Source organism: Neltuma alba, unplaced genomic scaffold (genome assembly GCF_004799145.2).
Source record: "Neltuma alba isolate B1F8T4 unplaced genomic scaffold, ASM479914v2 tig00012343_pilon, whole genome shotgun sequence".
In the NCBI taxonomy this organism is placed as follows: domain Eukaryota; kingdom Viridiplantae; phylum Streptophyta; class Magnoliopsida; order Fabales; family Fabaceae; genus Neltuma; species Neltuma alba.
In genome coordinates this window covers 780,622-852,710 of record NW_021636852.1, presented here as the reverse complement: position 1 = coordinate 852,710, position 72,089 = coordinate 780,622, and the positions used below count along the sequence as shown (strand labels likewise).

Below are 72,089 nucleotides of genomic sequence, written 5' to 3'. Positions count from 1 at the left end.
TCCAAATTTAAAATTTTTAATTAATTATTTTTAAATAGAAAAACTATTTTTTGAATAAATGATAATTAATATATTATCTCTATTTTAGATTCTATACATATTAAAATAATTATTTTAAACAATTAAAATGTAAAAAAAATAAAATCCAAACCTTCTAAATAAGATATCTCTAAATATGACGAGTTTAAGGTGCACCCAACTTGCAGGTACCAGTGCTAGTCATCTTCGTCTTCCTGTGGTCTTTGAAACTTGCAGGTTCCATGAGCTTTAGATTCTTGTTCATCTGAGACCAAATTATCTGTCCTTTAATTTATTTTCAAGCAAATAAAAATTAGGCTGAGCAGTATAACACGTGTGACATTTTTTCCTCAGGCATCATGGGATCTATAAGTTTAATTTTAATAATCAAGTGATTATTCAGGTAGTTGCATTTGAGACTTTATTAGTTTGGGTATATCAGCAACATTTTGGCTTAACATACATTTAGAATCAACGACCATGTTATACAAATGTCATAGACGCAAGCTGATTGGCCAAAAATCTCATTGATAGTGATGAGGTCAAAGATAATTGGTCCATTTAAAATCGGTTTCTAATAAATATAATTACATTGACAACAACAACAATAACAGAGCCTTATCCCACTAGGTGGGGTCGGTTATATAGATCATACGACGCCATTGAACCCCATCCAAAGCCAAGTCTTTGGATAAATTGTTAATTGAAAAATCTCTCTCAATGACTTCATTAAGCGTTGTCTTCGGACTTTCTCTACTCCTTTTTAGAGGACTCCATATTGTTTGCTCAACTCTTCTTACCGGCGGGTTCCAAAGCCTTCTTTACACATGACCAAACCATCTCAATCAATTTTCTACCATTTTCTCATCAATAGCAGCCCTCCAACTTTTTCTCTTATATGTTTATTATGGATCTTGTCTTTTCTTGTATGACCACACTCAACATTCTCATTTCAGCAACTGCTACTTTATGTTCATGTTGTCCCTTTAAAGCCCAACACTCGCTGCCATATAGCATTGGCGGTCTTATAGTAGTGTTATAAAACTTTCCTTTGACCTTATTTGGTACTTTCTGATCACAGATAACTCCTGTCGTTTTTCTCCATTTAAACCACCCAGCTTGAATTCTATGATTAACATCTCCATCAATTTCCCCATCTTTTTGTATAATTGATCCCAAATATTTAAACTTTTCCATTTGTTGAATGACTTGGTCTCCCAATCTGACTTCCAACTCTGTACTAACTTGTCTCTTATCAAAACTGCAATGCATATATTCCGTCTTTCTTCTACTCAGACGGAAACCCTTCGATTCCAAGGTTCTTCTCCATGTCTCAAATTTAGCGATAATCTGTTCTTTTGACTCAGCCAATAGAACTATATCATCAACAAAAAGCATGCACTTCGGGATTTCTTCTTTGATATGCTCAGTTAGAACATCGAGGATTAGGTTAAACAGATAAGGGCTTAGAGATGATCCCTGATATAGACCAATCCTTATAGGAAAGTCTTTTGTCTCACTGCCTGGTGTTCTAACACTAGTTGTGACCACCTCATACATGTCTTGTATGATTTTAATATAAGTGACATGCACCCCTTTCTTCTCCAAGGCTCTCCAGAGCACTTCTCTAAGCACAGGGTCGTAAGCTTTCTCCAAATCAATAAAAATTATGTGCAAGTCTCTTTTATGACTTCGGTACTTTTTCATTAATCCTCTTAGTAAATAGATCGTTTTTATTTTCGATATTCTTGGCATGAACCCAAATTAGTTTTCAGAGATGCAAGTCTTCGATCTCAACCTGTAATTACATTGACGTTTTAAAAAAATTATTTTAAAAAACAATTCGTGTTATTGGTTCTCATTTTCATGTGCATTCACTACTGTTTAGATTTTCGTCTAGCAGAAGTATATGCTACTCTTCTTTAAGAAGGCTCTTCCAAGGCAAAATGGTTGTCAGTGAATCTTTCTGATTTTTTTTTTATAAAAAATCTAATTTTGTCCTTATTTAAATCCACATGGAAAAATGAGCCAACGCAATAATAAATATCCCGTCTGAAACTGTATAAAAAAAACTACAAATTTCTCCTCTGGATACCTTATAAAACGAATTCGCGAGAGTAAATGTGTGCATAACAAAAATATAATAATCATAAACTGTAATTTAATGGACAGATTATTTTTATTGTATAAAGTATTTAACGACTTTCTCTGGTTTTCACTATTACCATTTGCTGGCAAATGAGAACGTCCGAAATTATCGTTCTTTGGAGTACTTCTTTGGTTCGAAATGCAAATCTCTTTCTTCTCAAAATATTCCTCTATTATTGATAATAAACAGGATATTAAATTCTTTTTTCCGTAATTTATCCATTTGTACAATCAAATATAAGATAGTTTTTTTCTTTTGGAGGAAATTCTGTCCCTTGAAAATTTAATAAAAGTAATTTTGAAAAATCTTGTACCTTTTCCAAAGTTAATGAAATTAACTTACTTTTAACTCTCCTCTTTTGATCTTTCGAGAATTAAATAAGATGCCTATATTTCATTATTTTGATAGGGAGTGAGGGAGTATAATAGATTTGATATTTTTACATTGAAACGTGTTAATATGGTATGTAAGGCAACTTGGTCTGACCGTGATTATTTAAAGCATTAAAGTTTTGGAGAGCTGGAATCAGTAAATGGTAGGCAAAAGTACACCAAGTGAGTGTGAAAACAGGCTGACAAATTATTGAAGCAAATGAATTGATAATGATATCAACTAGTTGGCAGGTTGTTGGGAGCAATTATTTCTGTTTTTGCATCAATTAGAAGCTAGAAGGCAGAAGCTGATTGAAAACAAAGCTCGGATTGAAAAAACCTGTCTCAAAATGAATTTACATTTTATCAATTTAAGCTCGCTAAAGGTGGGTTGATACGTTAATCCTATTTAATAACCCCTTTCTTTTGGTGAGTATGTACAAAGAGTATACAAACCCCACTTACGAGCACATCTCATTTATATGTGTAAGCATTCCTTATACAAACCCTTAAAGAATAAAAAATATCAAAATATAAAAATTGATTATTGAATCACCATTTATTAATTAGTTATTTCAGAATTTTCAATGAACTTGAAAAGTCATCATTAATTTTAGAAAAATTGTATTGAGGTGCTTGAAATTTCTAATTAAATATTATCAAAGTTTTTACGAGGAAAATATAATCTAAGTAAAAAGTATAGTCAACATATAATTCCCTAAAAATTTTGAAAATAACACGGTTCCATTTGGTAAGAAGTTATTTTTTAGATCTGTCTCAAGATTTGAAAAATCATAGCTCACATCCAAATTATGTAATGAGGTAGTTCTTATTTTAAATCTTAAAATGTGCTCTTCCTGCATATACCAAATATTGTGATTAAGTTCACATAATTGCCCTACCTCAGTTTGTAAATGATCATTAATAGTGCAATGTTAACTTTCAGATCACTGTAATTATGCCTACTAGTATTTTTATCATTCACACAATCATAGTAACTTGTTATAGTTGTTCTATGTACATCCCAAATTCATCAACCACACATCACAATTACAAAAACTTTGGCCTTGTTTGTTTTCTTATTTTGAAAACAGCTTTTTGTTTTTTAAAAACCAAAAAAAAAAAAAGAAGAAGAAAACTTGTTTGATAATTTGTTTTCAATTAAATATTTCTGAAAACAGAGAAAACAAAAATCTGTTTTTTAAAATCTAAAAACCAAAACAATTTTTAGTTGTTTTTTTTTGTTTTTGTATTTTTTATTTTTGTTTGGGAAAATTAGGAAACCATTTCTTCTCCCCTGGATGACTTTTTTTTTTTTAAATTTGAGGATTTCAATTCTCACCAAAACTTCACCCTCTAGTCTCAATATGTTTGTTTTTAAATGTAAATTTTAAGAACAATTATCCAAAAAAAATTTTGTTTACAAAACAATATATAAAAACAGAAAATAAACATGCCCTTTGTAATAATGGCATATTAGAAAATTTATACACAGCATTTCACTTCTCAACCTCCATGCCTTTGTTTTTTGATGTACTTACGCCTTGGTTAACGACGTATAAAAGAGTGGGATTTTTTTTTTTTGGTGAATGAAGAGAGTGGGATTTATCTACCAAATAAAGTCTCAACTCAAACATCAAACGTGTGGTCATTAATTTCCCAACATAACAATGCCATGGCACATTAGAACTATTTTTGCATCATCCGCAAACATAGTCATTCACATGACTAAGGGATATGAATCCCTTTAATCATGGAAATTTCACAGAAAAATAATAACCAAGCACAATTAATATAAGAGTTGGAAAAATTGTTACCTTTTAGTGAAATATTCCCTTGACTTGGTGCCTCTTGGATATGAATCCCCTTAGGTTTTTGACAAATATATATATATATATATATATATCAAATTCTATTCAATCACATAACATGATACATATCATTTTCCACTCATTATCTATTTATAAATCATGCATAAAATGTGACTACTTTTCCCCTTCTTTCTCTTATTGTGTTTTTTAACCCTAAATATTGGATTTTTTTATCAATTACTTAAATTATATTCAATTTCTCATCCATATTTTTGAATGTATGATCCATTTCTAATTTTAGATGTCATAAAATCCAACCCTAGATTCATGCCCTCCTCATAATTGGATATGCAGCGTTTTCTAGGGATTTTCATGCATTCTCATACAATTTTCCCACACAATTTCATTATAATTAACCTCATTGGAGGTATCATATTAAATCAAATTCCAACTCCTCCACACTACTGTTTCTTTAACCAATATTACATCGGTTTTATTATAAGTCACTTATAACTCATTCTCACATACCAAGTCTTTATTACAGGTTACTTATAACTTATTCTCACATATCAAGGGACATATTAAATTAATAAAATTTTTTAAATTTATTCTTATTAAAGTCTTTTCTCTCTTTACATTTACAAATTATTCTCATCTATCTTTTCAATGAGAATTAAGTAAGGTTAAATTAGAAAATAATCATTAATTACTCTGCAAATGACTTATATTTATAAAACTTTTCTCTATAAATGACTTATAATAAAGAATAGAGTGGTATTCAATGATATTTTTCAAAAAATCTTGTTATGCTTTCTCATGATGCCAACGAATGATATCAAGGCATGTGCATCATCCAAAGAAAAAGTCACAAGCATCACTAATCATCATTCCATCCTCTAAACATCAAACAAAAAGGAAAGGGTAAGAAAAGCTAAGACTAAAGGTAAAAATAAAAAACAAAAACGAGAAGATAAGAAACAAAGAAAGAAGGCAGAGCAGGGTTTCAAATTCTAAGAATATACATCAAAGTTCAAAGGTGGCGTTGGGGTTGTGGGCCAAACCCCGTTTGCACTCTTGATCCCCATGTGCATAGAAGAGGAGCTGGCTTCTCTCCGCTGCTCCCTTTCCTCCGCTACCCTCCTTTATCCAAAACTATGTCGTTTTGAGTGGAAAATAGGTGAGCTAAATGCTTTTTTTTCTCCCAAAAAAAAATGTAGTATTCTGAAATAGTTTTTGATGCACTAAATATCCTATTTTAAAGTGATTTTTGGTGCACTCAGCATTTTAAAATTTTTTTCAGTAGCACCTAATATCTTAAAATAATTTTTGGTTCTACTAGCATATAATATCTTGAAATATTTTTCTCAATAACAACAAGTTTTAGGATATTGGGTGCTATTGAAAAAATATTTTAAGGTACTGAATGTATTAAAAATTATTTTAGAATATTGGGTGTGTGTTTGTGAAAAAATATTTTAGAATATTAAATACACTAAAAATTATTTATTTCAAGATACTAATTTTTTTTTTAAAAAAATATTTAACCCTCTTTATTTTTCACCCAAAACGACATAGTTTTGGATAGAGGAGGGTAGCGGAGGAAACGGAGCAGCGGAGAGAAGCCAGCTGCACATGGACAAATCAGGGGAGGGACAAGGTGGTGGGACAACTTCTTTCTTGACACCAATTTGGGTTTAATAAAGGGGCTATAACGAATTAATGTTTAAATTTTCATTAGAAAAAATGACTGCATTTAATTAGTTCTTGATAGTATATTAAATAGAATTATCTGCCATAAAAAAAATACGTCTGCCTAAGGGCAAAAAAAAACCTTTATTCCTATAGCAGTTTGTATCTCTCCATTACATTGTTGAAGTGTTAAGATCAAATTTTAATAATATAAATTAATTTATATTTTTAAAGATAATCAAATTTAAATCATCATTAATTTCAATCGAGGAATCTATTATATTGGTGGAGATTCTCCACTGAATGCAGGATAGCCATTTTCATTATTATTGGTGCGGGAATTCAAGTAATTAGGTATATTAAAATTTAAATGTAGATATGTTTATTAATTTTGAAAAGGATGGGTATTGAATTTTTATATGCCGTCTTGCCAGAGAAGGTGTGTCTATTAATAGACGACATTTTGAAAATGAAGTGACATATCTATCAGAGACAGCTTTTGAAAGAATTCTGTTTTTTTTTTAATTATTTGTAAATTAATTACCTCAATACAAAAAGAAAAGGGCTATGTTTTTACTATATAAGAAGCTATGCACAGAGAGATTCCTTGTGTTCCAAGAAGCTTGGTTGAACAAGGAAGAGTTTCCACTGCAACAAACACTCTTCTAAAAATTAAATAGTGATTTATCACGCTTCAAGTTGGCCTTTTCCACTCTTTCAATCTTCCTACGATTTTAAAGAGCGACTCCTATGAAAATCTAAAGGGATTATTTCATCAAACTTGAGTAGTTTAATTGCTTTGATTTTATTGTTTATTAGCAAGGAGGATAATTCAACTCATTGTAATGGGTGGAGATAAGCTTAATTATGTCTCTGTCTCTCTATTGTTCATTTGATTTCTAGTCCATTGGATCATGAAATTTATCTATGATTAAAAATTTAGGACTCTGAATCAGATCTGTATGTTTTGATTCTTATTATCACATGACTAATATTAGAATAATAAAATTAAGAATTCTTAAAATTGTTAAATTATTTTTCCATAACAATTACTAAAATATTAAAAATATAATATTCTCTATTTTAAAAATATCATATTGTATAGTTTTTATTATTTTTAATTATAATTATAATGTTAGAAAGGGGTAATATGGGAATTTGATAAGTTTAATTTTCTTCATTAAATGCAATTGGATTTTTTCCAAATGCGAAAAACTCTGCAAAAAGAACTTTCCAGTGTAAGTTACGTTTGGTGAGCTGAAATTTTGAAAAAAAAAAAAAAACCATCAATTTGCACATCTGCATTTCTTAAAAATCCATTTTGACCTTCAAAAGTTACGTTTTGAAGTCAAAATGGACGTTTTGACTTTGAAGTGTAGATTACGTTTGCTGAACTGAGATTAAAAGGCGATAAAACCACCAATCTGCACATCTGATTTTTTTTTTAAAAGTCCATTTTGACCTTCAAAAGTTGTATCCAAATATGCCCTCAAGAGTTTTTTTTTTTTTTTCTGGGTAACAATATGCCCTCAAGAGTTACTTCTTCCTAAAGACAGAAAGGGCAAAGAGCCGAAGGCCCAGACTCAATAAATCGTATCCAATTGTGTACTTGCAATTTCTCCTTCCAAGAGGCCAAAAAAGCAACCAACCAAACTCCTTTGTTTTTTTTTTTTGACCGGAAACCAAGCTCCTTTGTTTCAGACAAAATTGTTTCCAGGGTAGTGAGTCATATTAAAAGAAATTGTTGGATACCTTCTAAACTCATTATAGGTGGCCCGAAACCACGTTGAGGCTTAAGTATTCAAACAAAAACATGTGGTGTACTGAAGCCCAAAAAAAAAAAGTGTTGTGTAAGCTGCTTCAACCTAAAAGATACAGAGAAAGTATAAAGCATTAGTATATTTAACTTTCTTAATTCTTCCTTTACTTATTTAAGAGTTGAGATGTATTCAGCACAGTCTGAAGTAATTTTTTTAGATATATCTAATATCCTAAAGTATTTTGTGATGCATTCAATAATCTAAAATATATTTTTATGTGTATTCAACACCTTAAACTATATTTTAGTGCAGTTAGCAACGTAAAGTATTTTTTTTCATGTGCTTTCAACATTTTAAATTATTTTTTGACCCATCCAACGCTCTAAATTGTTCAACTTAAAATTGCAATAAAAATACTTTAAGATACTAGATGTATCTAAAAAAAATGCTTTGGTGTGTTATATACATTATAAAATATTTTAAGATACTAAATGCATATGAAAAAAATATTTCAATATGCTAAATGCACCTTCACCCATTATTTAATGCTAATTACTAGTTTTTTAGGATTGTATTAGCATTTTTTAAACATAAGAAAGTGTTATATAATGGACAAGTAAAAGTTTTGTTTTAAAGACATGGAATCAGGAATCATGTCTCCCTATAAATTAATGCACAATTAGGTTGTTTATATGTATTATGTCAAAATTTTCAAATCACATATGGTCATGTGGTTTAACACTAATATTGTTAAATTAACTCTGATTTTAAAAAAATAAATTTAATATATTAGTATTTATGAATAAGACAATGCTTATGTAAGTTTCTTATATTCATACAAGTTCTCTAATTATACACAGCTTGTATCATTAGAATAATTACTTTTTCAGTATGTCTTAAAATACTATAATAATAAAAGTAAACATTAAAGATATATTAAATAATAAAACAATTAATAAGTGAATAAAGATAACTGTTTTAATATTGAAAAATTACGTGTTGTAATTATAACTATAATTATAAACTACAAAAGTTATAATTATGATTACCTACTGGATTTTGTGCAAAAAAATTGTTTTTTTTTTATCTGTTAACGTTTCTTTATATGTCTTAATAAAATTTAAATCTTAAAAATAAGTTTGATATTTGAGAAACTTCTGAGTTATTAGAAAAAAAATATCTGGTTATTTTGACCATATCATTATGAAGAAAAAAATATATTTCCACAACTCTCAAATGTTGGGCGGTGATGGTGGCTGTCTCTTCCCCAACCACTCCCTTCAGCTTTTACATGTGCTTTCTTGAATGAACAATGCTCTCATAATGAGACATGGAGGATATCACAGTGCAAAGGACAGGTTGATATTATAAGAAAGAACAAAAATATAAAATACCTAAAATTCCTTTGATTAAAATGGAAAATAAAGAAACTCCCCTTGGAAGGAAAATTTGCTTAATGATTGTGTGATGCATTTTATAATTAATATTTTACAAGTATGTTTTCTCGATTTCCCATATAAATCTCATTCGCAATTATATATAGTAGTTGGATGATCACTAAGCTTTGCTAAGAATGATTTGATGATCATATGATGTACTTAAATGAAAACTAACAATGCAGCCAAGTGACTTTATGATATACTCCTCCGGTTCTAAATATAAGACCCTTATACTAGTATGTATAAAGGTCTTATATTTAGGACTGAAGAAGTATCAATTACGACTCATAACATGAATTATGCAGTAAACAATAGTAATACCTCTTATCCTAAATATAAGACCTAGTTTATAATGCTAGGTCTTATGTTTAGGATTGGATGCAGTATTTCACATGTTATAGGTTTCTACCTCATATGCACTAATCATGTGTTTGCATGACTCTATACTCTAATTAAAAAATAAAAAAAGAACGAAAAAAATGGTAGAATTTTACTAAACCCATATGAAGCTGCTTAATTTTCAATTGTTGGAAAAATTATGAAATTTTATTGCAACCTCAATAATCAAAATGAAATTAAATTTTGTGGGTGAAAAAAATATTGGTTTCCTTACTCTCTTTTTTTTTTTTCCTTTCCAAATTTCAATCATCACTAGCACCCGGAACTCCGGCCATTGGAAGATAATTTACAACTACAATTAATAAATTTACTACAACACATACGCATTTTTCATATTCTCATCTCAATTTACAACTACAATTAACAAATTTACAACAACATAAAAAATTTGCAATCTGGATTTTCATCCTAATTTGCAATTACACTCGACAAATTTACAACTTACGACAGCATATAAAGAAATTTACAGCTCCCATTTTCTATATTATCATCATAATTTATAACTAAAATTAACAAATCTACAACAACACATAAGAAAATTAAGATATAAAGTAGAGATCTAAAATTGTTACTTTTATATATACATTGTATTATGTGTCTAAATAGGTTTGATGGCTTGGTGGCTTTCAACCTTATGAGCGCCAAAGGTCATGGATTCAAACTTCTATTGTAAATTTTCTTATGTATGTGTTGTTGTAGATTTGTTAATTGTGGTTGTAAATTAGGACGAGAATGTGCCAAATAGGAGTTGTGAATCTGCTTGTAAGTTGTAAATTTGTTAATTGTGTAGGGTTGATATAATCTTTGGTTCTTTAAGTTTGTTGTTATTTTGATCTTGGTCCGTCAAGTTTTAAACCATAAATTTTAGTCTATTAAAAGGTAAAATAATTTAAGTTTTTATTAAATTATAGAAACCAATATTTTATATGTTGCAATTTTTTTTGTTGAATTTAGTTTTTGAGAAATTTCAGAATTTTTTAAAAATAAATAAAAATTAAGTAGCAATATAAAAATTAATGCCAAGGTCTACTCAGAGATCTATGGACGCAATCAATATATTGCTCAGGAATGGAGACCTAGCTCTCACGTTTCGACTTTCGAGCAGAGACAACAGAGGCCAGAAACCTTCTGTTGAGTGATGGCAATTTCCAATTGCTTCACACTGGAGGAGAGAACATTGAATGTGCTGACATCTTAGCAAAGGAAGCTCAGGCAGAGGATTTCCAGGCGCGGTTGCTGCCAGAAGTCACCTATAGTTGCAGAGATCGACTTCTCCGAGACAAGTCTTTTGAAGAGCACAATGCTCATATGGGCTAATAAGCTTTTCTCAAGCTATAGCTTGCCTTTGTAACTAAATATAAATAAATAAATCATTTCATATTATAAGTATTTTTCTGTAATATTTATATTCAGTATTCAAAATTACTTTTTAGTACACTTAACACCCTATAATATTTTTCTAATAGTATCTTGAAATATTTTTCTATATAGCACTCAATATCCTAAAATATTTTTCGCAATAGTGGAGAAAAACACTTTACAGGCAAAATTATACTAAAAATTATTTTAAGAGACATTGAGTTGTAATAAAAAATGTTTTGTAGTGCTAATTAATGTACTAAAAATCATTTTAAGATACTTGGGTGCTATTAGAAAATATTTTATAGTGCTAGGTGTTAGATATTAGATGCTGCTACACCAATATTTTATAGCATTGGATACATTAAAAATTAATTTAGGATACAAAATATTATTAAAAAAATACGTAAAGATGCTATATACTTTTTGTTTTTAAAAAAATAAAGAAAAGTGTTCAACTCCGCTATTTTAACCCAAAAAAGTTGTAGTTAATTTTGGCGTAAAGGAGTGGAGCAGACGGTGAGGAAAAATGAGAAAAGCCGGATTATATATTCAATTCATGATATTCTTTTGTTATGTAATATAGCAATTAGTAATTAAGTATAAATAATTAATTAGTATGGTGGCATATCGAATGTACTGAAAAACAAAATCAACTAAACAATTTAACCTATGTACCTAAAAAATCTTATCATCATTCAAAAACAGTAGTTTAATTTCTTACGATAATTATACACCGTCTATCCTTAAATATAATACGTAGTTTTTTTTAGCTTCTTTTGTGCTATTTTATAGTACATAGTTCAAAATTCTACACAATAATAACCAAGCGTTGTTCTATAAAGTGAGGCCAGCTAAATAAATTATACGGTATCAATGTATTTTATTGACAGCTAAATCTTTGTATAGACACCATGCAACTTGATCAAACCTCCTCATGGATGCATCAAATGATATTCTCTAAATGTGTTCGAACTACTTCAAATGATTTTGTCATTTTCTTTTTAAAAGGCGACACTTGAACTCTTCTTTGTGTACGTTCATTATGGGTTTTATCTTTTCTCTCATGACTACTCGTTCACCCCAACATGCTAATCTCAAGTACCCCTATTTTATCTTATGTTGTCCTTTTTTTTTTTTGTGCTTTTAAAACTCAACATTCACTGCCATGTAGTATTATTGGTCTTATAAAAGCGTAATAAAACTTCACTTTTACTTTATTAGGTACTTTCTTATTAAATAACTCCAATAAATTTTTTCCGTTTAATTAAACCACCCATCTTAAATTTTATGATTAACATTTTCATTAATTTTACCATCCCAGATATCCAAAACTTTGCCACTTGTGCAATGATTTCTTATATGAAACATTTAGAACTAGGTTAACAAATTAGAGATCAAAGATGATTATAATGTAGGTCAATCCTTATAAGAATGTTTTTTGTTTCACTAATTTACCCTATTAGCATATCTTGTATGATTTTGTTATATGCAGCATACATGCACACTTTCTTTTTTAAGGCTTTCCAATATGTGTCTCTTGACACGTGATTATAAGTTTATTTTCCCAAGTTAATGAAAACTATATACAAGTCTCTTTCTTTGTTTTGATACTTTTCCTCTTAGTAAATAAATTGCTCTTATTGTGAACCTTCTCAGCATGAATACAAATTAGTTCTCAAAAATACAGGTCTCTAATATCAACCTATGTTCAATAATCACCTTTTACTTTGATCATTAGGCATTTTCTTGGAATATAAAATCTCATTAAATAGTATTGAAAGCCACAACATACCCCCTTTGCCCGAACATTTTCAGATTGCAATAGCGATGTCATCAAATCCAACAGTTTTGCTATTTTTTATTTTTAGGAGCTTTTCTTAACCTCGTCACTCGGATCTTATCGAAAAACAAATTGTGCTCGCCTTCTCTAGTTGTAAAATCCTCCAGCTCACAAGTTGAACCTCCACCCCCAAAACCAAATCCCCCATGAGTCAGCTACTCTGCCCCCACCAATAAAAAGCTTTTCGAGAAGTGGCATGCTTTGAATCAGCTACTCCACATCTTCCCAAGACTTTTTCTTATTAATGTTTGCTTTTACCCCTACTTGAGGTGCATAAATGCTGGCAATGTTGATCAATAATATCCCTTTCAACAATCATTCTTGCAAATATAATTCTATCTCCAACCTTTTAATTTCCACCACATTCTTCTTCTAATCTTTATATACTATGATGCCTACATCATTCCTTATACATACTTTGTTCATTTACCAAGGTCTTTTTTTTCGAGACCTTTCTCCAACCCATTTAATTTCCTAAAGGCACAAGATATTATTCTTTTGATCTTTCATTACTTCCACATCTCCCTAGATGTGGCATAAAGAGTTCCAATTCTTCAAATGTCAAATTTAATCTTGCTCCCATAAGCTAGCTTTTTAAGCTGCCAATAGTTCAAAATTCTATAATAGTTTAAATTGTTTAAAATTGCCCCTGTTTCATGGTTTTCTTCCTACCCTTAATAAATGCCCTCTTAAGAAAAATACCCATGTTTAATCAGGAGCAGATTTGGCGAGAACCAAAAATTATTCAAATATAAAGAAGCTCGTTATTAGTCTATGTGATTATGGCCACCATATATTATATTTAAGGAGCAAGGGAATATAATGATAATTGACTTTTTAACATCACCAAAGTATATACACTTTTTGTCTTTTAATTTTATAGAGGGTTTGCATTTGGCCGCATTATTTTAAAAGATATATTTTTAGTTATTTAACCCTAATACTATTGTTAAGAAATGATGATATTAAATCAATTAAATTTCCCACCAGTGAGAACCAAGCCGATCACGGCTCTACGAATTTTTAAATAACCCTAGAGAGAGAATGAGTGGAGCGAGCGACGGTGACGAGGACATCGGCGGTGCTGGAGAGGGTGATCGAGGAGAAGGAAAAGAGTGCGATCCAAGGATGGAGATGGGAGACAGAGGAGACAGCCCGATGAGATTTGTCTTTGGAGCTAGTAGTGGGTCAAGCAAGGGAGCGGAGAGGGTCAAGGAAAAAACTTCTACGCTACCCAACAGAAGAATGGCGCCTTGGTCCTACAAAGAAAAGCTTTTGTCCCCGGGGTGTGGAGGTTTCTTAGTCTCGCATGAGGAGAATGAAGATATTGTGAATGGGTGGAGATCCTTCTTCACTAAAAGGAACCAAAACACGGAGGAGAGGAGGGACGTGGAAGACACAGAAGGAATAGAGACCGAGGGGACCACCATTACACCACGGTACCTGGAGTTGAAAGTATCTGTCGAGCAATATACGGCTTGGTGCCAACCGTGGTGGAATTCACTAATTATCAAATTGTTGGGGGCACGGGTGCCGAAACATGTGTTAATCGATAGAGTACGAAGGATGTGGAAACCAACAGAGCATATGAAAGTTACTCCGCTTAGCAATGACTACTACATAGTCTCCTTTGGGAATAGAGATGACAGGGATTATGCTTTTCAGGAAGGACCTTGGATGATCGACGACCATTATTTACTCGTGCAAAGGTGGAGACCAAACTTCAACCCATGGAAGGCGGATTTGCAACGTAAAATAGCAGTTTGGGTTCGTATTCCTGACCTCCCAATGGAATTCTATAATGTGGAATCTCTGGGTATGATTGGAAATATGATTGGCAAAACTATTAAAATAGATCGTTCTACTTCAATCTATGATAAAGGGGGTTTTGCTCGCATCTGTGTTGAGATAGACCTTCAACAACCTTTACTGTCAGCTTTCACGGCTTTTGGAGAAGAATGGCAATTAGTATATGAAGGCTTGCACCAGGTGTGTTTTCAATGTGGGAAATATGGTCATGAAAAGCAACATTGTACACAGGCAGTAACACCAAACACGGATGGGAACAGGAGTACTATAGGACAAAGAGAAATGGGTGAAGATCTCCCAGCACCTCCGGTGACCGGAAACCCACCGATGGTGGCGGACGTGCATCTAGGACCCCATATGCTGATTAGGCGAGATTTTCGCCGGAGTAGTATGATCACAGGGAAAAAGGGATCTGATGGAGGAAATCAAGGAGCGGATAATAAGGCAACTGGTTCGGGTATTAATAGCTCGGATAAGAAGGAGAACGGAAACGGAAGAATGGGAAAGAATCATTCAAGGATTAAGAAAGTTTATAAACCTGTTGGTGGAAAAAATAAAGAGCAAATCTCGGATGCACATATTAATGGCCGAAAATTTGGGGACGAATTTGACTCAAATTCTTGGACGTTGATCGGCTCCAAACGGAAAGTGGTGGATAAAATAAAAGTACGAGGTAAAGAAAATTTTCCTAAAAAAGCAAAGGCACCATACAAAGAAGTAATTAACCTTAATGAAAATCCCGTGGAGTTATATAACCCTTTTACTCACCTTCAAACTGGGCCAGTGACGGAAGACGAGCCCCAAAATCAACCATTAGTCCACAACCAACCTAGTGGACCAGAATCACTTGGGCTTGCGACTTCCCAGATTTCGGATACAGTGCACGATTCCCTGCCCACAGGGGGGGACGTAGTAATGGGCGGCGATCAGGAGCCTGAGGTGCATGACGGGAAGATGATAACGAACGTGGATGTTGTCCAGGGGAGGGACAGTGAAGTTTCCCCTTTCACCACAACGGTTTCCTTATGAATTACATGATATGGAATTCTCGTGGTACAGGCGCGAAGTCATTTCCTAGCCTGATAAAAGACCTGAAAAAACACTTTGTTCTGGATTTCCTTGCCCTGGTAGAAACTCGTTCAGACAAACAGAAAACTGAAAAAAGAATCGGTGGGATTGGTTTTCATGACTACACATTTATAGAAGCAGAAGGATACAGCGAGGGTATTTGGTGCCTTTGGAACGCTGGAGTTCGAAAAGTTGAAGTGATAGAAAGGCATCGGCAATTCTTACATCTATATTTAGAGACCTCACGACTAGAGCGCTATTTCTTCACTGTTATTTATGCGAACCCCCATGTGATGAATCGTCGGTCTCTTTGGGGTGAACTTCACCGCATTGACAGCGCCATGCATGATCCCTGGATCATTGGGGGAGATTTCAACGCCACCCTTTTCTCGTCTGAACGCCACACAGTCGCTCCGAATGGCTGCTCGGTAGACCGTGATTTCTGCAACTGGTACGAATCCTCGTCCTTGACAGATATCGGTTTCGTGGGTCCTTACTTTACATGGAAAAGAGGCAGTACAGAGGCACTCCTGGATCGCTACTTAGCAAATGAGGCTTGGTGCCGTCTGTTTCCGAATGCACGTGTGTCTCATTTGCCCTTCTATAAATCTGATCACCGACCAATTCTACTTCAACTGAAACAACATGATGATCACCCATGCAGGCCGTTTCGGTTCCTAGCTCCCTGGGTACTTCATGGGGATTTTCACAAGTTTGTTCAAGATAACTGGCAGGAGGACGTGGAGTGGAATCATAACATGCGTCAGTTCGCACAGGCTTGTAGTTCTTGGAACAAACAGGTGTTTGGACATATTGAAGGCAGGAAGAAGAAGCTCTTGAGACGTATGGATGGACTTAACAGAGCCATCGCACGAGGAACTAATATTTGCTACTATGAGGACCTCCAGGTGCAACTCTAGAAGGAGCTGGAAGAAATTATTAGCCAAGAAGCTCTTATATGGGCACAGAAGGCGAGAGTCAAATGGTCAGTCTATGGCGATAGGAACACTAAGCTATTTCATGCTCGTGCAAACAGGCGCCGTAAAACTAATAGAGTGGATGCTTTACGCTTGGAAGGAGACTGGTGCTATGATCTGGAAGTGATAAAACACGAAGCCACTGCTTACTTTGCTACTTTGTTCACCGAAGACTCCCCCCACCGTGCTGTGTTGCCGTGCGCGGTGTCATACCCAGTTATTGATGAGACTATCTTACGTGCTTGTGGGAGAGATGTGGACGAACAAGAAGTGAAAGAGGCTTTATTCAGTATGGGCCCTCTGAAGTCACCAGGACCCGATGGCTTTAATGCTCTATTCTTCCAAACTCAATGGAGTATTACCAGAAAATCTTTGGTAAGCTACGTTAAGTATTTGTTCTCGAATCCGACAGACATTAAAACAATTAATGGCACGTTTGTAGTCTTGATTCCCAAAAAAGACCCTCCAGAAGTGCTGAAAGACCTAAGACCCATTAGTCTCTGCAATGTGGTCTATAAAGTGATTACTAAGATTGTATCTAATAGGTTGAAAGTTATCCTGCCCCGAATTATTTCTCCTAATCAATGTGGTTTTGTCCCTGGTCAGCTTGGTTCGGACAACATTATTGTGGCGCAAGAAGTGATCCATTCTATGCGTACCATGAGAGGAAGGAAGGAATGGCTATTAAGATTGATCTTGAGAAGGCTTATGATAGAGTGAATTGGGAATTCTTGATCAGTTGCTTGAAAGAAATGAAGCTTCCTCCCAATATTACAAATTTAATACAATGCAGTATTAGCTCAGCCACGATGCAACTACTATGGAATGGGAATAAAGCAGAAACTTTTGTGTCTTCTAGAGGGATCCGACAAGGAGATCCAATGTCCCCATACCTTTTTGTTATATGCATGGAAAAGTTTGCACACCTTATACAGGAGAAGATGAACAGTAAGGAATGGGACCAATCCGACTCACTAAAAATGGCCCCCCTATCTCACATCTCTTCTTCGTGGATGATATTATCTTGTTTGCAGAAGCCTCAATGGATCAGGCGGAATTGATTAAGCAGTGCCTAGATATTTTCTGCAGCTCCTCGGGACTGAAGGTAAATTCCTCAAAAACCCGTGTGTACTTCTCTCCCCATGTTAATCATAACAGATGTTCGGAGATTAGTGCGTGCATGGGGTTCACACAAATAGATTTGGGGAAATACTTGGGAGTTACCTTGCTACACAAAAAGGTGACCAAATACTCTTTCAAGGAAGTAGTTGACAAAGTCAAACATCGACTAAACCAATGGAGGACGAACTCCTTGTCCTTGGCAGGGAGGATGACGCTGATTAACTCTGTATCGTCGGCCATACCTAGCTATGCAATGCAGACAACGTTGCTAATAGCCCCGTCGTGCGAAACACTTGATAAATGTAACTGAGCTTTTCTTTGGGGGAATAATGAGGAACAGAAAAAAATCTCTCTCGTCGCATGGGACGCGGTCTACCAACCTAAGTCTAAAGGGGGTCTTGGCTTGAGGCAAGCGAAGCTGCAAAATCATGCTCACCTTATGAAACTCGGATGGAAACTTGTCCATTGCCGAGATGCATTTTGGGTGCGAGTGATCAGAGATAAATATAAATGTGGTGACGATCTTATGCCTAAGATCAATACTGAAAGATCGGGTTCTAATGTTTGGTCGGGGATTAAGAAGACCTGGAAAAAGGTCGAGGAGGGAATAGAAATAACGGCAAATGGAAGCATGGCGAGGTGGAAGCATGATCGTAGCGGGGTTTTTAGTGTAAAGACAGCATATAATCTTCTCTCGGCCACTGATGTGTCGTCAGAACCTATCTGGGAAAAAATATGGAAACTCAAAGTTCCTCAACGCTGTCGAACTACCATGTGGCTCGCAACACGACAGAGCCTCCTTACCAATGTCATCCGACGAAAGAGGGGGCTAACTGATGATAATATTTGTGCCGTGTGCCAGAAGGACGTGGAAGACTCTCTTCATGTTTTTCGTGACTGTCAGCAGACTAGGTTTCTATGGAGTGCCCTTGTGCCTCGTCCGCAGTGGAAAAATTTTTTTGACCCTCACCGACCGTTTAAGGAGTAGGTGCGATGGAACCTTACTACCAACATGATACGGGGGAAAGAATGGAAGGACTTGTTTGCCATCATCGCTTGGTGGCTTTGGCGACGACGAAATCTTTTTCTTTTTTAGAAGAAATCTATCAGTAACGAAGCTGTGATTGCAAGTTCTATGGGCATTCTAAGTAACTTACACACGGCACAGTGCAAGTTGTCTGGTGCTTCACTCCCAGGTATCTGTCGACACAGGGAGGCTCATGCTTGGCAACCCCCGACCCATGGATGGGTTAAGCTGAACGTTGACGGAGCCTTCTCACATAGCAATTCGGCATGCGCAAGTGGTGGTGTTATCCGCAATGATGATGGGCATTTCATGCAGGGGTTTATGCATCGACTTGAAGATGGCGATGCCCTCCATGCAGAACTATGGGCGTGCCTCCTCGGACTCAAGCTTGCCTGGGATGGAGGATACCGCCAACTAATACTGGAATCTGACTCCAGTAATGCCTTAGATCTGATCTCAGCTCTCCCGGATGGGCACCATGCTGACTACGGGGTCATTAAGGAGATTCGAGAGATGTTGGCATGGGACTGGACTGTGAAACTTCAACACGTGCGTCGTTCACATAACAGAGCGGCGGATTTTTTAGCAAAGGAGGGTCTCTCGGCAATGAGCGGTTTTCATTTAGTCGTTTCTGTTCCTGATGAACTTCTGTCTATTTTGAATTCTGATCGCATTGCTATTCGCGATCGTGTCTAAGGTTTTCCCAGTTGTTATCAAAAAAAAATAAAGAAATGATGATATTAATATTTTAAGTATTAATAAAATATTTACAAATATTAACATATTACGTTTACTTTTTAAAATCATTGTGATAGTCGACTAACGATTTTAAAATTAAGGACTAAAGATATTCTATTTAAAGTTAAGAAATAAAATTAAATCTCGTATGTAAATAACGAACAAGATATTTATTTTTGCCTTTCAACATTCATAAAAACTCATTTGACCAGATCTCAGCCCTTTTCTGCAAAAGATTGACAAATTGGTATCTAGACTGCTGTAAAACTAGGACCAAATCAATCATTAGGAGAACAGTTGAGATTGAATAGACACTTGCCGTTGGCCAAAAATGTAAAAGAATAGACACTTGCAAAAATACTTTGAATTATGATCTCAGCTGACTTATATCAACTTCATTCTTGGAAATAAGCATAAGCCAAACCAACCATGAAAACTACTTGCTTCGCTGTCATATACAAGTCATTAACTATCTCACCGAAAATTATAGAGAAGTAGCTGTATGAAAAAGAAAGCAATTTCTCAATTTACTCTTATTTAAAAACACACACTCTCTATTGTTGGCAAAAAAAAAAAAACACACACACACACACACACTCTCTCTCACATACATTTTACCCTATTCATAAAAAAATGTGAAAGGATATAAATTTAGAAGAAAGAAATTAATTATCCATTTTTTATATAAAGTACTACCTCCAATATTTAATATAAAACTACTTAATTAATTTGGGTGACTTAAGGAAATCAAATAAATTAGTTAATTATAGCAAATATGACATATATTTTTGTAAAATATTTATGTATAATATTATATTATATACTACCTCCGGTCCTTGATATAAGATCTCGTTTAATTTTTATTTTGGTCCTAAATATAAAATCCCAATCTACTTTGTCTCTAATATTTATGCATTTTTTTTCTAAAATAATCCTTCTAATAATGTTAGTTCTATCCAACACACTTGATTAGCAAGGATATTTTAAGAAAGACAACACTTATTTATTACAAATAACTAATTTAACTTATTTTCTTAATCTCCTCAAATTGATGAACTAGCTCTTATAATTATGACTGGAGGTAGTATTAATTTTTAATTTGAGGAAAAATAGTAAACATAAAAAACAAAAGGATACGGTTTTATATTTAAAACTAAACACAACTCTCAACTTGCTTCTAAAGAAAAATGAAAAACAATCATCAATTTCTTCTCAAAGGTGTCTTATATCTACATAAGAACGGAGCACTAAATATTTAAAATATGCGGAGTTAATAAATTTGTGGGGAATCTCATCTGCCAACTACAACCACCCAGAATTGGCAAAAAAAAAAAAAAAACTACAACCACCCAGAACAAGTTTTGGTACTCATCTTAGTGATAAGTACTATGATGCTTATCAAATCTTAACCATTTAAATTTAATATGGATGGCCGACATTTAAACTTGTTAATTTTTGTTTTTTAAATATTTTTTTAATAGGTAGATAATTCAAAATAAATGTAAACATTTAACCGTAAGTTTTTTGAAAAAAATAATTTTTTTATTAAAAAATCATTAGTTTAAAATTTTAAATCTAGACTATTAAAAATGTATCTAAATAGTGTAGAATTCATTGTAACAATGAGCATCATGTGCTCATCAATACAATGTGTAATATACTATATTTTTTAAAAAAATTAAAAGAAAAATAATTGAAATAATATTTTATTATTATTTTAAAAAAAATACACCCCACTTTTTCATCGAAAAGGGAAAGGTTGGAGGGTGGGGGTGGTAAAGAAATGTAATTAAGATGGAAGAATTTTGGGAAATGAGTATTAAATGAAGAAAGAAAAAGGGGGCAAGAACGTATGGAAATGCTAAAAATAAGGAGGAGTGGTTAAAGGAATTAAATGTGAGGATATTAAATACCCTCATCACAGTTAAGCGAAAGAAAAAGAGAGAGCGGGAGACAGAGAGAGAGAGCAACGCGTAGCAAGAGAGAGCGTGAGAGAAACAGAGATGTTAGCATTTTGAAGGATAATACAAGATTTAAAAATCATTTAGGTACACAAAAATACTTTCTTTTGTCAAATTTTTTTATAGACATTTCCTATATATTTATGACTTTGTATTATTAGTATCATTATAATGTTTAGAGAAAATTTCATGGTTTGGGTATGGAGTAAGTAATGAGTTTTGACAATATATAACCATAGAAATTTAAAGATACACTATTAAATAATTTTAATCGGTTTATATTTGGTTTGTGATTATTTTGAGAATTTTAAATTAGGATTTTAGTTAAATATTTATTTTTAAGACATATACAATGTTTTTACTAATTAAATTTAAGTTAAATAATTTATTTGAATTATTTAATATATTATTGAGGTTTTAATCTGTTCAAATATTGAATAGGCCAAAGATATATTGTTAAAATAATTTTTAAAAACTTCAAGAATTGTAAATTAAAAATTTTATGAAATTAGATAAAGTTATGGTTTACTTATAATTCAAAAGAGTTGCTTAGAAAAAATTTTAAGTGAGACTATAATAAATAATCGAGATTTTAATACGAAATATTTAGATTTTGGGCAATATATATTTATTTATTTCATTAATTTTAAATATTTTCTTATATGGAAAATTTCCAGATAATATTGTATCCATTATAAATAGCTAAATTTGGGAGAGTTAATATATTTCTATAGTTTTGGAGTTAATATATTTAGAGGGTAGTCTTAGAATTTTAGAATAGTTTATTTTATATATTAATAAATATTTATGTCCAATTTTGTAGACTCTTGTTGAGAATTTTGGATTATTGTGATTATTTGTAAGCTAAAGAGTAGAGGTAACTCTAAATATTCTTTCATGTACAAGTGAATTATGTATGATTATATTATACCATATTGAAATATATGTATGTATTATGACTTTCACATGATTATATTGTGGATTTTCTAATTTTTATTATACCATATTGAAATATATATATGTGTGTGTGTGTATTATGACTTTTCAAATAAATGTTTTAATGTTACTTTAATTTGTTAAGATTTATTGCTATTAATTATTATCAATATTTAAATATATTGATAGTTATTGATACAGAAATTTTATTGCTATCTTATTGTTAATAATATATTTGAGGACGTACTTCTGATGTAATATTAATCGCATATGACATATGCATTGTTGAGCTAAGGATAGAAGGAGATTTGCATGGATATAAAATTATCACGTGGTATGCCATTATTCGGTCCACAGTAGGTGGCACTTGTCAGAACTCCTCCTTCCATGTTTTTTTTTTTTGCTGAAAATTTATTGGAACTATAAAACATGTGACACTTCCTTATTTTATTTGCAAAAGAAGGGAGCTATAGTCCAAACTTGAGCTTTATATCTTTAGCTAGGTATATCTCCAGTTTTGGTAAACTTGGAATAATTCAGTAAAATGGATTAGTTTCTATTGAATTATGTGTTAGCCTATAGCTCCAGCCGGCAGTATAAGGATAGACAGTGATATAAGAGAAGATGCATATTACATTATTTTTGGATATATTGAAAAATGATGTTGGTATATGGTTGAATTAAAAATGAAATTAAGTTGAATGTATACATTCGTGATTTCCATACACAAATATATATAATCAGATTTTTGTTTGTCATGTATGACTTGTTTGTATAGGTTAGAATTTAAATAGTTACTGAGACGTTAGATCTCATCTCTTATATTAACATTTTCAAATGAAAGATCTAGTAGGAATTAAGGGAACGCACTGATGGAGTGAGCCGTGATGGTTTCTGTACTTCTCAAGCATATGCTATGTTATATTTTTATTTGTCATAACTATAAGACTTCAATAGTTTATTTTGTGTTAAGCTATGTCAAAAAAATATTTTGAAATTATGACCTGTTTTGAATACTGAAAATACATATAGATTTTTAAATGAAATATTTTATCACACATGTGATATAATTACATGAGGTGTTACGCAACGAGCACGGAAACTAATTCCCACTACAACATTCGTAGGTGAAGAGTTGACATGTTCGGTCGTTCACCTTTAAATTTATCGCTTTCCTCATGTGCAGATCACAACACTCGCCTCCCACTGGGCAATATTTCATCATATTCCAAATGGAAGCGATATCTACGCAAAACCAAGATTCCCATATCACTGAAACTATCACTCTCTTCTCAAGCCATTTCCTTTCAAATCTTTCTGAATTGCTATGGCTTTTGATTCTCTCACTTCTGGCTTTCACTGAAGCATTCCTAATCCTGCAAAACTTTGAACTTAGAACCCATTTCCTCCTTCTCTGTATTTTTCTTCTGTGTTTTGCACTGAAACACTTTCTTTCAAAGCCTCCTCCAGTTTACCTCGTGGATTACTCGTGTCTGAAACCACCAGCTTCTTGCAGGGTTCCCTTCTCAATGTTCCAAGAAAATGCCTCCGCTGTTGGTTTTGACAAAGAGAGCGTCACTTTCATGGCCAAGATCCTCACTTCTTCTGGACTAAGTGAAGAGACATGTCTACCTCCTGCATTACACTACATTCCTCCCAAATCCCATCATAGTGAATCCATAAGAGAAGTTGAAATGGTTCTTTTTCCTGTCGTTGATGATCTCTTAGCTAAAACTAAGGTTTCTCCTCTTGACATCGACATACTTATATCGAACTGTAGTGGCTTTTGTCCTGTCCCTTCTTTAAGCTCCATTATCATCAACAAATATTCCATGCGAAGTGACATTAAAAGTTACAGTATCTCTGGTATGGGGTGTAGTGCAAGTGCCATCGGCATCGATTTGGCTAAGAATCTTTTGAGTGTTCACAGGAACTCCACCGCCGTTGTCATCAGCGCTGAGATTTTATCAACAGGTTGGTACCCTGGTAAAGAGCGTTCCAAGTTGATCCTTAACTGTTTGTTTCGGATGGGAAGTGCAGCGATATTGCTCTCAAACAAGAAAGAAATGAGGAATTATTCCAAATACAAAGTGACTAGGACCCTCAGAACCCAGAGAGCCTTCGACGACAGAACTTATTTCGCTGCCTTTAGGGAAGAGGATTCACAGGGAATGCTCGGAGTGACGCTGAAAGGAGATGTGTTTCAAGTCGCTGGTGAAACTCTTCGTTCAAATATCTCCATTTTAAGTCCTAAAATCCTTCCTTTTACAGAGAAATTCTGGTACGTTGTCTCGTTATTAAAGAATAAGATGATGAACAAGACACAAGGTATTCATCATGTGCCGAATTTCAAGACAGCGGTTGATCATTTTTGCCTGCCGTGTACTGGGTGGCCGGTGATAAGGGAGATCGGAAAGGGGTTGAAGCTTGCAGAGAGCGACATGGAAGCTGCATTGATGACTCTGTATAGGTTTGGGAACCAGGCATCATCTTCTCTGTGGTATGAAGTTGGTTACTTGGAAGCCAAGGAAAGAGTTAAGAAGGGTGATAAGATTTGGCTAATTGGAATGGGCAGCGGGCCCAAGTGCTGCAGTGTCGTTTTGGAGTGTATTAGACCCATAAACGGAGAGGCAAACGGGGGCCCCTGGGCTGACTGCATCCATCAATACCCACTTTCGGCTCTTGATTCGTAACCATACCTATTCAATGTACTTTGTTCCTTGATTTTTACGTTGAGAGAAAGATATATTCACTTTGTTCCAAGATAATTTTCTATTTTTAAATGTTAGTCTTTTCATCAAAATAAATATTCTTTGATGAAAGCAGTAAGTATATTTTTGTATCATTTTATTTATTATTGATGAAAATATGTAATATGTTTAATTTGAGCTCAAGTTCATAATATTACTAGTGTCAAGTATATAGTAGTTAGCTTGTTGGAGTTTTTTGATGGTCCAAAATGTAAGTTATTATTTCAGTTGTTAAAGTCGGGGTTCAATAAAATATGAGAGATAAATTTGAGATTCATAAAGAAGAAAGTCAACCATTGGTTAAGAGCAAATATAAAACTAGGAATGCGTGGATGTGATACTATTGTCTTTACTCGTTACTTTTCTAGTCTTATTTGTAAGAGAGAAAAGATTTTTTTGGGTCCTATTTATAAGTTAGATTATTAAATTTTTAGGATAAATATACTATTTTGTCCTTTATTTGTTATAGTATAGATAATTATTTTTTGAAAGGTATATATTAAATAAGGATAAAATTTAAAAGTTGTTATATTTTATAAGAAAGTTCATACAGTTTAATATTTTTTTCTAAGTCTAGTATATAAAACATGTTGAAAATATTTGATAAATAGGACCAGAGGAGTAGGTTTTAACATACTGCTCTCGTCCTGCTATAAAACATCTCACCACTTTAACATAATAAGTCATTGAATTTGTTTGAAAATGAAAAAAAATTTCAAAGTTAACCTTAATTACATCATAAAAAGTAAAATAAGAAAAATTAACTATAATTTTAAATATGCGCAATCTTAAAAAAAATAAATAAATACCCTACTTAATGACCTATAATTAATAAGGATTACTCAATTCCTCATAGAACGTGCATTAGGACTGCAACAGTAGCATATGCGAATTTATGGAGCCTCCTTTTAATCCTAAATACTCATCTTGTCTTACTTATAAATCACTTCTAATATATTTTATATACTAAGAAAAACCTTAAATTTCATTAACTCTTGTTTAAAATTTAACAAACTTTTTAATTTTATTCATATTTAATATATATTATACCTCATGTAAACAAAACCAACATAATAATAAATGAAAGATAAAATTGTACATTTGCACACAAAAAATTCTTAGTACCCTATAAATAGGATAAAAAATATCTTCTTTTCTACTATAAATATGACCAAAAGAGTATGACAGCTAACAACACATATTGACCTCATTTATTAAAAAATTTCACCTATGCCCTTCATTAATACTCCCTCGGGTTCTAAATGTAAAGCTAGTAGGAAGAGCTTGCTTAGGTCGAAAATAAAATACCTCAATTCACTTCATTTTCAAAATTTATATTTTTTTTTGGAAATTATCTCTATTAATTACATATGTAAAGAGAATTTTAAATGCAAATAATTAGAAGGAATATTTTAAGCAAACCAATATAAAATTTTATAAATAACTAACTTAACTAATTTTTTTAATATTTGTAAATTAATCATTTACATAACTCTAAGATTTATAACCATATAGAGCAGTAAATTGGTTGTCTGAGTGTCATTCAATATTTGATAGAAGTTTATTGGGTAAAGTTGTATCTAGTGTCCTGATCATCTTATATTTTCTAGGTGCTTCCAAATATGCCATCATTTTTATAGTGCATTCAACACCCTATTTTTATTTTCCTAATGCATTTCAGCACCTCAATATTATTTTTTTTAGTTACATTTAGCACTCGATGTAAATAAAAATAATAATAACATCGAGGTACTGGATACACTAGAAAAATATAATTAGGGTGTTAGATACACCATAAAAAGAATAAGAGTATCGAATACACATGAGAAATAATTATAAGATCAAGCTACTGGCTGCACTTTTATCCAAGTTTAGTGCATTTGATCCTAAATTGGCTTCATGAGGATCCCAAAAAGACAACAAATTCAAAGAGATCGTCAAGAGAAGAGTTACGTTTTTTTAGCAAGTATCCTCATTGGCCAAAACAAGGTCCAAAGCTTTATGACATTGAAAAATAAGGATGCTTCATGTCCAAACATCTGTTGTTTGTTTGTAAAATAGACATGTGTACAGAGGGGACAGAGGGGAGATTTAGCTGTGGAAGGCAAACGAACCATGTCAATATTAGAGAGTCTACATCATGATAAAGGCGGAGGCAGATATAGGATTTAATGGAGGGAGAGTTAATATAAACAAAAATTCATACTATCTTCGGTCCTAAATATAAAATCTACTTTGTAATATAATTTATACTATAATTAGGTTTTATATTTAGAACAGAAAGTAGTATTTTTTTTTTTGTTGCAATCATAAACAAGAGCATTCCTTAGTAGAAAGAATAGCCTTATGGAAAGAAAAACTACGCAAGAAAGTGTTTTGATGAAAGAGCAATGCATCAACTTTAACGATATTTCATTCTGTCCCTCGACAATTTTTTATTCCGCACTCGAATCCAATCTTTACATTTCTTCACTATTCGGCGACCAAATTAAAAAAATGAGGGCCATACAAACAAGAAAGAGGCATTCATCTTCATCATAATCTTGATCAAATCCGGGACGAGTATTAGCTGGCGTAATAATTGAATATCCCCACCCTCTCCATTATGCTTGATCAAATCTAACACGACGCGAATGTCACATGATAGAGAAGATAGCATATAGGCCACCATAAATAATGGTGGTTGATAGGAAAATAAGTATTTTTCTTTGCAAACTTGTAATAATATTTATTATGGGTAAATATAGAAATCAAAGCAATTTATAGAAATTTCAATGATATAACTAACTTTCATTGATGCTGGTGGTCTAATATAAAAGTGATTTATAATAAAAATAAGAGGGAGTCACTTGCTTATTTACTATCATTAGTCTTCCTTTTCTTATGCTCCTTCAGTGCAGGTCTAAATAAATCATAAGTTAGAAAATATACATATATATATATGAAATAACAACTCATGATGATGCATGGTTGATTTTTCTTTTTTTGAGAAGAGGCTATCAAATTTATGATAGTTCACCCCCACTCTGCATGTGAAATGAATTGATTCAATTGACAGATATCTATCAGTTGGTTACATGTTGGTAGCATTTATTTCCTTTATTCATAAAAGATTAGGTTGAGAGTTGAAAAAAAAAGTACTTTGGTCCTTAATAAAATACCTCATTTGATTTTTATTTTGTCCTAAATATAAGACCCTAATCCACTTTATCTCTCATATTTATCTATTTTTCCTAATAATGGTAGTTCTAACAATGATATTTTAGAAAAAAACAACACTTATTTATTACAAATAACTCATTTTCTCAATCTACTCAAATTAATCAATTAGTTCTTATATTTAGGACAGGAAATGATACTAAATTACCATATCCGTATATGCATTAGAATCTGTCAACAACTATCATTTAACCACTCCTCTATGGCTCTATCTTTGACAGCCACTCAACTATCATTTATATGCAACACAATTATTTTGTGATGATTCAGTTAAGGGTGCGTTTGGTTCCATTGCACATGCAATGCATTGTAATACAATATACTCCTCTGATCCTATTTATAGGACAAAGAGAGAATTTTTTCTTTTGTCCTATATATTTATAAGTCATTTCATTAAATTTTCAATATGAATGTACTATTTTGTCCTTTATTTATTATAGTGTAGGTAGTTATCTCTTTTGAAAGGCATATATATTAAATATGGATAAAATTGAAAAATCATTATATTTTAATGGAAAGTTAATGCATTTTAATGTTTCCCTTGGTTTGTATGAAATATGCAAAAAGTGTCTTATAAATAGGACTAGAGGAGCATAATGTATGCAATCTTGATTACCATATTTTTAGTTTGGTATCATACTAAAGGGATGGGAGACAAAATTAATTTTTCAATTAATTTAAATATAAATATATGTGGACCAAAATGCCACTAAAGGAGACTTTTCCCCTTCCCTATTTAGCACACCTCCATCTTCACCAATCACCATACTTATCGATCTCAAGGGACCAACCATTCAACTGTTTCTATGAAACCCCAAGATTTCCTTCGCCTACGCGATTACCATCGTATGCCACCATCCATAACTAACTTGTCATTTGACCCATTACAGTTGCTTTTTTCATTCGGGATCAAATCCATTAAGCACTTGATCCAATCAAATAATAATCCTAAACAGATATGCTCAATCAAATTTAAAACCACAAACCTAAATCATTGAGCGAATCCACAAACACAAACCCAGATTAAAAGCTAGACAAACATGACAATGGGAAACCCACAATGAGGTAGCATCAAAGAAAACTTCAGCATATGGGCTTCAATAAATAATAAATAGCATGCCCTACTCAATGAAGCAGGTCCCATTGTTGAAGATGAAGAAGGAGGTGAGGAAGGAAGACGTGTGGCCGGTAATGATGGTGAAGAAGTATTGTTGATAATAATTGCTAAGGGCAAATGTCTTTTCACTTAGGTCATTGAGGATAAAATTGACATTTTATAAAGGATTACATACATGCAATGAATAATCATAGGAGCCCCCCTAGAAATTGATATTTCCAAAAAAAAAATGTGCAATTTTTTTACCAGTACAATATTAATTAATTAATTACCATCAATAAGCCTAACCAAACAGGTTATCCATTGTAATGTAATAAGGCTTATCATTGCATACTTACAGTGGAGTTGAACCAAACCATCCCTTAGTTATTGCATTGAAGCATCATACTACGTTGCTAAGTTTTTAAATTTTAATATGATTTTTTCAATTCCAATATGAGATTGGGAGAATCTCCAAGGAAAAACGTTTGCAATTACTAAATTTCAAATAAGAAATTTCTACAAAAATATGTTTTTGCTTACAAATCCAGTATTGTCAAAACCCATTAAAGTATTGTTACCAAACATGATTTAAAATTTAGTAATTTTAAACTTTTTTTTTTGGATTTTTCCTATTAGACTTTGATTAGCATTTCCTGTAGCTTGCTTATGTTTTGTTTTCTTGTTGCTTGACTTAAATTCTTTTTTTCATACGCACAAGTATTCTTGTATTGAAATTTGAAAATACTAACAGGCACTAAGTATAACGTGAAAATGCAGAAAACTTCTTACTTAAAATTGGTAGGATATCAGGAGGGAGAGCGTTTCACACTTATAATTCCGACCGTCGAATTTATGAGGCAGTGGAGATCTCTTTAATTAGGATCTACTCCATCACTTCCACACACAATTTGGGAAAGGTTAAAATTTTTATTTAAGTATAATTAAATAAATTTTAAATAAATAAAATAATTAAATTTTTTTATACCACAATAATTGAATTATTCAAGGTTAAACATAGTGAAATTGTTAAACCTTAAAACTTTTTCTTAGTCAATAATTAATTCGCCTGTTACAACTTTAGTTTGTCAGGAACAATTTCACTACGTGTTGAAACCTTGTTGGAAACTTCTTTTTGATAAAAAATGCTTTATGGGTCAATGTGCCAAGTACTACTCCTTTGTACTATTTATAAAGCAAAGAGAGAAGATGATTTTTGGTCTTATTTATAGAGTATTAGAGAAATTTTTTGTATAATGTATAATTTTACCTCTTATTTATTATTGTGTCGACGTTATTTACATGGGATATAATACGTATTAAACAGAGATAAAGTTGAGAAGTTACTAAATTTTAAATGAAAGTTAATGAAGTTTAAGGTTTTTTTTTGTTTGTGTGAAATATGCTAGAAGTGTCTTATAAATAGGACCAGAGAAATAAATACAAATATTGTAACCATGCCGGAGGCAAAGAAGGTAAACTCTTCTGTGACTTGGAGAGGGATATGTGACACGTGGAGCACTTTCAAGGCAGGTTTGGGTAAAAAAGAATATTGGCAACGGTGCTTCCGCTTCATTATGGTTTGAGAATTAGTCTGAAATAAATGTTCGCTTTATTATCAACATGATCCGATCTTTTAAGGGAAAGATTTAACTACATGAATGTCATAGCAGTGGATTGTGTAAACAATTGGGGGGATAGGGATAGAGAGGTTAACTGAGTGATTGCCTTAACATGTTGTTATCAAAATATCCATGCACATCCACCCCGTGAGGAGAAAAGAGAGAGGAGAGGATCAATTCTATTGAAAACCGTCCATGGATGGTTGTTTTTCTGTTAAATCTACATATCACTTTCTCTTTGCAAGTACTTAGCAGCAAACAGATATAGTAGTGTGTGTAAACTTCTCTAGAGATGGTTGATATCGGAAAAGATCAAACTTTTCATGTGATTATTCACACATGGAAGAACCCACATATTCAGTAGAGTGCTAATTTGGGTATGCATAAATTGAAGGTTCAATGCATGTAATTAGAGACTGTTCGAATGTTATTCAGTGATGGAAGTTAGTGGTTCCCTAGATATGTGAGCAGATTGGGTAAGGTGGAACTTAAAGCATGAAGTTGGGCAGCGATATATTAAGAAGATTCAATGGCCAACACCCTGGCTACAATTCATAGGACATTTCGACGGCGAGATGCGAACAAGTTTTTTGAGCCAACAAATACTAAGCATAATCAAAATGTTCAAATCAGCCTATTTCAATTGTGTCTATAGTTATGATGAGGATCTTAAATGAACTCCACTTATGCTAAGACAAAGGTCTTAAGAAATACAGTTATTTATTCTAATTATATAGAGGCTATTAACTTGATCTTTGTGGGCTGCCTTTGGACACATTATTGATGATGGTACAAGATTAAGCTCTCCATAGAGTGGTAGGTTTGGTTTTCTAACACTTTTTGAGAGGGTCTTGTTCTTGCAGATTAACTTTTGTATATATTTTAATCAACCACCACCTATTGAACAAGAGTTGTAGCTTGACGAGAGAAATTAGTTCTCTGTATCAAAAAAAAAAAAAAGTTCTCAACCGGTCTTTGTAAGATTCTAGATGAATTGATGAATTTAACATCTGTCAAAAAAAATCAAAGAATTTAAAAGCATATTAAATAATAATAATGTAATAAATATTATATTTGTTCACTTTCATGCAATATTAATGCTATTCCAAGTAATTCACTTCACATCTCCTAACGAATCTAACCTGTTATATATATGTGAACATACGGGAACACATGATTGTGTGTGTGTGTGTGTGTTTGTGCAGTTTCAAAATTAAAAGACAAATATTGAATAAATAATAAATACAATTCTTTCTCACCAATAAATTGTAGTAATTCCAAGGCCCATATTCTTACTAAAATTTGATACCAGGGCTTGTCATATAAGTCTTTTGTTGAATAACTAGTTACAGTTAATAGTCCTATGAGTGGCACAAAATCTGGAATAAGGTGCAGTATTCATAGGGGTGGAATCAGAAGTTAATTATAAGGGGACTAGGATTGAAAAACATGCATAATACTCAACCAATGGTTTCAAACCCAGACTGATTAAACTGTCAACCAGAGTTTGAACAGCTTATTTTAGGGTTGAAAACCGCTTTAGAAGTTGAGTCATCTTGAGCCGGCAAGAACTGGCTTTTGAGTCAGATGTTGCTATCAAACCGAAAACCAGTGCCGATTGTGAAAGCTGGACAGGTTATAAGATGAGAGTCCAGTTACATGAAACTGAAGGAGAAGAAGAAAAAAGAAGGGAGGGAAGAAGAAAGAACCAGGAAAAAAAAATCTAATGCATACTTTTATGATATTTCCCTGCAAAAATAATGAAAAAATGTCAATGAAATCCAAAGACAAAAGTTAAAACCTGAACCAATTGCTCCCCATGACCCTCGAATATGCTGGGACTTGGACGAAGAAGGAAGAAAGTGAAGAAATAAAATAGCGTAGAGAAGGGAAGAAAATGAAATGATCAGTCTACAAGATAGTAATCACTAGCCACACTCTTTCTTCTCCGTTCTGCTGTTGTGACTCATTCACTACGTTCAATGTAAATAAGTTTATCACCAGTCACCACAGCCACACACATTCACCGAGGTGTTGGAATTTTTAAGCTATGTGGAGTGAGAAATAATTGGAATGACCAATGGTAACATCTTTTTAAAATGTTTATTTATGTTTTTTATCTGATTTTTTGTTTTTTTAGTTATTCTTATTCAGTTATTTTGCCTAATTCAGTTTTATATATTTAGGCATTTATATTTTATCTAAAATAATTAATATAAAATTAAACATGCATTTTTAGACATATAAATTTGCTGATTTATTGTGAAATTAAACTATTTAACTTTATTTATAAATTACTTGATAGCATATTATTTTGATTTTCATGCATATATTATCATATAAGTATATACTCAAGCCAAAAAAAAAATTCTCACATAAGTATATAATACTATTTTTTATTTAATTATTATGTTGGTTCGACAAATCCGACCAAATAAACCATGACCTGCTGACCTTTCCAGTTCAATATCTGGTTCGGCTTTTAAAACATTATACTTAACCCCACTTTCCTAATTAAAATATGGCACCCAAGTTTTGAGTCATTGTCCATTTTTAAACTTGTTCAAAATTCTAGCTATGATGTTTTAAAAAAAAAAAACACATACTCCTCCGGTCCTAAATATAAGACCCCTTTTGTAGTGTAAATTATACTAGAAAAGGGATCTTATATTTAGGACCGGAGGAGTATTTCCACTTACACCTCCATTTAATGATTTCCCCCAATCCCTAATAAATAATTTTATCAGATCAAGAAACATTTAAATTGGGGTAGATTTGAAAAAATAAAAAGAAAAAAAAACATTGGGACACAATCAATTCCTTAAGCCCCAAGATTTTGGCAGCCGGATGCCATATTTAGAAATGGAATGAGTATAAAATTAAAATTTGTAGAAATTTTGGGGCATACATAAATAACAATTATGATATCATTAGGCCACGATTCCTTGTCGGTTTCTCTCCCTTCCCTCCTGCTATTATTCATGTTGTATTGGTATTCTGAAGTAGTCTATGATCATTGAAGCATTAATTTGGGATATGCATTCCGATTCCATTATCATTTTTTTTTACAAAAAATGTAAGCGAAACATGTATCTAAACTTAAAGAATGTTTATAAAGGTACTTACAGATTGCCGATCAATAGAGTTTTCACATTATAGGTAGAATTCAAACTCACAATCTTGTGAATTATAAGCTAACTCACTACCAATTAAACCAATGACTCTATTATCATGAAATTGAAAGTAATGTTTATAAGCAAATAGTTGTATAAAATTCAAATATCAGTCACTTGGCTGTACTTATTGGTCCCATTTGGTACGAAGCATTGAAAATGAGGAATAGAGATCAGGGTTGCAATTGAAAAAAATCATCAAAAAAGTCTTTAGTACGAATAATTGTTTATTATATGGGATTAGGTAAACCTATGAAAGTAGGATTGGAGAATACCACTTCCTCCTATGGTATTTCCCAATCCCACATATATAGGTTTGTCTAATCTAATGTAATAAGTAATTTCTCATGCTAAGCATTATTTTTTTAATCTCAATCTCAATCTCAATCTCTCATTTTCAATGCTTCGTACCAAACGGTACCATAGTTTCATCCACATGGCCCTGTTTTGTCCATTTGGGGATATCCAATAAAATAAATGTGATAAAAATATAGTCATGGGCTTTTTGGTTGCACGCTACAATTGAGAGGGTGGAAATGAAAATAAAAATGGAATATGGTTAAACATGTTTGGTTTAACCAAGAGAACTTGGTTTAAGAATATAGGCAAAGCTTCTCTCCTGCTGCCTTTTTTTTTTTTCAAATTAAAGGGCCATTCACTACATAGGACCCGTTTAGCTCTGCTAGGGTTCACATCTTAGGACTCTATTAGGCTTCTTGTTTGGGTGATCTGAGAGTCTCCGCTGCACACTGCGATAGAGAGAAAGAGAGCTCCTTTGTTTGTGCAGTACGAGCAAGGGATTGAGACGTTTCATAGTAAGAAGGAGGAATGGAGGATGGATTGGAAGAACCAAACTGTAGAAAAAGGAAGTTGAGAATAACAGGACAAGAATTTACTGGTGTGGAATTAGTACCAGTGAGAAATGAAGAATGGATGAGGCAAGAGAAAATGCAAGAATCTCCTCGATTGTATTGCGAATCTTTGATCAACAATGTAAGCAAGAAGACATGTTCGTGGGAATGGTCGAACAGCGATGATGAAAGGGAAACTGAAGGCTATGGTAGAGGAACGGACTTTGATAAGGTGCTGAATCCGAATGATAGAATTGAGGTTGATCTAAACAATCCATTGTGCCCTAAGTTTCAGATTAATGAAAAGGAAAGAAAGAGAATGATGCAACCCTTTAAGAAGATGTTGATTGTGAAGTTGATGGGAAGGCAACTGAATTATGCTTTTGTGGTTATGAAGTTGAAGCAAATCTGGTAGAGGAAAGGGGACATACAAGTTTTTGATTTGGAGCATGACTTCTTTTTGGTGAGCTTTCAGAATATGAATGATCACATAGAGACTTTGACAGGTGATCCATGGGTTATTCAGGATGCTTAGCTAAGTGTTGCGAGATGGAAACCAGATTTCAATCCTAGGACAAAGAGGATTGAACCTATGGTTGCTTGGGTGAGATTCCCAGAATTGCCAGCATTGGTTTTTGACAAGAAGTTTCTGCTGAACCTTGGGAATGCCATAGGTAAAACCATTCGTTTTGACATTCATACGGCTCAAAGAACCAGAGGTAAGTTTGCTAGAATGTGTGTTGAGTTAGATTTAACTAAGCCTTTGGTACTTGAGTTTGATGTGGAAGGGTTATTACTAAGTGTGGAGTATGAAAGTATGGGCTACTATGCAAAAAATGTGGCTGTTTTGGGCATTTGGCAGAGCAATGTGAGGGAATTAAAGAAAAAGAACAAAATGTTGAAGTGGCCAAAGAAAAAATGATGGATGTGGAAGAGGAGGTGCTGCCTGTAGAAAAGAAAGAGTTATGGAAAACAATTATGAGAGCTCACAGACAAAGGAAACCAATTATAATCAATCAAGTACAACAATCTAGCTCAAGGTTTGCTTTTTTTATAAATGGAGGAAGGTGAAAGGGAAATAACTAGTACGAGTGAAGTGCAACATAGTGTCATGATAGATACTACAATTTTTTAGAAACAGGGGTTAGTGGAGGAAAAGATTCAATCAAGACAGAGAAGAAAACAAAGTAAGGAAGTAATAAAGGATGCAGAACCTATAAAAATTGCAGGAAAGGGCCTTGAGTGGAGGAAAAGTAGTTGAGAAGCAAGGAAGAAAAGAAAGAAGTGTTATGGTGGGAGCTTCTATATAGAGGAATAGAGAGGCTTCAACCAGTGGAATTGGAATGAAGAATCCTGAGTTCCATGAGAAGATTGCTATGTTCAATGAAAAAAGTAGAGGAGGGAAGGAGGTTGAAATAAGGGGGAAAGCGAATGCGATCCAGGAAATTCTTCTAGTAGAATTCTTAAAAAAGATGGAATGGTTTGAATAAGGGGTCAAGCTATATGTAGAAGAAGAAGCTCTACAGTGTGCTATGATGAGTATTAAGCGTTCTAAGATGTCACAAGCCTAATGTATTGATTGATTCTAGTTTCCTTGTGTTTCTGTTTTTGCTAATGATAAAAGTCCTTGTTTGGAATTGCAGAGGTGCAACCAGCAAAGTCTTTGCTGCGGCACTAAGGAATTGAAGGGGGAAATATAAGTTGGATGTGGCTACAATTCTTGAACCAAGGGTTATTGGTAGAGTTGCTGAAAAAACCATAAAATGTTGGGGTTTCAGAAACTCAATCAGAGTGTGGAAGCAAAGGGATTCTCTGGGGGTTTGTGGATTATGTGGGAACTTGGTGGTGCTCAAGTTGAAGAAATTACCAAAAAAGATCAGTTTATTCATTTTAGGTTAAGGGATGCAAGTGAAATGTCTCTTAACTATTGTTTACAGTAGTCCGAATGAACAAAAACGTATGCAGTTATGGAACAAGTTGAGAACTATGGCTGAAAGGATTGATGAACCGTGGATGATTGCTAGGGATTTTAATGAAATTAAATCCCCTCTGAAGCAAAATGGAGGAGGTAGAGTGAATGAAGCACAATGTAGAAGGTTTAATGAGATGATTTAGGATTGTGAACTGATTGATGTTGATGCCTTTAGTCCTTTCTTTACTTGGAAAGGCCCTAAATGGGAAGGCTTGGATAGGGTGCATAAAAGGTTAGACAGGTGCTTGATAAATTCACTTTGGCAGTAGTGCTTTGAAAATGCAGTTGTGAAAGTAGCCCCAATGATTTGTTTCGATCACCATCCCATTTTGATTGATTTAATTCCTATTTTTTACTCTAATAAGAATAGGATTTTTTGATTTGAAGTTGCTTGGCAATTGAGTGATCAATTTCAAGAAAAACTAGTGAGTTGGTGGGAAAATGACATGAAAGCTCACCAAAACTTAGCTAAGTTGAGTAGTTTACTAAGGTGCCAGAATAGAGATGAGTTTGGAAGAATTGAATTAGAAAGAGGATAATTTTTAATAGGCTTTACGGTATCCAGGAAAACGTTGGTCGTAACTATAACCCTTTCCTATTACAGCTTGAAGGAGAGCTAGAAAAAGAGCTGATTGAAACACTAAAGCAAGAAGAAGTATTATGGCTTCAAAAGTCGAGAGAGAGATGGATTGATTGGGGGGGATAGAAACACAAAGTACTATCAAACCAAGACTTTGATTAGAAGAAGAAGAAACATAAATATTATGCTAAAAAATGATCAGGGAGTTTGGGTCAAAAATGAAGAGGAAATTGCAAAGTTGTTCCATTGTTCCTTTCAAAGTTTGTTTAAAGAGGAAGTGAGGGATAGGAAGTGGATATCTACAAATTATTACTAGGGAAATATTAAACAGAGTGCTATAAGCTGTATTAGTAATAAGAGTGAGGATAAGGAAGTCCAGAGAGTTTTCTTTCAGATGGAAAGTTTTAAGGCACTAGGGGAGGATGGGTTTCTAGCTTATTTCTATCAACAAAACTTGAGTATTGTTGGCAATTTAGTGAGTAGATTTCTGAAAGATTTATAGAATTTTCCTGAGAAAATCAAGGAAATTAATAAAAATTTGTTGGTGCTAATCCTGAAAATCGAAAAACCAGAATTTGTAAGTCAATTTAGACCCTTATATGTAATGTCTTGTATAAAGGCCTGACAAAACTTATTGTAAATAGATTAAAGCCTGTGATGGATAAGCTAGTTTCTCCCTTTCAAGCTAGTTTTGTCTCTAGAAGGAATATTCATGAAAATATTGTTATTGCTAAAGAACTTGTTCACTCGATGAATAGAATGAATGGTAGGAAAGGTTATATGGCTGTGAATATTGATTTAGAAAAGGCCTATGATAGAATGTCATGGGACTTTATAGAGAAAGTTTTTATTGAAATTGAACTTAAGAGGAATGTGGTGAATGTGATTATGTGGTGCATTTCATCTTCTTCCATGGCTATCATGTGGAATAGAGAGGAAAAAGAGTCTTTTTATCCTACCAGGGCTTGAGATAAGGAGATCCTCTTTCACCCTATCTCTTTGTTTTAGGCATGGAAAAATTGACTCATATGATTCTGGATGATGTTGAAAATGGCTGTTAGAGCCCTTTAAGGGTGGGAAGAAGAGGAATTGCTCTATCCCTATCTTCTTTTTGCTGATGATTTACTTCTATTCTGTGAGGCAAATGTTGAACTTGTAATTTGCTAAAAGTAATGGAAGAGTTTGGGATGATGTCTAGCCAAAAACTAAATGTTTAGAAAACTAGTTTGTTTTTCTCCAAGAATACTGATAGGAGAACTCAAAGTGAAATTTGTAGCTTGATTGGTTCCAAGGCTGTGGAGGACCTTGGGAGGTATTTATGAGCTTATATTACAAAAGGTAGAACCACAAAGCAAAAGTTTCAGTTTTTAATTGACAAAATGCAAAAGAAGTTGAGTGGGTGGAAGAAACAAACTCTATCCCTAGCTGGCAGATTGACCCTTGTACAATCTATAACTAATCAAATGGCAAATTACCAAATACAACATTGCCATATTCCAATAGGAGTAAGGCAACACATGGAAAAAATTCAAAGAGATTTCATTTAGAATGGTGATGAAAATAAGAGAAAGATGTATGTTGTGAGTTGGGATCTTCTTTGTACTTCTAAGGAGAAGGGTGGTTTTGGTTTGAAGGATATAGTGTGATGAATGATGCTCTATTGGGAAGAATTGGATGGACTGTGATTGCCAAACCAGTTAGTTTATGCTCTATTCTTTTAAAGGCAAAATATGGAAGAAATGTTGATATAAAGAGGAATGTATTTCCAAGCTAATAGATCCTAAACTATGGAAAAACCTGACTAGAACATGGCCTCTCATCTCAAGTGGAATAGTGTGGGAGGTAGATAATGGGGAGAGTGTGGATTTCTAGAAGGATTTCTGGGTAGGGGAGAACATGAAACTGATGGATTTCTACACGAGGGTTTCAAATGAAAATAATCTGAAGCATAAGGTTCGTGAGATGATTGATGAATGTGGAAATTGGGATTTTCAAAAGTTGAAAAGTTTGGTAAATGAGGATGGTTTAAGAAAAATTATGTCGATGCAACCACTACAATCTAGTTTTGGAGAAGATAAAATAAAATGGGGAATGGTTTTGCAAAATAGGTATGTGGTCTTTGATATGTATAAAAAGATGAAAAATGAAGAGGGGCATTCAGATTCAGTTTGGAGTAAAATATAGGGTTGGAAGGGCCCTAGGAGGGTGCAAGTCTTCTTGTGGATTGCCACTCATAATAGACCACTACCAGCTGAAAGGAAAAGTATGATTCTAGGAGGGAATGCTATGTGCAACAAGTGTAGAAATGGTGAAGAGAGCCTCATGCATGTTCTATGAGACTGTGATGCTGCTAGAAAAATTTGGGAACGGCCGGGTTATGTCAATAACAAGTCAGATCTCTTCTTATTGCAGAATATTGACTAGTTTAGGTGGAATTTAAGCCGGCAAGACACAAAAAAAAAAATTGAGTTTGGAATAACATGCTGGCTTTTATGGAATTGGAGAAATAAGTTCTTATTTGAAGATGATTTTAGAGAACCAGAACAACCAAAAGTAGTGATTAAGCACTATGTCAATGAAGTGTTGTATCTTGATAGGAGGAATGGGGGTGGAAGAGTATTGGAAGAAAGAGGTGAATATAAGGTGGATAGTGCCAAATGTTGGGTGGGTTAAGCTCAATACATATGGTGCCGCTAGAGGACAAAATGGATTGATAGCATGTGGAGGTCTCATGAGAGATCGCCAAGGAAAATGAGTAAAAGGTTTCTCGAGGAAGTTGGGCTCTTGCTCGGCTATGATTGCAGAAATCTAGAGTGTCATCTCTAGATTAAAATTAGCTGCTGATGAAGGTATATATTTGCCTAATTGTAGAGTACAATTCAAAGGCTCTTGTAGATATTTTACAGAGTTTATACGTTACATGATAATGACTATATTGAATCTAGTATTCCAAAAGTTGTAAAGATTGAAAGGAACAGATTTATTCAGATTCGGTTTAGACATGTGTATAGGGAGGGGAATACCTGTACTAACTATCTTGCTAGTTTGAGTTTTGAGTTAGAGGCGGTTTTTACTGTTCTTAACATGCCTCCTAGGAAAGTTAAAATTTTGTTGTATAGAGATTTAGTGGGGTTTGCCTGCCATTGACGTGCTTTATTTTTGGGCTTTTATTCTTAAAGAATGTATGCTACTTTAGCCCAAGTAATCTTACATGTCCCCAACTAAGATAACTCTTCATTTGAAATGTGGCCCATTAATCTGTTAACATAATGGGTCTTTTGAATTTCGAACGATCTGTATATAATGTTCTTTTCTCTTCGGCTCTGCTTATATAAATGTTGTGCCAGTGTGTTAAAATATTTTTAAAATAAAGATATGTGTTTCTAAAAACTTATATATAAATTTATAATTTAATAAATTCATATGAAGAATTATATTATTAATATATTTATATGAGGGATTGTGTTTCCTATAAATTAATATATATATATTTATATAAATGGTTATATAAGAAGTCACAACACCAAGAGACATCAAGACTGATTTCTAAAAGCATATATAAAAGGTGTAGTAACCACCACTTGCTGAAAAGTTGTATTATTTTCTTAAAGCAACCCTATATTAAAAGTGTAACTTTTGATAGAAAAAATATTAAATATCATTAGTTATTAAAATGATGTTGGTTCATGAATTAAATATGATTGTGACTTTTAAAAAGATATTGCTTCAAAAGGCATCTTTTCATGACATCATTTCATTGTCTATATAAACTCTTCACTATTACTTCATTTGCGCATAACACCAATACAAACATATGAAAATCAAACTCATTGTCTTTATCTCTAAGTGCACATAAAGATACAGACAAATAATGTTATCATCAAAAAAATTATCACTTGATAAAAACTATTATTCTTGGGTTGAATTTTGAGAGTGCAATTTAGATTCAAGAGTCTTTATTGTATTTTGAAGAAAATTTATCGTCAACCTAATTTACAGCCTATAAGATAAAATAGTTGAGGTCGAATTAAACATAAATAACAGTGCTACCTATGCTTTGAAGGTATTGTACAATACTTTCTTTTTCATTTTGTTTTTTTGTGTATTTTTGAGAAAATCATTCCCACCAACAGTGTGTGCGTATAAGGTATATATGATGTTATGTTATGAATTTCTTTCTAACTTGTCTTTTTTGGCCAATAACTTCTTTCTAACGGAAAAAAACAACTGATGCTGTTCAGCCATAATTGGCACATGGAATTGCCTTTTATTTTTACACAAATGACCTTAACCGCAAATGCAAACCTTGATAATAATGATACAGAAAACTAATGCTTTTTAAAATAATTAAACTGAGGGGGGAAGATACTTTAATAAATTACAAATTATAATGCATTTTTATTTTAAAGCAGGTCAATGAATGAAAAGAAAGTTGTGGCCCTAAGAAATCACAAGAATTGTAAAAGTGGCAAAAAGAATGAAATCTTACATGCTAATAATATGTAGAAATTTGGAACGAGTGATACCATCTCCTGTCTTTTAGATGAGTAATTGACAATTTTAAATATAAACCATAATAAGTTAAGGCCAACCTGCTTCAAGAAAAGGCTAGTATTTCCTCCGAATGACCCAGGATATTTTTAATTTATGATTAAAAGTTTATTTATCGTAATAGACTTGTTAACCCTCCCAACTTCCGGCAAATATTTGAAAGCATCATAATTTTTTTCCCAAAACTATTAATATTTTAAAAAATTGTCTAGAATAAAAAATTCGCCACAGAAAAAACTTAAAATTTAATATTTTTACATACTAAAAAATTATTAAATAATCAAAATACTTTCTTTTTTTTTTGGGTGAGTAGGCCAATTGAATGGAATTATCCAAAAAGACGGCGGGTCGTTTAAAGCAGAGACCGTGTGTTCGTTTTGGAGTCTGAACTGAAGCGCTTTACCCAAGAAGATTGTGGACTGAAAAACAACCCCATTTCCAGCATTCCCTGGATGGATCTTGGAATATGTCGAATCTTGTAGCGATTCGTGATGCCGGAGTATTCGTCGACGGTAATGATAGCTTAAACTCTCCGGCAAAGCAGAAAGCTGCCAACAGAGGTGCCTATGGGAATTGCTCAACGATTTCCCTTCGCCGAGCTATACACATTCTTGGTGCCGCCAAAACGAAGCTCTTTTTGGGCTTCTGCGCTCTCTCTGTGGTCGTCTTTGTAACTTCTAGGCTTAGTTCTTGGATGGGTTGGAACCCTCATGACCCTTCATCAGTTTCTTCTCCGTCAAGGTAAAATTTGTCCTATGCAGAGTTCTCTTTTCCTGTTTTGTTAGTTTTTTCTTTCGCTGTCTTATGTAATTTGGTTTTCGTCGCTGGATCGGTTGATGACGCTACTGACTATCTTCGATTTGTTTTTCTTTGGATTTACCTCAGTCACAGTAGAGTTGTGCCAATATGTGTGGGCGCTCGCAATTTCACTTTGACGAGTTCTGGTTAATTTGTTGCTTCCACTATGCTATAAAGTGTATTTTGATGCACCATGGATCCTCCACTGTTCTCTTCCTGTTCTTTATGGATTCCCTTATCCTTGAAAGCTTGTACTGGAGATCGACACCCAGGGCTCCATGCCTACGCAATATGCAATGCATGAATGCTACTTAACTCGTAATTTATTCAATTTATACTACATAATGGCATGAGTGTCTCCAAGAAGAAAACACGGATATGCCCATGAGTTCTGTAGATTTTCTGTGCATGTTCTGGTAGTTATCAAAACTCAAAAGAGTACTTTTCCTATGTTGGGGGGAAAAAACCAGTTTTTCTAAATGCATGAATTTACTGATTTATATTCATAGACGTGGAATTGTGGATATTTAGAAACCTAAGCATGGATACTGAACTGACACATTACAAGGACATGGACCCGATGACTCTACAAACACTGAAATTTTCTTGCAACCTTGTGATGGTGGATTTGGGTAAGTCAATCATTTTGGCTGATATTTTGCTGAGAGCTGTTGTTATTTTTACCAGAAGATAGAGTATTAGAGATTAGAGTTTAGACTAGAGTAAGAGATTTGAGGTCTGGTTAGAAGAATCTTGTATAAAAAAATAACCTTCATGTTGGTGTACCAATTGCAAGGCGATGTTGGAAAACAATGGATTTTATCTCTCAGCTTGGTTGTGCCTCACGTTAACAATGTGGCTCTTCCTTCTGTTGAACACATGATTGAAAACTTATATTTTCAGTTGCAGTGCCTGAATAAGGTCTATGAATTGGTATTGATGCATTTTGTGTTATGTGTAATTCAGGGGTGGATATACTGTCCTTATGAACACTTGGAAGCAAAATTCTTTTCTCAAGGAAGCTGTTGCTCACTATGCATCTTGTCTTGGAACTGATGCAATAAATGTAGTGTGGAGTGAAAGCCAACCACCATCTGAACATTTGAAAACCCATCTTAAGAAAATCGTGGTTTCAAAGTCACGGAGACCTGATGTGCCAAACTTTAGATTTGACGTAAATGGAGATGATAATTTTAGCAGGTTCATGCCTATAGATGGTCTCCAAACGGATGCAATTTTCTCTGTTGATGATGATGTAATCGTTCCGTGTTCAACACTAGATTTTGCTTTTGCTGTATGGCAAAGTGCTCCATTCACAATGGTTGGGTTTGTTCCTCGAATGCACTGGCTGGATAAGGAGGTTAGTAACTAACATATAGCTATTTTGTATTACTAAAATTTTTCCAGAAACCGTTTCTTTAACCTTCAATTTTTTTTTTTCTGAAAAAAAAAAAGGTTTCTGACAGAAGGAATAAATAAATGCTTGTTAGATAATAATTGTCAGAAACCAATAGCATATGACAATATGAACAACATGGTGGTTGATGGGGTTATGTGATCATGATGCTTGCATGTGAGATACTAACAGCTGAAGTTTTAGCGTTATATGATAAGCCCTCTAATTAAAACCGGACATTAATGAGGGCATCAATATTTGTTTGGAGTTCTATAAGAAATGGGTAGTTCTGAGAGCAGACAAAATAAGGTGCACTTCATTTCTTTGATAGGGGTTATATGATCATTGTTTGAAGTTGTATTGATCATAAGATGCATAGTCTCAGGGGCTGACCTGAGAGGTTGATGGATGGGAGCGGAAAGATGTGAGAGCGGAATTGCTATCCTATTTTACTTTTTGACGTATCTGGCAGGACAATGATTCATGGACATATGTCAAGATGTTCCTGTCTCTTTTGGGTTGTTCTTTAAATAACGAGTAAAATTATACTGAAGTATGATTTCTTAAATACTGTGGTTATGGTGGTTGTCAACAACGGAGAAAATGCATGCTAAGTAAAAAAGGGATAAACAATGTTTCTTAGAGATAGCGGCAAGATATGTGTTGTTTCCAAGGATTAACTTTAAGTTCATAAAGAAACTTCTGGTGTATTGCTGTATTTTAATTAATTAATTACTTAGGAAAAAGAAAAGAAAATTGAATGAGTTCATCAAGTTCACTGCAATTATTCACATGATAACCTAGTTAAGCTATGCTTTACACTTCTAAAATAAAATTTAGCCTGCATATTGTATCTGATCAATTTCACTTTGTATAATACAGCAAAATAATGTTGCATATTACAGATATGGAGGGTGGTGGTCGGTTTGGAGGATGGGCGCTTATAGCATGGTTCTCTCGAAAGCTGCATTCATTCACAGGAAATACTTGGATTTATATGATCACATGATGCCACTTCCAATTCGAGACTATATTTCTCGGCATAGGTAAGATATATGAATAATTACCTCTTCTAAAAGGCATTGCTTCTTATTATTCTCTATCTCTTTGCGATCTTGGTTTCTAACTTTTTTGTCTCTGTCAGCAGAAACTGTGAAGACATTGGAATGTCCTTTCTTGTTGCTAATGCTACGGGTGCTCCTCCAATTTGGGTTAAAGGTAACTTCCTTTCTTTTTGGCATAATGTTGTGGTGTCCTGAACAACGATTCTTTTCTAGCCAGTTTCTATTTTCACTCTCTGATGTTTAATTATAACTTCACTTTATAAGAAGATTTGTAGAACTACCTAAAAATCATGTCAACATCAGCAGTTTGTTCAAGGACATGAGAGATGGGATACTATACAACGGGCACGGAGTGGCCTGGCACAGCCCAGTAGGCTGAACAAACAGATTATAGACAAGTGCACTGAATTTCAGGAACATAAAGCAGTATGTTGGCAAATTCTTACCAGCCTAAGAAATGCCTAAAATGCAATTTGATGTTTTCATGACAAGCCAGGATTTTTTTTTTTTTCCCCACTTTAGCTCATATAATTTTACTTGGCCACTACTAACTGATATATGATATAAGGAAATACTTTGTTTGGCTAGTGATTGATTTTGATTTTTGTTTGAGTTTATAACTGTAGATTACTCCCTTCAATCCCTAATATACGAAATAGTTGGGAGGTTAGATTTATTTTAGGGAGATCATGTAATATTTGTTATAATTAATTATTTTATTTGACTCACTTAATCTACCCAAATTAATTAAGTGGTTCTTATATCAAGGAGTGGAAGGTGTAATATTTTATTATGATATTTATTAGGAATTGTTATGAGAATATTGCATCTCTGTGCAGATTAACCAATGCAATATTTCAATGAATTTGCAGATGTAACTATTAACTAAATTTTAGTAGCTGTTGATAATTATTTTGTTTTGGATTTTATTTGTACTACCTAGTTTTTAATATAAGAACTAGTTGGAGATTCAATTTGATTATAAATATAAGATCTATTCTACTTTGTCTCTAATATTTGATTGCACATGTTAAAAAGTCTTCATCAATGGTAATTCGATGCACATGATAGATAGAAGTATTTTTGAGAAGACATCATCCATTTATTACAAATAACTAAATTAATTTTTTAATGTTCGGAAATTAGTTATCTAACTCTTATATTAAAAATCGGATATAGTATTTTTCTTCAAGAGAAAGCAAGACACTAGTGCATAAGAAGCATGAATCAAAATTCAATATCAATATTTCAATGATCAATGAATATAATAAAATCTGTAAAAAGCCGCACTATTCATAATAAGTCATGAATAATACCATTTTGCTTAGACCCTCTGCAAAGTATGGGGCCCACAGTTTAGTTACAGGTAATAAGGATGCGTTTAATAATCCGTTGGTTGAGTAAAAACTATGCTCACGTTAACTAAACCAACAAAATACCAGATAGGCAAATACACACTAAGAACTAACCACTAACCTAGTGGTGGCGTTCCTTGCCTTGAAATATAGTTAAATATGGTATGACGACCTTGCCTTACCCTCCTCGAGTTTGAAATCTTTGTAATATGGGATTTTTTTTCTTGTGGTAATAAATGGGCAGTCATATAGTTAGACACTGTACGGCACTATATTTACACAATGCAGTATTCTTTGCCAGTTTGCTGCCACACATGAGGAGTCCCATTTTATTGATATCCTTCGCTAATAATGATTAAAATATTAAAATTTCCATGCATTAGTTCAGTCTGCCCACTTGCCGAGGTGCAGTCATTTACTGGCCATCCCCACTCCCATGAAAAAATAGATGTTACTCTTATGCTCTTGAACGCTCTGACTTCTTAACACTTTGCTGTCTTTTCCCTTTCGGGGTGGAGATTTTCATAGTTGGTGTCCATACCTCAATCGTTACTTCATCTATGACTCAGCTTCTTTCTACATTTCCTGTGTGTGTGCTTTGTTGGGTGTGTTATGCTGATGAGAAGAATGGGTAACATTTGCACAGCTCTAAGTATCTTCTTATGCAAATAATGTCAATTCAAAGCATCAACCAAAATTTGCAGGCAAAATCTATGAGAAGGGGGCATCTAGCATAAGCAATCTGAAAGGGCATAGCGACAGCAGAGACAGATGTCTGAATAACTTAATAGCACTTTACGGGACCTTGCCACTTGTGCCAACTCACTTCAAAGCTGTTAGTGCCAAGAATGAATGGTTATGGTAGTTTCGGTTTCCTCCCCCTAGTTCAGCCCCTGATTCATCCCGGTTTCCCCCATGGAGAAAAGCGGACAGACCAGGCTCACCGATGGAGGTTTCCGGGCATATCATTGCATGCATTAATGTATAATTGTATAATTGTATACGATAGGCATGATCGTTAGTTGTGTTGGTCCTATCTTGATGTCCTTCATAGGGTTTCATGATATGAATTTTTACTCGGATATCTATGATCTATGGGGTACATTATTAGCTATATCTATTCGAGGCCTGTCTTCGACTTGGGTCGAATACTAACTTACACCCCTAATGTAAAACATGGGGTTGTGATTTGAGTCGGTTGTGGAACAACAAAGCCTACTATGCTTAAAACGTATAATTGGAATGTTTCATTTGCAATGTATATAATGCTTTTGGAAAAAATATAAAGAAAAGATACTGCAAGTGAATTTTTATGCTGATCAACAATTTTTTATGTCAGTATGTCGCTGTTTATTTGTATCTATGCATGTAAAGAAATTTTAGTTTATTATAGAACCCAATCCTAACAAAATCATCCTTCCAGAATCTGAAAAGTATAAAATAGTGCTTTAATTGATATACTTCATTTGCATTTTTCAAGGCCCATTGGGTTTTTATGTTTTTGTACAAGCTTTATCTTCCCTTGTTGATGCAAAAAAAAAGGCCCATTCCGTCGTTCTTTGTGGAAGAGGCTTCCTATGGGGTTCTTCGAAAATGAGGCTGATCTTTTGGAGAAGTTATATTTTGTACCCATTTTACCCTTGGTAAAATAATAAAATTTCAACTTTACCCCTACCATTGCCCTGAGCCCCACTCGTTTGTCGATGTGCTGGGAACCGAAGGATATGGGCGACGTCCGGTCAAAAAAAAAAAAAAGGATATGGGCGACGGAGCAGCTGTCAACGACGGCTGAAGGAGGTTTCGACGCTGACGTAACCCATTGAAAGATGGCGTCATTTGAAGGTTTTTTCCACTTCTCTGTGACTTTGCTCTTCTGCCTCCTCCATTATTGTCTCCGTAATCTTTGAAGTCGCAAGTCCTTCTTCCATCTTCACCTTTTTAAATATCTCTGCTTTGAGAATCTATTCTTCGGATCCTTCTTTATTGTTTCTCTTTGTTGGAATGGTTAGTATGGAAAAGACATCTTTTTTATAGCATAACGCTAATTGAATAAAAATAGGAAGTTGGAGAACGTTGAAGGGGAAGTTGCAATACATTATTTGGTCTTCTCTTTCCTTCTTAAAATCATAGTCACTTTGTACCAAGTTCCTACCGAAGCGAAATGATTTGTTTTAGGGTGCTTGCAAAATCCAATATTGTAATAGTTCTTTTTTCTTTTTTCCATTAATATTGGTCGCATAAGAAGCATCCCATGAAGTAGTTGCTACTATAACCAATCGTTAAAACCTGAGTTGGATGCCTCTTCCTAATCTTACAGCATGGTTTATTGAGCCCGATAATTTATATAAATTAGGTATTCACATTTGAAAGGAACACCCAATCTTATTTGGTTTTATACTGAGACATGGATTAATTCAATTGTGCATTTAAATTTTTGGCATGCGATGTTAGATCCTGTATATGTAGTTTTGGTGATAGGAAGTAAAGTTTGGGGAAAACTCCAAAAACTTTTCTTGGCTGTGTTTTTGTGGTTTATGAAATAGTCTGAATATTGTTGGCATTTTCTTGCTGCATATATGAACTTTCTGATAGTAACATGTTAAATTTTTGGCTGACTGTGTTTTTGCTGTGAAGTGCAGTGTGTGGTTTTTGCTTATAAACTACCACATATCTTCTATTTTGTCACAAGTCTCTCATTTTCCTGATTATATATCTAACGCAGACAAAATAATCATTGCATATGTGCAGATAGGAAAGCTACCTTTTTGGCCGGGATGCTAGATGCTATTTGTTCTGGTTATATGCTTTGAATAAGATAACCTTTTCCTGCTTTTCTTTATTGCGATGTGTTTGATAATGTCCAAAATGAACTTATATTGACCTGATTGGCCGAATACTTAAAGATTAAATTTCAGGATCAAGTTGATGATTGAGCAACCAAGCACAGTTGTAAAATAGATTGCAATGTATTTTATGTCTTTACTCTTGAAAGCTGGATGTGGTTTAGTGACTGCAACCATGATGAAGGCTGAGTTACATAGGTTATGTTTGATCAGTTTAACTGTTTAAAAATACACTTCTGGTTTCTTTTTTCTTTGACTATTCCTTTTTCTTTATTTATCCCCTCACATATATAGCTTTTATTTAATATGTTAAATATATTTCTTGGTTGAAGGATTCCCTATAATTTTAGCTTGTTATGTGGAAGCTACTCTGTTTGATTGAAAAAGCTGTAGGATGGGGTTCTTTTCCATTTTGTCTCTGATTTTGGATGTGGGCCCTCTTATTTATGTGGAAACTTAAACAACATAGTCCTTGATTGGGTTCTTGTGCATTTTAAAATCATGTTGTATAGCATCATCACTGCAATATATAATACAAATTTGTTTTTTGGGTATTCACTTGTTATTTGCAAGTACAGCTGTAACCACATCAGTCCGCAATTATGATCCCCTGCATTTCCCCACGATTACAGCAACTACAATTTGATCCTCATTTGAATTTTTGTGTTTTGGCTATTCTAATTCGAAAAAAAAAAGTGTGAAGATATATTCAACTATTCGAATGATGTGATTAGTATGGTACTATGGTTGTGGACTGCCGTTCAAAATCTATAGGAGTAACCTGGTCTGATAGCTTAAAGCTTATTGTCTATTTGCTAATATACTTTGTGTTTTTCATCCCTGGAATATTGCCTGGCAGAGAAGTGAATGGTAGTTTAGCCAGAAAGAAGAGAGAAAGAGTTATGGCAGGCAAAGCTGCTGGTTGAGTGGCGAAGGCTGTAGGAGGATATCAGTATCCATGGCGTGAGAAGTTAGCAAAATATAAGGATGAACTTGCCAAGGGTGTCTGGGGAGACTGGGAGCTGGGAGCATGGAAACTGCTTGGTATTAGTGCTCGGCGTAGGGCTAGGTTGCGCAAGGAAGTGCTTCTTGCTGGGGAGGATTGGCCTTATGATCCCGAAAGGAAGGAGATGAAAACCAGAAGGAAAGGACATAAGTGTGACAGGATAGCTGCAGAAAAAAGAGAGAATACTGCAAGATTGATGGAGAAGATGCCAGACATGTTGCTGGATTACAAGAAGCGCAGATGGGAGAAGAAAATGAAGGAAGAAGACAAAGGCAAATAGATTTTTCTTTTTCGGTGCAATATGACTCTGCTCAGTTGTTCCTGATCTTTGCTTACAAATAATTTGCTGATTTGCTTCATAGATGGATGTAATCGTGTTATATTGTCATGTTTAATTTTTCTATGGACCAAATTAGAATAACCTTTTGGAAGACTGACCTTGTAGCTAATTTTTTTTCCTTGTTCATTAGTGATTAGCCGAAAAAGTAGTTTGGAATAAGTGCCTCATCAATTTGTCTTCGACTTAGGCTCCTCTTTAGTCTATGTAGTTCTGCTATTAACCGAGCATAAATATAAAAAATATCACAGGTTTTTATCATTTTTAAGCTTCACAATCAATTAATACTATCTTTAATTCTTAATATAAGAGTTAGTTGACTAATTTAAGTAGATTAAGAAAGTTTGTTAAGTTAGTTATTTATAATAAATAAATATTATTTTTTCTAAAATGTCTTTGTTAATCATATGTATAGATTAAAACCATCATTTAATAAAACTCTTAATATGTTCAACTACAACAAAAGGTACTTTAAAAAAATTAATAAATATAAGAGATAAAGTAAATTGAGATTTTACATTTAGGACTAAATTGAATATCAAATTAGCTTTTATATTAAGAATCAAAGGTGGTATTTTTAAAAGTGTCATGTGACATAAATACAGACAATTTATTTTATTTGTCTTTTACATGATACGCAAAGCAATATAAATGATAAAAGAGAATTTGATTAGTGTTGTGGGTAATGTTTTAATTTAATATTATTGAGAAGATCTCTATAGTCTGATGGCTGCTTTTTCATCATGTCATTCAACTAAAGATTTAGGAGGTGTTTGAGTAAAAACAAAACTATAGTTTCAGAAGTGTTTTTACGGTATACAAAGTAAATATGTGAAAAAATTTATCTAAATTTACAAAAAAATACTTGTGAAAAACACTTTTAAGGTTAGCCAAACACTTTTTTAGAAAACGATGTAATTCTATTTCTTGCAGTACATCGATAGAAATGAAGTTAAATAAGAGTGGAGGCCTACAAAATTTCAATTTTCAACCTATCAAACAAGGCTTAGAAGAACAAAGTGATTAGATTGGCAATCTAGAAGGCACACATATTTGAACTTCCTTTTAGTAAATAGTTTAAATTAAGGAAAAATTAATCAAAGTCCAAACTTCTTTTGAAATATAAACGCTTCAGTTTATTCGCCTTTAACTTAGGCTCCTCTTATTAATTAATATTTGATCTATAAATTTTGTTATTGACCAAACATGCGCGTGTATTCCTGTTATAACATTCTTCTAACCATTTTATCAGAATTAATAAGAAGTGGTTATATCATTAAATTGGTTTTAAAAACTTGGATTAATATAATTATTGGTCTCTGCAATTAAATATTGGTTTTGGTCATGCAATTTGAAATAATAATTTTTAAATCCGATAATTTCATGACTTAGTTTAAGTTAATGCGTATAATTCTAATTTTAATCCCTATACTTATCAGCGTTAACTAAAGCTAAAGCCATTAAATTCAGATCAAATTCTTAGAAAATTATAAGAACTAAAAACCATAATTTGAAACTATTGTAATTAAAATCAAAATTCAATCAAACCATAACTACCAATGATGATAGTATTAACTCTAAAAAAATAAATTTACCGTTATTCCAAATTATGAATCACATCTTGAGAAGTCAAAAAAGAAAACCGTTTCAAATCTTAAACAGACAACTTAAAAAATAATGTAATCAACATCACATTTGATAACTTATAATAAGAATTACTTGTTTGTTTTAAAAGATAGAGTACTTTTATAATGAGAAGATATTTTTTGGATTGTTTAACATGATATTCAAACGTAGGTTTTGAATGATAATTTGATAGAGAGTACGTTGTTTGTCTTGTTTTCCTTACAAAGAAGCGACCACGTGAAGTAGGCACCAAAGACTAGCAAACAACCAGCCCAGGCACATGTTCCATTAATGTTTGAATTTCTTTTAGAATACATATAAACTATAAATCTTAAATAGATTGCGTAGCACATTTACAAATAGAAAGTAGTCACGGTATTCATTACTTTCGTAAATACCTTAAACTCATCAGATATAGACTATCTAGATTTTACTTGGATAGTTCAGATTTAATTTTTTTATTTATTTAAGATAATTATTTTAATAGGTATAGAAAATATATATATAATAAAGATAATCCCTCAACTATCTTTTTTTTAAAAGAATAATTTTTTCTATTTAAAAATAATTAATTAAAAATTAAAATCTGAACCATTTAAATGAGATCTCAATGAACAAAATCTGAAAAGTTTAGGATGCTCATCATGTGATGAGTACTGAAATTGATTCCTTTACATATAACCTTGAATTTGAAACAAAGATTTATAAAATATTGCTGTGAGATTTCAAGAAAAAAGTGTAATTTTGCAATATATGACAAGCTGACAAGTTTGTAGAAAATGAGAATAAATCCATTGTGATTATTTTTTTCAGTGATTGCATTTTTTTTTAATCACTGAAAAGGATTGGGAGCATATTCCATGCTATCAAAAAGATGAGGATGTAGTGCTCTTTATAATTTGAACTATTCAGTTTGATTCTAGATTATTCAAATTCAATTTGATTTTTTTTATATTTCAAATAATTGTTTACTTTAATAGATGCAAAATTCAAAACAAAGATAATATTATAATTGACACTTCTTAACAAATAAATTTATCATTGAAAAAATTGTGAAATAAAAAATTTAAATTTAGATAATTGAAATTAAATTTTAACTGCTCTAAATTTTAACAAAGATAATATTATAGTTGGACGACACATTTGCGTACAGCCAAGTTCCGCATTCTTCAAAAGAAGAATGATAATGCCTTGCTGTGTAATGGTTGAGATTGTATGGACTGTAGATAGAGCTCCAAACCATGGACCCTTCATTTCTGCTTGTATTTGGCGAAAATATTCTATATTTTATTTCAAAAATTGAAAAAAAAAACAATTGATTATGAGCTTATCAGGATATTAACTTCCTGAAAAATATACTTCTTAATATTTAATTTTTCAAGAAATTTAGCTCAATTAGCAGGAAGCACTTCCTTTAATCTTATTCAAACATTAGATTATGTGATCAACTCATTGTAAGTAAGTATGATGGGTGCATGAATTTCTTTTGTTGAATGATAAATGACAAAAAAAAAAAACAAGCTATATATATAACCTCAAATACCATACAATAATTTTATTTCTATCTTAATGATCAATTCCCCCCGCCCTTTTTTTTTTTTTAAATATGTTGTCCAAATGTGATGACTCCCTCCTTCAATCATGCAGCAATTAATATGCTTTAGTAAGTAATTAAAGAGATAATCTCAATTTAATGTTCTGCATCTGCCTTGATTATTGATGAGATAAATGAGACCCACCATCTTTCTATCACACCTAATTCTTTTTGGACATTAGAAAATTTGAATTCCTTAGAATGTGTCATTTCTCATCTCGGTGTTGTGACTTTCTCTAGAATTACTAATACTCCCTAATATATCATTCATTGTAAACATTAATATCATTAATTATATATTTTATTAAAAAAAAGTTACACCATCATAAGTCATGGATAATGTGTGCAATTTCTTAAACTTAGAACAATATACAAGAATGCTACTTAATCTCAGATAAAATTATAAGTCTTTTATTTTTGTATGCATAAAAAACAATGGAATAATGCTAATTAGAATGTCGTGATGTGAGTTATGTATTTCAGTTCTTTTAAACTTTTTTTTTATGAATATTAGTTAATTTTAGAGGATTGAAAAATATATAATAAAGTGACTTTATGATTCCCAGGAAAACTCGATCTTAAAAACTCAATCTTTTAGTTTTTTCAAAAAAAAATTTATATAAATTTCTGAACTTAGTACTCTCTCCGTCTCTTATTATAAAGTCTTTTTAACTAAATTACGTGACTTAAAAAAATAATTAAAATTAGTTAAAAGCAATTAATATGTAGCAAATACAATTTTTTTCAAATATACCCCTATATATAAATGGGTAAATGTGATATAGTAATAGTGTAATAAATGAAGAAAGAGAATGTATTAAATATATTAAATTAGAGGTAAAATAGGTAATAATCCATTAAATATTCAGACAAATTTAAAGAAGATCTTATAGAGAAGGACAGACCTGTTTAAAAAAATTAGATCTTATAATAAGGGACAGAAGAGTATTACGTAAGAATTAAGTATTTATGATTTTTGAAAATGTTATTTCTTATCTTAATTTTTTTTAATGGGAATAAATTTTGGATGAAGCTAATTATTATAGTTTCGTCAGTTTATAAAATTAATTTCTATCTTAGTTTTTATTTGCTAATAATTTGCTGGGGTTGGACGAAACCAATTTATACCCCAGAATAGCTTAATCTAAGCCGAATGCACAAAAATTGGGCATCAAGATGACATCTAACCTAGTCTCGTCCGATCTTTATGCATCTAATAGACGATAAGGCTTTTAAATTTAATATTTGCAATCTATTTTTATCCTTTATTTAATATCATGGGGATAAAATTCATCTACTTATAAAATTGAAGGGTAGAATAGAAAATTTATAGTTGGTATAAGATATATTTTAGGAATAAGTATTGATTATATCTAGAAATATTTATTAATCGGGACTTATATTTAGATAGAGGTGAAAATAAGGAGTAACATTTAGGAATGGAAGAAAGAGTTACCTAATGTTGTTGAGAACCTCAGCCTCCATTGCTTGCCCAATTAATAAGCTTCTCCTTGTGGCGCCCACTTTTATGCTGAATATGTCTAAGTAGTTCAGATTGGTGAGAATCAATGAAGGTTTTTTGGACGGAAGAGAACCAATAAAGTTTTACATCTCGTGATCTCAGGTCAAGAGGCACGACAATAATAATAATAATGAGATAAGAAAAATAATTATTAATAAGTCCTAATGACAACCTAAACATCTTGTAATGATAGGTTCTAGAGAAAGAAATGACAACTTCTGAAACTTTTTTTCGAACTTTTTTTGTAATTTTTTTTTCTTAGGATCTCATTGTAAGTCTTCCATTTAAATATATTAAAAAAATTGGTTAAGTTAATTATTTATAATAAATATGTGTTAGTTTTCCTAAAATACATTTACCAATAATGTGTATTAATTAGAACTGCTATTTGATGAAAACTTTAACATGTGCAACTACTACAAGAACTATTTTAGGAAAAATAGATAAATATGAGAGATAAAATAGATTAAGATATTATATTTAGTATTAAATTAAATATCAAACTAGTTTTTATATTAAGAACCAAATGTAGTACTCGTATTATTTTTAGTTTTGATTTTGGTAGCTGGAATTTACAATGGTCATTGAAATATTATTTGAAAAAATGACCAAAAAAAGATGAAAATTTGTAAATATCAAATAAGGAAAATCAATAAAAATTTGTTATCATTTGCAAATTCAGTATTGTCAATACTAAATAAAATATTGTTAACAAACCTGATTTAGGATTTAGTAATTTTCAGTCTCTTTTTTTTGTTATTCTCCTATATTGTTTCAGGGATCAAAAGTATTGTTCTAGGAATAAAAAATTATTACATAAATTAAAATAAGATCAAATTTTAAGAACTAAAAATAACGAGGATTCACACCAAATGAGTGATTTTAACATTTTTCAGAAATTTCAGTCGCTTTCTCGCTACTTTTTCTATTCTCGTTATTCACTGTTTTTAGTAATTAAATTCAACTCGAATCCCCACATTACCCTCCATCAGCTGGTCCCTTCTTGCCTCAAATGTTACCAAGCACAAGGGCGTGACAATATATTCCTAAAAAATTAAGGACTGATGAGTATCAAGTATTAATTTTAGAAAATAATCATTTAAATTGAAAAATGTGGGCAAAAAATAATTTTAATTGAAAAATTAAAATCTAAATCATTTTTAAATATAGCTATTTCATACTCTATTACCAAAAAAGAACATTAATGCCCCATAAATATTTCATGTTTTGTACCAGGATTTAGTTACGGCTAACTTTGTTATTCTAATAGTAAATATAGTATAATTAAGTCAAATATAAAAAACGCAAAATCAATATTTCAATACTTTATGTTTTCGTTGGTAAAAAAAAAAGAAAACTTTCTGTTTTCTTCTTTGCTATTATCAAATATTGTTTCTTATCTCCCTCAAGCAGAATGTTTGGACTGGGACATGCGAAAGAAAATTAATGACCATGAAGAAGCTGATTTTAAAATAATAAATGGAATATTCGTTAAAAAATAAACAAAATATAGAAAGTAGAGAAATAAATTACTCCTCCGGTCCTAATTATAAGACCCAATTGACTTATTTGAGGAGATTAAGGAAGTAAGTTAAGTTGGTTATTTATAATAAATAAGTGTTGTCATTCCTAAAATATCCTCGCTAATTAAGTATATTGGCTAAAACTATCATTATTAGAAGGATTATCTTGGAAAAAATGCATAAATATAAGAGACAAAATGGATTAGGGTCTTATAATTAGGACCAAATAAAAAGTCAAATGGGGTCTTATAATAAGGACCGGAGGAGTAGAATAAAGCTGCAAACGAATTCCTAGTTATTAATTGAAGAATGACGGCACGTGGGATGTTTACGTGATTGACCAAACTCTGCTTCCCTTTTAAAATATTTAATTACAAGATATAAATAATAATTAGTATAGTCATTTTCAAAATTAATTTAGTATCACATGCGTTAAAAGATAACTTTGGTCATAAATTTCGAAATTTATGAATAACTTTGATCCTTTAAAAGCAACTACTATATTTTATGAGATTAGATTTTTAATCTGAATCTCATGAAATCTTTTTTTATATGCAAGTTTCTAAACTCATTTTCTTTCTGGATTTCTTTGAATTTAGCTGATTCTTTTTCTTTGGACGAAGAATTTCTTGGTTGATTCAAAACTCATAACCCGGTCAATTTTTTAAAATATACGACCATTTCTAATAATTCATTTTGAGATGCTGACTAATGACTAAAATAATAATTCGTTTTTAGATATTGACATCTGGGCGTGAGGGCGAGTCTAGAGAACTAATCAATCATTGATTATTTAAACAAAACAAAAATGACGACCCGACAATCCCAGATAAAATTGAGACGTGAACAAAATCCTGTACGAAAGAAAAAATAAAAAGATAAAAACAAACTAACATCATTTCATGAGTATATTATGCAAAAGTCTGAAAAATCAACGTATTATTTATAAATAATAGGGGTACACGTTATCAGAATTTATGTATTTACAATTTAAGAACTCTAAAAGGTTATATAGTTGATTTTTTTAATAAAATGGAAAAATGATATATTAAATAATAACTGAAGTTTTACAGCAAATAAAATTGGGAAAATAAAAGAAGACACATAAGAAAAAGAAGAAGCATGAATAGCTCTAACAACTACTGAAGAGAAGCGACGAAGCAACTTCGAGATATTTTTATCTAGAATAACTTTGGAAGATGCCCTTTTAGATGAGAAGTCGATGAAAAGCTTCTCAACACAAAGTATTTTAAAAGATCTGAATAAGTTATGAATAATAGAATTCACGTATATGATTAAATAATAATTTTAAATTTTTATAGATACAGCCAAAATATTATAATTTGAATAAAATTTTGAAAAAAAAAACTATTTTACAGTACTATACTTCTTTTTAATTTTAAACTTGGTACATGAGTTTTTTTTTCCTTAACTAAATAATTTAATTTTACGCTGTTCACACTATTAGCCATGGGTAAGTGAGCAAAATTAAATGATTCAATATGAAAAAAATAGATACCAAAGTAAAAGTTAAAAGAAAATATAGGTATTTGTACAATGGTTTTTCGTAAAAGTTTTGGGATGGAAAAATTGAATATTTTTTTTTCCTTATGGTAGGCGCAAATTGACCTAACATTAAAAGGGGAATTAAAAATTAAAACGTCAAAATCAGAAGACAAATTGGGCAATTGGGAGATTATATAAAGTCAAATCCACATCGATGGGGAAATGGCCCCTCCCCTCTGAAAAACATGCTAGACGGAGACAGATATAAGAGCCACCTAGCCTCTCCGCCTTCTTCTTTTCTTTTATTATTTCTTTTTTTATCCTGTCACTTCACATGGATCCATCTGAGTTTTGATTTCTTATGCAGCTGTTGTGACCTCCAATATGTGGTTTTGTTTCAGGAGACTACAGCCAAAAAGTGAAATTAGAAAAAAAAAAAAAAGAGCAGAGGAAATGAAAAATATTGCACATAGGCAAATTCGTATTATTTTAAAAAGGTTAAAATGCTTAAATTTAAAATGGAGAATATTGTTAAAAATCTCAATTGCAAAATTTATTGCTAAAAAATATCTAAAATCTGTTTCAAGAACCAACTGTAGTGCAGCCTATTTTTAACAAGTATACTGATTTTAACTATATGTAAAACAGAAGACATTTGTATATAATGAAAAAAGGTTAATTAAGCAATTTTCTGAATTAACTAGAAATGAGAAATGATGCAAGTCTAAACGCATAAGAAACGCGTAATGGAGAATTACCTACTACACTGGCTAAGCACGAGACAACACTCAACGTCTCATTCTTCCCATCTTCCAATCAACTTTTATAATGACATAATTTTGTCAACCATTCATTTATTAGTGCTGCTCATTTCACAGCTCATTTTGTTTTGTTTTTTTTTAATATTAAATTAATTAGCCAAAATTTAAAGCATATGGTAGTCACGACCAAACACTAATTCTTATATATTTTGTATCAATAAAACATAAACATATTTATCAATGCTGTATAATCATAAAATCATAAATAAATGTTATGCTAAACTTTTTAACACAACATGTATGTGGGCAAAAAATAATAATAATAATGAAACAACATGTAATATGAAATAATTTTTTTAGAGCACTTATATTTTGAGCGGGGAGAATGAGAAGGAAGACCTCTCAAATATGCATATTATAGGTTATGATCCTGAAATGGGGGCTTAATTTCTCTAAAGTGTTTAAGAACTTCATTAACATTAATTTTTATTGTGAAATGATTATCTTGTTGGAAAATGCCAAACAAATATCTTTGAATTTCAAAATTTTAAATCTTTACTGTGCTTCAATAATAATTAATGATATTTAGAAAACAAATGACAATATATTTTTATAATTTTTTTATTGGGATTTTCAAATTTTAAAGATATTTTCTTAAGCTTCTCCCTATCTTGTTCATAATTAATCATTAAAAAAAAAATTCCACTGCCAATAGCCATGGTCGAAGGTCCAGTATCAAAAAAGAAATGATCTATAAATTAATGACCACTTAAAAAAACAATTTTAATTATATAAAATGATAATAAAATTTTAGATGAAAATAACTACTATTTATAGAAGAATGAAACAATTAAAATTGTTATTTCAAAAAAAATAAGCCATTTCATGATCCCACTTTTGAGAGGACTTTAGTGTCTGTTTGGGAGGGCTTAGTTGTGATTCTCTCTTCTTGTCACTTGTAAATGTAAATGTAAATGTAAATGAAATTATAATAAATGATATGATTAGATATCAAACTCAAATAAATAAATAAATAAATGAAGAGGGTTTATTTTTTTTTTTTGATCTGAAATGAAGAGGGTTTATGAAACATAGGCAATAATGATGATGATATGGTGGGAGTGACGAAGGGGCAAGGAAAGTATGAATGATTACACAACTCAGAAGGGCCGCATTTACAGGCATGCTAAACAGCATTGGTCACCCATGAAGCAAAGCACAATTATATAAAAAACATTTATATTATTTATGAAATAATTTCATTTCAATTTAATTGAGGAGATGCATTAAAAAAGGTAAAATCTATCTATTAACATAAAAAAAAAAGGCAAATCTACCCATATAAAAACATTTATATTATTTATGAAATAATTTCATTTCAATTTAATTGAAGAGATGTATAAAAATGTTAAAATCTGCCTTCTACTATTAACATATGAAAACTAATCTACCCATGTAATTAATACAGATAAAATTGTCACAAGGCCGCCATTCAGATTGCTGGCTAGACCAATAAAAAAAATTAGGATGAGTTTTTCATGTCATTAATATGCTAAATGATAATATTTTATTTAATGTAGCTTTTAATACACTTTAAAAGTTATGTTTTAAATATTTTAAAATCTGATTGGTACCTTTTTTTTTTTTGATGAAACGGATTGATAGTTTCCATGTATGATGTAAATTGTTAATTGATACAGTGTATATTAAATTAGATATAAAACTCTACATTTCCACTCTCTTATGAAATCTGAAAAAATTTCCATGATTGGAGTTACTGAGTTCAGTTTTTATTTTATGGATGAAAGCAAACTCATTTTAGATAATTATGTGTTACTTAGTAGATTTGAAGGGTTGAATTTTTATATATTAAATAATAAATATTATTCTTATTCTTAGAATTTTTAAACTATCTAGGCAAAACTAATTATATTTACTCAAAATAATTTTAATTTTGTGTTTTGAATTGAAAAAATTTAATCAATGTCTATGTCTAGGAGAGGCTAGTTAGTTGCTACAAATTTTTTTAAAAAATTACTAAAATCGTCAAGTTAATATTTAAAAAAAAAAATAGTAGCAACTAACTAGCCTCTACTAGACATAACGAGTTAATAATTTTTTAAATGATATAGAATTTGATGATAATTAATCCATTTATTAATGAAATAAAATCTATATAAAATTGAATTATTCATACATAAAATTATATTGACACAAGGGCAGCTTTCATTCTCAAACTTCAAAACAACATAGTTAGTTTTATTTAAAAAAACATTATATTAAAATTTTAAAGAAACAATAATTAATTTTAAAAATTATCATTTAAGTTTAACAATATTAATGCTACATGTACAAAAAATATTTTATAAAATTACGGAAAAAAGACTAAATTATATTTTTGCCAAGTATGTTATTGAGAAGTAGTTTATGATTGCTCATCTCATATTACGGGAATCCAGCCTATAATCCAGTCATAAAATAACCAGCCAGATAAATATACCTTCCAAAGATATTTTAATTTCGTAAATTTAATTTCCTAACGCTCATTTAATTTTCACCAAAAATAATATACGCGAGGGGATAGAAAAAGAGTACTTTGTCAGTTGTCAGGTTGTCTTTTAGTATAGTTTAATAAGGCTCACCAAAAGCTCACCAATTCGCTTTTTCTTCTCCAACGCACAAACCAAAGCACTGAACGAACCCTACGGAGTCCACATGAGGTGCTCATCAAATCTATGAGCACCCCATGCTCAGTGCCCCAAACGACTTCGTTTTTGTATAGGTGGGAGGCAGCTTCAATTAATTTTTGAAAGAATTACAACCAAGTCTCGTACAAGAGAAAAAACTACTAAAAAACTCAATGACAATCTGAGCAGTCTGTAATGACAAGTTCAAGTTTTAAAACGGAGAATAACAACTTCTGAAACTTATTTTATAATTTTTTTATATGGGATCTCATTGTAATTCTCTTTTAATTTTTTTTTGGGCTCCACGTGATGCTTCCATCGGTCCATCTCCCTCTCCTTTTTTATTAGGTTAGCCACACTTTTTTTAGAAAAAAAAGTCACTTGATTTTTATTTTAGCATTTTTTAATTAACACACATATATATTATACGTATTTTAAAATTATATTTAAAGTAAAATTAGGCTTCCTACAATACTTCACAAAAAAAATTATAGTGACACAATATGATTGCCCATAATTTTTACAGGGATTAAAACACACATAGCATTTTGAAATATCTTTTAAATAATTAAAAACACACCTAACATTCTCAAGTGTTTTCTAAGTAGTGTTTGATATATTAAATTAATTTGTGGTTCATCCAAAAAATCAAAGTATTTTTCAGTATTTAAAAGATATTTTAAGATGTTGGATGTATTTTGACTCCTTTAAAAATTATGAATAATCAAATGTATAGGAGCCTACTTTTAGTTTAAATATAACTCTAAAATATATATTACCTCCTATCTTTAATATAAGAGCTAGATAATTAACTTGGAGATATTAAAAAATTAATACAGTTATTTGTCACAAATATGTATTGATCTTTCTAAATTATTTTCAATTATGTGTATTGGATAATTAAAATTATCACTTGGTGAAAATTTTATACAGTCAATAAAAATATTTTAAAAAAAGATATAAGATAAAATGGATCGAGATTTTATATTTAAAATTAAATTTAAATCTTAACTAATTTTTTTTATTAACAATACGAGATAGTAGCATATATTTGTGTTAGCAAAGCAGCCCGATGAAAAAAAGAGACAGACGGAGAGATGGAAGCATCACGTGAAGCGGAGAAAAAATTAATTGAAGCTGCCTCCCAGCTACACAAAAACGAAGTCGTTTGGGCGCTGAGCATGAGGTGCTCATAGATTCGATGAGCACCTCATGCGGACTCGATCTGGAATCCTTTCTGCTGTTATCTCCACACAGACACTCCAACATTACCTATTTCTCATTCTCTCTTTGTTTTCGCTCATCTCTTTCGTTTCTTCTGCCTATCGATCACCCATGAACATCCCTCTCTCTTGACAAAATCTCACTTCCCAAATCGCCTCGCCATGCTCTCCCGGAAATTATCCGCCTCGCCGTCGTCCCCGGTTGTTTCTGACCCATACCCACCTCCTCTTTCTCAGAATCAGCCGCATCCCTCTTCCAAGTACCACAAAAGCCACCATCTTTTGCCTCCGCTTGTCGCTTCCGCCGCCTCTGTGTGCTCCTTCTTCCTTCTCTTTTTCCTCTGTTTTCGCAGACTCGCGAGAAAACGCACAACCCCTTCTTCTGATTCTGAGTCTAAGCCTCCTTATCGTTTCTCGTATTCCCTCCTCCGCCGTGCCACGTCATCCTTCTCCACCCGCCTCGGCCAAGGCGGCTTCGGCCCCGTCTACTCCGGTACTCTGCCTCCGACCCGACAACCCATCGCCGTCAAGCTCATGGACTCTGCTTCTCTCCAGGGTGAGCGCGAGTTTCACAACGAGCTTTTCTTCGCCTCTAGGCTTCACTCTCAGCACGTGGTTTCCGCCATCGGCTTTTCCTCTGACAGAAATCGACGGAGGTTTTTGCTTGTCTATGAGTTGATGCATAATGGGAATCTCCAAGACGCGCTCTTGCACCGCAAGTGCCCTGAGCTGTTGGATTGGAAGAAGCGGTTTTCCGTCATCGTCGACATAGCCAAAGGGATTCAGTATCTTCACTCTTGCGACCCACCCGTGATTCACGGCGATATAAAGCCCAGTAATATTCTCTTAGACCGTTCTTTAACTGCAAAAATTGGGGATTTCGGACTTGCACGGTTGAAATCGGAACCCCAGATTGAAAATGGGATTCTGAACTTAGACGGTATTGAAAAGAAGAATGGTGGATTGGAGTTAGAAGAGGAGAAGAAGGGTAAGGAAGAAGAATTAGAGAGTAATGGTGGGTCATTGATTGAAGAAACACAGAGCGTCAATACCGTTGACGAAGATAGCTTAGCTGCGGATCAATCTCCGGAGGGTTTTGTCAGGATACCCATATCTTGCGATCCAACCGTGATTCACGGCGATATAAAGCCCAGTTCTTTAACGGCGAAAATTGGCGATTTCGGGCTTGCACGGTTGAAATCGGAACCCCAGATTGAAATTGGGATTTTGAACTTAGATGGTATTGAAAAGAAGAATGATGGGTTGGAGTTAGAAGACGAGAAGGGTAAAGAAGAAGAATTAGAGAGTAATGGTGGGTCATTGATTGAAGATACACAGAGCGTCAATACCGTTGACGAAGGTAGCGTAGCTGCGGATCAATCTCCGGAGGGTTTTGTCAGGATACCCATATCGGAGCCGTCCCCGCCTCCAATGGAGGTGGCGACGGGAGCGTCACCTTCGGAGGCGAATTTCGACAAAGTAAGCGTTCAGAGCGAGATAAACATTTCCTTGAGTTCTAAGAAAAGCGGAAAAGTCTTAAAGAGCAATTCCATGAAGGATTGGTGGTGGAAACAAGACGTGGAAGAAGCAGCCTCCCCCATGGGTGAGCATAAGAAAGTGAAGGATTATGTAATGGAGTGGCTTGGAAGAGAAATAAGCAAAGAAAGACCCAAGAGCGAATGGGTTGCGGCAGAGGTGGCAGCAGCAGCTACCTCCAGTAGTGGAGCAACAATGGAGAAAACAGAGAAAAAGAAGAGCAAGAGGCGCTTGGAATGGTGGAGATCAATGGACAAGGAAGCCATTAATCCTAAAGCTCTGAAGAAGGAGAAGAGAAGACCAGCGAGAGAATGGTGGAAAGAAGAGTACTGTGAAGAGCTTGCAAAGAAAAAGAAGAAGAAGAAGAAGAAACAGCAGCAAAAGAGAAATGGAATAAACAGTGACGATGATTGGTGGGTAAGAGACGCCGAAGATTTATATGGAGAAAGGAAAAAGGCCAAAACCCGTAAAAACAGTCGTGGTAATTTAGATTCATGGTTAGATGGATTCAGCGGTGAGTTATTCAGAGCTCGAAGAAACAGCCATGATTCTGCAGCAAGCTGGGAAATTCCCAAGAATGGTGGTGTTAGTAGTACCCCAAGCATGAGAGGAACAGTTTGTTATGTTGCTCCTGAATATGGTTTTGGTGAAGATTTATCTGAGAAGTGTGATATATATAGTTTTGGGGTTCTATTACTTGTTATAGTTTCTGGACGACGTCCACTCCAAGTGACTGGTTCGCCATTATCGGAGTTTCATAAAGCAAATCTACTATCATGGGCACGCCATTGTGCACGCAATGGGAAGCTACTTGATCTGGTTGATCCGTCTATTAAGTCATTAGATAAGGATCAAGCTCTTCTCTGCATCACTATTGCTCTTCTTTGTTTGCTCAAGACACCTTCTCGTCGTCCTTCAATGAAAGAGGTTGTGGGAATGCTTAATGGTGAACTTGAGCCACCACAGTTACCAGTTGAGTTTTCACCATCGACCCCGTCTCGCTTCCGATCCCAGGCTCGCAGAAAGGGTCCCTAAGTTTATTCCTATTCTTTCACTTTTCTGGTATATACTGCTGATCTTAGCTTGCCGTTGACTGTTATATCTGTATAAAGAAGATGAATTTAGGGATGAAAAGCTACATTCTTACTGCTTTGCTTCGCACTTTCTTCTCCTTTTTGGGTTTTGGTTTGATACGTTATGGCCTACCATTCGGAGATTGATGTGTGTTCTCACTCACTCCCACGCCAATGGACAGAATCATAATGCTGACCCACTTGGAAATTTCTTAACCCACATAGACTTTTTGGGGCATGCCTTGAGTGATTTCTATGCTTGATGAGAAATTATGGCCCTTGCTTTTTGTGGTAGTGTGTCATTGTAATTGTCATCTTCTTACTTTCAGAAAATGAATTTGCAGCTTACCTTCATGGCCGTCCGTTCTGTGTGCAACTTTTGTGAATTGACTAATGGGAAAAGAAGAAAAGTGGTGTTCACACCCCTTGTAAATAAAGCATAATATATTGGAATTTAAACAGGAACATAAGATAATCTGTTTCAGATTCTGGTCATGGAAGATTTTGCAGAGTTCAAGGTTTACTGAATATGTGCCTTGTTACACAACAGCAATATTCTTGAACTATTTTTGAGATATACTGAGATTTTTGTGGCCTACCTAGCTATAGAAATTTTCGATGGTTTCCAATTAAATTAAGTTCTCACTTTAGCTGAAGTGATTTGCTTTTGTCTTGGATGATGATGATTCTTCCTAAAGCCTAAGATGGTGGAAAAGGGACGAAGAATTGTATAATATGGGAGACTAAACTGATGATTAATGATAATTTCACAACACTTTCGCTTTACGTCACCTGAGCCTGCATATGCAGTGTGTTGCTATAATGGAAAGCATAGCTTCAGGCACAAAAAAATAGAAGAAGGCATAGCTGATGTAAAAGCTGGATGATCCGGGCGTTAGTATCTTCACTTTTACTGATTAACATGCTTTTGCTGGTGTGCACTTGAATCTGGATTTAGAACAAAGATATACTCCTTAGATCTTAATATATGATCCAATTACTCAATTTAGAAGTTGATATTGATACTATATGTAATACATATTTTATATGTTTATCAATTTTTTTCTCAAATTAACCTTATTGATATTCTCCCAATAATGAAGGAAATTAAAAAAGATATTTAGGATATTTAAAAAAGAAACATATCATATTAACCAATTTAATTAACATCCTCAATATACTCACATTAGATAGTTAGGCTTTACATTAAGGACCCGAAGAATACCATTTAATTATCAGTTATGATCAATACAAAGTGTTTCATGCCTATATAAGATGATTCGGTTGGTAATACTTCTTTGACCTTATTTATAAGGTAGAGAGAGAAGGTATTTTTTTGGTTCTGTTTATAAAACACTGAGAAAATTTTTTTATATGGACATATAATTTTACCCATTATTTATTATTGTGTTAATTTTGTTTACATGAAGTATAATGTACATTAAATAGGAATAAAGTTGAAAAGTTATTGGATTGTAGATTAAAGTTAATGAAATTTAAGATTTTTTTTTTTATGTATGTGAAACATATTGAAAATGACTTAAAACTAGAAGTAGAAAAGTATTTAATAAAAACGTGGCTTTGAATCTTAAGACTTTTTTTTTTTTGGTTAGGTCACTTCGAAAAAATTGTGAAACATTGGAACATTTAAAACTGATGCAATGTTGTTTTTAACTGTCTTTGTTAAATCCACCATTAATGCAAGATTTTTCTTTAACTTAATAATAACATAATTTGGACTGTCATCAAGAAAAAAAATATTACATTGATTTTAAAAGGTTGTGTTAATAAACTGTTTAAAATATGGTTTAGAGTTCTTATAACCTTTTTGAAAATACTTTTGAGTAGAGGTGTTTATGAATAGAGTTGGGGCTGGGCAGGACATGACTCCTGCCCAATGTTCAGCCCAAAGAATAAGTAGGTTGTATTTTGCAGCCCTGTCTAATAAAAGTCATAACCACTTTGGTCAGAACAAGAGTGGGTTGGGCAGGGTAGGCTTTCTTACCCAAGTAATGACACCTTGCTCATAGTATGTAAAAAAAAAAAATCTAATTATATCTTATTAATACTATTGTGAATTCATACCTTAAAATATTTCAAAATAAGCCTACATTTTGAGTCTTAAAATTTGAAACATAATGTAAGCTAAAATTGGTACAGTGAAAATGTTTATTGCCTATACATTGAAGTTATCTGTGTGTTTACGATGAATCTACTTATATTGGCCAAATAAACTATAATATATAGATTACATTGCATTTAAAAATATATAATTAAAAACTACTAAAATTGTGGATTAAAAACTACTACTACCTCTGCTGCATATTAACTCCTAAGGCTTTGGTAAGAAAATAACAAAGATCTCGTTGTGATTATCCTTACCCACAGTTTGTGACTTATAGCCCCAGTGGTCTGGCCTCAAGGTTCAATCAATTTAGTTAAATTAATGAGTAAAAGTTGGATAATACACTCTCATAATTATTTGAAAAAAAAAGAGCTATTAATTCATTGAAGCGGTAGACAAATAAATGAACAATAATTGATATTATGGGAGAGTGCAAGCAACAAAAGGAGATGGTTGAAAATTAATATCACACTATATACTATTATTATAAGATATATAATTATATATTTTTTTAGGCGGAACCAAATAGACAGGACAATATACCCTGCCCGTGATAAGCCTGACCCGATTTTTTTTTTTTTTTTAATTAAGACGGGTTAGGCAATATTTTTGCAAGCTTGAGTGGGTATAGCGAGTACTCAGGTTTCATGAATACGTAAAAATAAACTTTAATCCTTCAAAAGAACGTCATGCTTGATTGCCTATTTCTTTAGAAGTAAATGGGGAGAATTTCAGTTAATCCCCTACATGTAACTTTATTTTAAATAGGAATCAAAAGATTTTAAAATTACATTGCTACTCCTCTTTATAAGATAGAAAAGAAGATTTTTTGGGGCCATATTTATACATCAAATTTTTAGTATAAATATGCTATTTTGTCCTTCATTTATTATAGTGTTGATATTTATTTTTTAAAAATATATATTAAATAATAATAAAGTTAAAAACTTGTTATATTTTAGTAGAGAATTAATACAATTTAAGATTTTTTTTTTATTTGTGTGAAACATACTGAAGATGTCTTATGAATATGATTAGAATAGTATATCAAAAGACCAAATTGAATACCTTTCCTTCGTTAGTCGTTAAAAATGTTTATATGTATTTATAAATTCATTTGTACACACTCAGTAAATTTTTGTATTAGGCAGTTGTTTTAAATTAGGACTTACAAGCTCTCATACAAATACTTGTTGCTTTACTATTGAGAGTTGTTAACATGCTTATCTACACTCATAAAAAACTGAAGGCATTTTGACCATTTACCATCAACATATAATTTCACTTTGGTGTTTTGGTACTGCAATATAATTTCATGATCTTTTGATCCTTATTTAAAAATAAAGTCTCATTATTGGGTAATTCTCCCAAATAACTTCCCTTCAGGCTTCGGGGTCCACTTTAGCTGAAGTCAATAGTAATCACTTTCCAAAACTTTTGTTACGAAAGCTTTGATCCCAGTGTAGGACAATTGAATGATGGAAACGTAACAAAATGAAAATCCTTGAAAGTCATTAACCTCAGCACCCTTTTTTAAACTGGGGACCAAAATTGACTTTGCGAATTCTACTATTTCAATGTTTGTATGTGAGGAAAAAGCAATTTTTTTTTTTTTTAACATAGAAGTCCAACATTTGACCGACACACATTGTTTTCTTCTGTCTTTAACATGGCCATGTTCACTTGTCTTTTCTTGCTTTATGGTTTCTAGTTAATAATTTGCTTTTTTTTCTTTTCACTTTTTCTCCATTATGTTCACGTGTAGTCATGCATCTATAATTATTTCACATCAATTATTTAACACTATTATTTCTTTGGATCGAAATAATAGCTACGTATGCTCCCCCCCCCCCCCAATGCATATTGTATTCAGTAGTGTTCTAGTTTTAAGGCACACTACTACTTTCAAAGCGGCAATTTATTGTCAGCACCTTTTTCTTAATTTTGAAATTTTATCCAGAAGATTAAGACTATACTTATTACAAGAGTTTTATATTTAGGACCGGATGAGTATATAGCAACAATTTGTTTGGAATTGTTAGGCTTATTCCTTTTTTTTTTTTTTTAAGGCATGGGTATCCTTCTATCAAAAGCAATCATGTTTGAAACATTATTAGGTACTAAATGTGAACATTTCTTTCAATAAAAATTTGAATTTTTTTTTGGTTATAGAATAAAAATTTGAATATTGATTCATTTACGAGGAATTAGTTTTTTTAACTAAACCAAAGCCTCATTGGATGGGCTTATTAATTAGGTGTGCCCGGGAAACCTGACTTCACAGTTCTCCCAAAAGCGAGCAGTGTCTGCTGAAAGGCCGTGCTTTAATCCGTCTTTGTGGTATTGGGCTCAGGCCCAATTCTAATTTGGTCCAAACGGGCATTTGTATATTAAAAAAAGTTTCATTTGTTTTATTTTCATGACATTTATGGTTTCATATTCAATATTTTTAGTAAAAGGTGAGAGAATAGTTTGCTCTGTGCTCACCTGTAAAATATGCTTTTCAAAAAAAAAAAAAAAGTAATACGCAAGTTGCTATAATTATCATCCAGGCATCTATGTACGTGCATTAAATTTTATTTAATATCATTTTCTTATTGAGTTAACATGGTTTTCTCAATTACAAGTATTAGTTTTTTTGCCAAAAAAATTATAGGTATTAGTTTATCATTATAATTGGTTACTTTCTTTTTTTTTTTTTTGAGCAAAAACAAGTCCATATTATTAATTTCTCAAAAAAAGGTTACACACACTAATAACCAGAAAGAAAGCAGAAAAGACAACACGCAGAAAGCAAGAAGAAAAACAAAAAGAAGCCTAGGGTACAACCTAAGTCAAGAAAAAAAGCACCCTATTAACCTATACCTTTCCTATCAGTCGAAGAAGAGCCAGTACTTTCCAGGTCCTGCAACAGAATTGACCTTAGAGAGGGTGGTGGAGTATCAATCCACCCTTGCGGTACCACACCCCTCATTGCCCAAGCTGCAATTCTATCAGCAGCATTATTGCCTTTACGAGAAACCAAAGACAAAACCCAGTTGCAGTCACCTCTTCCCAGCTCTAAGCACTTCATTAATAAATCTCCACACCTCCAGTCGCAGGTCAAAACCTCTCCATTATTCAGACATCTATACAATTCCAAACAATCAGTTTCTAAAATCACCTTGTCCCCGCCAAACAGATCTTTAATCCTGAATGCTTCCAACATGGCCCAACACTCAGCCATAAAAGCAGATTGAGCATCCACTTTCAGGTTTACTCCCCCTAAAAATCTCCCTTTACTATCTCTACCAATCACACCTATACCAGCAGAGCCACCCTGTGCATCAAAGGCACCATCTACGTTAATTTTTACAGTACCTTCGTTCGGCTTCTGCCATAAAGAATTTCTATCAAAATTCTGTACATCCGTCAGTCTTCCACTTCTTCTGCTTACACAACCCCAAAATTCATTAGTCAATCTGATTGCTCCTTGAAGGCATTTCACAGCATCCACATCCTCTTTCTCAAATAGAAAGCTGCACCTCATCTTCCAAATCTGCCAACAAATACAAGCAAATAAAGCAGTATTAAATTCATCAATCTCAGTCTTATTAGCAATCCATCCCTCGAACCATCTGTCAAACCTCACCATGACTTGTTCATCAAACATCAGAGCCAGGGGAGAACCAAACCAACACATCCTAGCCCAAGGACATAGGAATAACACATGCTCTGTTGTTTCCTGCTGTGATTTGCAAATTCCACATACTGGGCTACGGGCACACTTCCTCCTGTATAATGCATCAGCTGTGGCCAAAGCACTATTGAGAGCCCTCCAAATA

General features: G+C 32.8%; 4 protein-coding genes and 1 pseudogene across 4 annotated transcripts; all 5 read left to right on the top strand.

Annotated features, from left to right (window-relative positions):
* Positions 1-15,681: 15,681 nt before the first annotated feature.
* Positions 15,682-17,412, top strand: LOC114726176 (uncharacterized). The gene is made up of 2 exons (XM_028912741.1): positions 15,682-16,515; positions 16,636-17,412. Exons 1-2 carry the CDS (start codon positions 15,682-15,684, stop codon positions 17,410-17,412), a joined length of 1,611 nt encoding a protein of 536 aa, XP_028768574.1.
* Positions 17,413-23,669: 6,257 nt separating this feature from the next.
* LOC114726127 (3-ketoacyl-CoA synthase 6-like) lies at positions 23,670-25,380 on the top strand. Its single transcript, XM_028912691.1, has one exon. The coding sequence runs from the start codon at positions 23,709-23,711 to the stop codon at positions 25,167-25,169; it is 1,461 nt and encodes a 486-aa protein (XP_028768524.1). The 5' UTR covers positions 23,670-23,708; the 3' UTR covers positions 25,170-25,380.
* A 17,325-nt stretch (positions 25,381-42,705) lies between these two features.
* LOC114726128 (glycosyltransferase family 64 protein C4) lies at positions 42,706-47,994 on the top strand. Its single transcript, XM_028912692.1, has 5 exons — positions 42,706-43,031; positions 44,055-44,448; positions 45,367-45,530; positions 45,632-45,702; positions 47,608-47,994. Exons 1-5 carry the CDS (start codon positions 42,757-42,759, stop codon positions 47,766-47,768), a joined length of 1,065 nt encoding a protein of 354 aa, XP_028768525.1. The 5' UTR covers positions 42,706-42,756; the 3' UTR covers positions 47,769-47,994.
* Positions 47,995-48,915: 921 nt separating this feature from the next.
* On the top strand, positions 48,916-51,259 carry LOC114726129 (uncharacterized; annotated as a pseudogene).
* A 12,255-nt stretch (positions 51,260-63,514) lies between these two features.
* Positions 63,515-66,494, top strand: LOC114726151 (receptor-like serine/threonine-protein kinase At4g25390). The gene has a single exon (XM_028912717.1). The coding sequence runs from the start codon at positions 63,694-63,696 to the stop codon at positions 66,100-66,102; it is 2,409 nt and encodes an 802-aa protein (XP_028768550.1). The 5' UTR covers positions 63,515-63,693; the 3' UTR covers positions 66,103-66,494.
* The last annotated feature ends 5,595 nt before the right edge of the window (positions 66,495-72,089 follow it).

Excerpts from the sequence above, each read along its gene's own strand:
- LOC114726176 (XM_028912741.1), top strand. The coding sequence starts at position 15,682 with ATGATATGGAATTCTCGTGGTACAGGCGCGAAGTCATTTCCTAGCCTG. Across the intron at positions 16,516-16,635 it reads GTAGTTCTTGGAACAAACAG|AAGGAGCTGGAAGAAATTAT; the intron begins GTGTTTGGACAT and ends GTGCAACTCTAG.
- LOC114726127 (XM_028912691.1), top strand. The coding sequence starts at position 23,709 with ATGGAAGCGATATCTACGCAAAACCAAGATTCCCATATCACTGAAACT.
- LOC114726128 (XM_028912692.1), top strand. The coding sequence starts at position 42,757 with ATGTCGAATCTTGTAGCGATTCGTGATGCCGGAGTATTCGTCGACGGT. Across the intron at positions 44,449-45,366 it reads TGCACTGGCTGGATAAGGAG|CAAAATAATGTTGCATATTA; the intron begins GTTAGTAACTAA and ends TGTATAATACAG. Across the intron at positions 45,531-45,631 it reads GACTATATTTCTCGGCATAG|AAACTGTGAAGACATTGGAA; the intron begins GTAAGATATATG and ends CTCTGTCAGCAG.
- LOC114726151 (XM_028912717.1), top strand. The coding sequence starts at position 63,694 with ATGCTCTCCCGGAAATTATCCGCCTCGCCGTCGTCCCCGGTTGTTTCT.